This window comes from Gavia stellata, chromosome 4 (assembly GCF_030936135.1).
Source record: "Gavia stellata isolate bGavSte3 chromosome 4, bGavSte3.hap2, whole genome shotgun sequence".
NCBI classification, from domain to species: Eukaryota; Metazoa; Chordata; class Aves; order Gaviiformes; family Gaviidae; genus Gavia; species Gavia stellata.
This window is the reverse complement of record NC_082597.1, coordinates 83,599,895-83,671,615: the sequence shown is the minus strand read 5'-3', so window position 1 is coordinate 83,671,615 and position 71,721 is coordinate 83,599,895. Positions and strand designations below refer to the sequence as shown.

Below are 71,721 nucleotides of genomic sequence, written 5' to 3'. Positions count from 1 at the left end.
GTGAGCTTGGGCAAAAAGCTTATGAGACTTGCTTCGTGCTTCTGATCCTCTCCTGTGCTTGCCCTGAGTGCCATGGAGGGCTGATGCTAAGGGCTGGTGGGTTTGCGTGTGTGCCTTGTGTATCTGAAATGACTCCTGACTTGTGCGTACACAGCTCTGCAAGCATTAAGACAGGTGTCGGCGATATCAGATGAACGAGTACAGCCATCATTCTTAAATTAAAACTCAGATGTTGTATTAAACTCCCCTTGTCTAAGATACTGCAGAAATCCTAGTTTGTCCTTCAAGTAATGCAGAAGAAAATGGGGAGCAGTAGGTGGTGTATCATAAACCTGTTCCCATCTTGCTTTGATTTCCAGAAATGTTTTCTGTTACCGTATGAACATGTTGGGAAGGCAGGCTTTCCTACTGAAGCCTGACAGATGTTCCTAAGTGTCTCCTTCCCTGGGACAAGAGGAAGTATTTTGAAACGGGGACAAAGAAAACAGTGGATGAATGGGGATTAAGGAAAGATCCCATTTGCTAGACAAAAAAATAATATTCTCTCTGAGAAGGAGGCAGAGCAGTGAGGGCAGAAACACACAGCCAAACACTGCGAGTGGAAGAGAGAGAACTGCGTATAACCAAAAAAAACCCAAAACCCTAGATCAAGGCTCTTCTCGTAGAAGCTCTCAGAGAAGCCACAGGGAGTGAAGCACTAAGTGTGACCATTCAGAAATGCAGGTACTGTGGTGTCTAAGGGTGAACCAAGAATTTTGACCTCACGTTGGAGAAATGACAGCAAAGCCTGGCCTGTGGTTACAGCCTAAGCAGGTCAAATGGGTGAAGGGTGCAAGCAAAATTAACAGTCACTTGGTGGCAACTTTAGGGGAACTTTGCAATTTCGGGGAAGGGTGAACTAAGTGAAATAAAAGTGCAGAAGGCTGTGAGTTGCTGCGAGTCCTTTCCTTGACTTCTTGAATAGCTGTTTGCAGAGCCTGCAGACTGCCTGGCCGCTCTCTGCAGTTCTTCCTCTGGGCAAAAGAGGGAAGAAGAAGCTGTCCCGTTGCCTCAAATCGGGGTAATTTCTTCTATGCAGCACAGGATCTTAAGGAACTGAAGGGTGAAATAGGAGGGGAACCCCTCTGTCCTCCACTTTTTACCTCTTACTCGCCAAAGTGATAATTGTGTTTATTTCAGCCTGTTGGGTTCTACATCCTGTCACAACTTTAACTCTGTCTTTTTTTTTTTATTTCCCCAGTTCCAGGTCACTAGAAGCAGATGGTAATACTGTGCCTCCCTCAAATTTCACTCCTTTGCATAGTACTGAGGATAGTCCCTCATTATCCTCTTGCCTCCCTAGAAAAGAGAATATCCAACAGGAGAGCCAAAATAAAAAGTCACACAAAATAGTAGGTTTTGGTAATGCCACATGTAAAGAAGGCCTTTGACTCATCCACTAGCTGCCAAGAGCCTTTACACTCAGTAAAAATCAACAGAAGAGATTATTTACCTGTGCACAAGAAGTCATTGTCTTCTGGTAATCAGGGTCTGTCAGAAGTACAGGGTGGAGAAGGCACAAAGAAAAGCCAGCAAGGAGACAGCCAGATGAAGAAGGTCTTGGAAACATGGGGCAGTATAGCAGAGCAACAAAGAGAGATGCAGGAGAGCCTGACTAAGGTTTACAGCTGTTTAGAGGAGAACAAGAAGGTAGCAAAACCCCTCCTTGGTCTGCCGGCATGGAACATGAACCAAATCCTGCCATGACACAATTCTATACTGGATATACCAAAAGATACACCAAGCGTTTGTGCCTGTGTCACCAAAAGGTTAATCTGAAGTGAGGCAGGAGAGCAAGTACCTGGAGAAGTGAGAGTCCATCCGCTGTTTTCATTTCGTCTGGTTGTAGCAAAAGATTTGTGCCAGGTTCTGAAATCCTTTTTCTAAACTGGCCCATCAAAGGACAGAGTGCTGTTTGTTAGAGTGTTTTAAAACTAGGGCTAATTGCATGTTTTCTTGAATTATGAAAAAATATATGGAGAGCTCCTTTTGTGTTCATATTTTTTTGCCTAGGTTTGTATGTTGATCGGAGAAATTAAAACAAAAAGCCTCTGCATGTAGTAGGCAGACTAAATGCAGACTAAATGAAAGGTTTGGACATCCTGACCTAATCATTCTTTCTTAGAGTATGTCTCAACTGTAGTGGTGTAAGATAGATTAGAAATGGGTAGTGATTTTGGGGAATGTGGAGCCATCTCCACAGCTCCTGCCTGTTCAGCAAGAGTTGTGCATCCATAAGTAGTTTAGTACCGTCCCAGTGGCTTGTCACTGTTGGGTGTCTGCTCTTGGAGAAGTTTCTGTCTTAGCTTCAGAGTGGCTGTAACACGTACTACTCTGTTTCTTCAGCATAAGAGGACTCGACCTCGTAGGCTTTCCACGGCTTTCAGGGTTCTCGGTAGTTAGCTCACTGCCGGCGCTGGTGGGTGCAGTGCGCGTTGCTCTAAAGAGCCGGCTCTGCGGGTACAGTACAGATTTCCTGCGCAGAAGGTGATACCACTTGTAAAACATGCTGACTCTGGCATACAGGAGCATGTTGACTCCAGAATGTAACAGCTGCCAGCATAGCCTGCTGCAGTTACCGACCGATTTAATTTTTCTCTTGCAGCTCCAGATAAGGCCCCCCAATTTTTTTTTTTCCTTTTTTTTCCAGTAAACCCATTCAAGGCAGTGGCACAGAGCAATGCACCCATCATTGCTGTTTTTTTTTTTTTTCGTCGTTTGATGGCATCTTTTATTAATGGGGTAGTTATGCCTTTATTCCGTTTTCATTCCTCTAGGGTTGGGAAACACTCTGTTCCTTTGTGCATCGGCAATATTTTGTTTCTTTCAAACATTTAAAAATGTGTTTCATGACTTACAGGTTGTTGCCATAGATCACTTTTGCACAGTGTAATAAACCAGTTGTTCAAAACATGATTGAGTTTCTTTCTCACTTGTTGAATGGCTGCCAGGAAATGAGTGAGGCTGTGTGTTATTGCAGGTCCCTGCACTGGGAGCTTTAGGGAAGGGTACAGGATGTGGTGTGTACATCTGTCTTTCGTGATGATACAACTTAGAAAAGTACAGAGACTGTATCATGGTGTGTGAGAATGTGGAACTGTGCTCTCTGCATGGAATAATCTATTTAATAAAGTGTACCATAATTGTGCTAGGCAATGAATAGAGCTCTTTCTTAATGGTGAGGAATTAATTTGTGTGGGATGGCGTGTTTGCGTGCGTCTGTTTTGCTCAAGATATATATCCTACTATGTTCTGGCAAAAAAAATAGAAGCATGCATAGCCTCAAAATGTATTAATATAAAGCCAGGAAATGCTAACAATTTCTGAAATGCTTCTGAAAGTTTTGATCCATTTTACTGCACATCAATGAGTCAGTAGTCTTATCACTGGAAACTTTTTAACAAGCTCTTGCCTCTTTTGTGTTCAGAAATTGTTAAGTTCTTTTTTTACAAGGACCCTATCTTGTCTAGATTTTATCATTCTGCCTATGTAATCTACTTTCACATCAGTATGAACTCAGACTAATTTGTTGACTGGGCAGTTTCTTGACTCATTGTGGTCATTGTAAATAAGACCTGGCTGAAACCAAAGCACAGAACCATATGATTTTTATTCCATTTGTCATAAATTCTTTGCTGAATTTCAGTGACAATAGTAGGGCACAGCTATAGACAGGGACATGAATGGTGTTTGCCAAACCTTCAGATTGGTCTGCAGTCACTGAATTGGTCCAAAATATAAAGAAGCTTCTGTCTTCACCATAAAGTACTGATGTATTCAGTCATACAAAAGATTGTCTTTCTATATCTCTGACCCATCGTGGTTGGGGGGGACAGGCAAGTGGCAGCCTGGCTAAGGAGCTGTAAGTCAGCACGAGGAGCTTCTGTGAAATGACGCTGGTCATGCACCACAGAAGAAAGGTAATTCTTCAATCTTTGGGGAATGGCAGATGTCACAGATTCTTTGCTGGGGTAGACAGCAATGGTGTGATCTTCTATAGAGACAAGATTCACCAGCTAGGAGCTTGTAAGAACAGGGTTTTCTGATTTCCTATATCTTCTTAATAATGAAATTCTCTTTGGTGGACAAATGAAGAAAACACATGAGGAACACCACGCAAGTGAGTTCAAGTGATCTGCAAAACTGACAAATGTAGGATGTTGCGTGAACTTCAGTTGAAGCCGTTAAGTGAGTGACAATGTGACTTTCAAGATGTACTAGATCACAAAAGGTTCTTCCTGGGTAGTAAAATGAAAGGGTTTTAAAATCCTTTTATGTCTCGGTGTCATAAACAGCTGAAGTGATGAGATGGCTAGCCCTCCCCATATGCACACCAGCTTTCAGTCCCTCTGAGACTGGATTTACTCTGTCAGCCTAGAAAGAACTGATGCATTGTTTTCTTGGGTTGATTTTCTGCTGAGCTAGTGAGCTGTGCAGGCTTCCTACAGCTCCCGCTCAGTGGTGGGGAGCTCTTGGTTTGGCTCATGCCATTTCTTGAATGTGTCTTTGTCTTTCTTATAAAACTGATAACAGAGCATGCAAGTCACCTGTAGGATTTCTGAAAAGGATGTTTGTTTGACTCTCGTGTCGAAAAATCATAGCTGGTTTGAAGATGGATGAAGAATTGTTTTGTGTCCATTTATGCCAGTGTTTGGACAAGATTATATGCTCACAAAAGAGAATCTGGGGAGACTTGGACTGTAGTCTAAAGTGAAGAACTCTCTTCAATAATAATTGCAATGAAATTAGCTTTCCTTGTCTGCAGTAATAGAGTCTGGAAGATTTTTCTAGTCCTCCCTCAAAGTCCTGTCCTTGGGCAGAAGACATTTGTCAATTTTGTGTAACCACAGTTTACACTATCGAATTCTTAATGCTTGAGTCATAGTAATTAAGATTCAACAGAGAGCAGAAAAGACACACAGGGTAGATTCCTGGCAATTACATTCTACAAAATGTTTTCTTAAACTGTAACGGGGTGAGGTAATTACAGTAGATAAGGCTTAGTATGTCAGAGCTCTTGGCTGTATACCTTCCATTTATTCAATGATTTTAACAGTAAGCCAGAAAAAAAAAAAAACACTTCAAGATTTGACAATCATGGTAATGCCTTCAGCATTTTTTCTCACCTTTTATGGAATATTCAGTTGCTTTGCAAGCCTACTTGGTGTGTCCAAACTTGGAGGTGCAGGTATACCAGCTAGCAGACCTCTGGGTTTTTTTCTGAACACACTCACACACAAGCAATCCTACCCAGGCTTTAGCTCTTGAGTGGATGTTTTTCTTTCTTTCATGTTACTGACTCAGGCATCTAATTTCACAGAAGCACAGAATCACTACGGTTGGAAAAGACCTGTAAGATCATCAAGTCCAACCACCAACCCAACACCGCCATGCCCACTAAACCATGTCCCACAATGCCACGTCTACACTTTCCTTGAACACCTCCAGGGACAGTGACTCCACCACCTCCCTGGGCAGCCTGCGCCAATGCTTCACCACTCTCTCCGGAAAGACATTTTTCCTAATATCCAGTCTAAACGTCTCCTGGCGCAACTTGAGGCCATTTCCTCTTGTCCTGTCGCTAGTCACTTGGGAGAAGAGACCAACACTCATCTCTCTGCAACCCCCTTTCAGGCAGTTGTAGAGAGCGATGAGGTCTTCCCTCAGGCTCCTCTTCTCCAGACTGAACAACCCCAGCTCCCGCAGCCACTCCTCATCAGACTTGTGCTCCAGACCCCTCACCAGCTTCGTCGCCCTTCTCTGGACACGCTCCAGCACCTCAATGTCCTTCTTGTAGTGAGGGGCCCAAAACTGAACACAGTATTTGAGGTGTGGCCTCACCAGCGCTGAGTACAGCGGCACGATCACTTCCTACTGATTGTGTGTGGTAGGCTGGATGTGACTGTATCAGTCAGCATACACTTGGCAGAAAAAATGCTATGAGTATCTTGGCAAGAATCACAACTGAGGGGTTTTTTTGTTTTTAGGAGGAAACAGTGATGAAGTCAAGGTTTTTTTAAAAACATAAAAAAAATTAAGACACCCAGAAGCTGTTGTAGCCACTAACAAAAAGTAAGTATAGCAGAAACTGGATGAATAGTAGCCAAACTAGAAACATAGACAAAACAGAAAGAAAAAATCAAACCCACCCAAAAATGAGATGGGGGGGGAAAAAAAGAGATGTGTGTGTGTGAAACACAACCTTTTGTCTCTTTGTGCTGAAAGCTGAGTACGGCTCTCTCTTCTTACACATCTGAACTGCTCATGTGTTCTGGATAGGGTATTCTTCTGTTTTCATTCAAAGGATCAAGCAAAGCCTGGGACCCTCTGCATCGAACATTCTCATACCAAGGTATTTATTTTGTTGCCAGCAATTGTGGACCCCTGCAGGAGCTGCACTCTGATCATCCAAGTGCAACTTGCTTCCAACCCGAGTTACTGACTTGAACCTCTACCTACCCAGCCTGTGCGGCTGTCAGATGACTCAAAGGATTTGCAGGAAAAGTACGCAGGGGCAAACTGAGTTGCTGTGATTTGGGTCTAGTTGAGTGCAAAATGAAAAATGAGGTTTTTTTCTCTTACCGTGGGATCTGTTGTCTCACCGTTCCAGCTTGCATTTAGCTTTACATGCCAGGTAGGTGAGAAAAAAACCAGGAAATTACATAGGAACGAACAGCAGCGGCACCTCATTGAACAAAGGATTATTTGCAGGAATCACCCATTGTTTTAAAACAAGTTCGGATAAACAGAACCAAATGCATTTGAACTACAAGAAAGGAACTTCAAGAAAGGAGTTCTCTGATCTCCAAGTGTGCAGAGATGTCTGGGCAGCGTGACAGAAAGATTAGGGTACCCATGTACCGTGTGGTTTAAGCTAATGCCAGTTTATAGAAGGCTACATGAGGTTACATGAGGTTTGTTCCTTGCATCCTTTTAAGAAAGTGTTTTTTGGGTCACAAATCTCATACTTAGAGAGATAATCTACTGTAACGATTTTGTATTTGGGAAGGTACAGCTGAGGATTTGTTACGCATTTTCTGACTGGATCTTACTGTAAAGAAAAAGCAAAATGGGAATAAATTGTGAAGATCTGCTTTGTGGAAGGTTAAGATTTGCAGTAGTTTTGGCTCATTTTCTGATAAGGATAGAAAACAGAAAGCCAGTCTTTACCTTGGATAAATGAAGAAGTAGTAAAGGAGAAAGCAAGATGATTTGCTTCTGGCTTCAATTAAATGTGCTAGTATCCCCTGCTAAATTGCTTATCAAAAGTAAATGGTGATCTCTCTGCTCCGTGCTGTTTCTCTGTGATGATGTTCCATTGCCCAGTTCAGTAGCAAGTGTGTATATTCCAAGGTCTGATTTTCTCTGGCAACTACAAATAGAAAAACACTATATTCTATTGAGCCTTTCCATTTATTTAATTCACTTCAATATAAAAGTGTGTGACTCCATGAAAATTCAGCTTCATTTTGAAAGTGTTTTCCTCAAAAGGTAGAACTGCTGCACACGAGGGCATGTACTGTGTGTACGATTTATTGCAACGCATTGAACAAATGTGTGCTTACACACATTTTTCTGCCAGTAAGACTTAGAGTTGTATCAATTATATGACTCCCACTGAAAATAAGAGTAAGTGCACAATCTATATTTGTTGATCTATCATGATGTTTTTTCAACTAAGGAGTAATAATTCTGTTTCCTGCTAAAACGATCAATGGTGCCAATAAAGCTGAAGCAGAACCACTAAAAAGAAGAGGCGTAAAAGCCTCGGCTATCAGCAAATCAGTTAGCAGGAGGGAGAGCTGCAGCTGCCTGCAATCCCACAGGGGCAAGTGGGGCTTGTCTGAAAGGTGGGTACCCTCAGGCCGTGCTACCCCGGGTGCTTGCGCCTGGGTGTGGGTGGCCTGCCTTATCCTAGCCGTGGGGATATGCCTTCTCTCCTCCGCCCTGTCCCCATGTCTCCACCCTACGGTGGCTTGTCTCTTGCTGCGTGGAATGACTTTTTCTTCCTTTTCCAGTCATGTAACAAAGAGTTATCCCTTGCGCTGAGGCCCTCAAGATCCCTCCCAGTGTGATGGAGACAGCCTTGCCAGGCTGCTCTTCCAGAGCTGCTCTTCTCACCTCTTCATCTCCACGCACCACACCTGGGGCCCCACCAAATGCTGGGACCGACCTCCTCACCCACCTCCCCGACGCCTGACCAAGCTAGCCTCACTCCACCAGGAAAAGCAGTGTGGGCAGGTGGATCCTGGACACTGTAGGGCCTCCTTCTGCCTCCCTACCTGCTCAGGACTCCAGGGCACCTTTTGCTGTGCCCCTCCTCTTTGCCATCCATGTTCAAGCCCCTGTCTCCATACCCGCTTCCTTTGTGGTTGCCCCCCCACATCGTTCATTCTCCACGTGTTTCTTTCCGTGTTGGCCGTGGGAGGACATGGCACATTGGCCAGGGCTGGGATACTGCCTGATAGTAGGAGGACAAGGGCCTTCCCATACGGCTGGTGTGGAGAAACCCCCGTTGCCCTCAGCCATGTTGTGATGGTGCTTCCAGCAGAAGCTAAGAGAGCGGAGCTGCACCATGGGCAGGGCCTGAGCTTTATAAAACAGGAAGGCATCAAATATTTGTCTTCTTGCCAAGTGCCCTCCCCTTCTGCCACTCTCTTTCTGAGGCTAAGGCTCCTCCTTCCCCACAGGGAAGTCAGTCACTGAAACCAGCAGCCGCCGGGGCTCGCGTCTCGCCTCTTCCCAGGCAGTGAGTAAATATTTCCCTCCTCCCTGCCGCGCTGCCCTCCCTCACGCAGCGGCGGTGATGCCCCACTCCCGAGGCGATGCCCCACTCCCAGCACCCAAGGGCCGTGGTGTGGAGAAAACAAAGATGGCTCTTCCTTGGGCTCCTGGTCTCTCTGCTGGTGCTGGCAGCACCAGTTAGTTTTGGTTTCAGGTCCTCGTGTGAGCTCAGCAGAGGGGAATTCCTTTCTGAGATGGAGGAGGAGAAGGGCAGGAAAGGGCGAGGAGGGCCTCGCGTACAGTCAGCTGGCAAAGGGGGGAATGAGGAGGCTGCAGACGTTGGAGAACACCCTGCGCCGCTCATATAGTTCTCAGCAGGCTGCATGTGGCTTCTTCAGGTGCTGGGCTTACCAGTCCTAGGTGAGATGAGAATATCTGGCGTTAGAAGGACACAGCTGCTATTTACAACTTTGGCACCCCTTATTTCTTTTTGGTCTCATAAAGCAAATTTGCTTGAAATTTTGCATGCCAGATCTTTGCAAAAAGCAATATTTTCTAAGACTAATGAGGCCTTGGATGATACAGGGAGCAATGTAGAGTGGCACTACCTGAGCCTTACTACACCCCTATCATCCATGGGGAAGGGGCATCTTGCACCTTGGGTTTTTGGAAAGGTCAGTGCATTCTCCCCACAGCATCTCCAGTGTGGGTGGATGGACTGCTTCAGAGAGATTTTCACACCAAGAACAAAACCTTCCACAGCGATTACATCTGGCTCTTAGAAAGGGCTCCAAGGCAATCTCTTTGCTTCCTTCTTGTCTTGCATAGCTAGGCTGAAGTGAAGGACAGCCTGCCTGCGAAGGTTCAGGACACTTTCTGCTGGTCTGTGGAGAGCTGTCTGAAGAGGGCTGCTGCACTTATGGTACTAGCTCTGCTTCTTGCTTCTCCGTGTTGATAATATCAAAAGCAGTGAACAATATTCTGTGCATTCCTAATATTAAATCCCAAGTAGATAATACTGGTATGTATCACTAAGGAGCTTTGCTGTTGCAAATGCTTGAATGGAATATATAGTTACTTATAATTACTATCGTAATTTAACTAAAATTCTAGCTAGATGAAAAACATTTGCTCCCAGAAACAATTCCACCAGGTTAAGTTAGAAGTATAAATCAGTGCTCACCAATGTGATGGAAGTTGAGTTGAAGCCCGGGACTAAGCCAGATGCTTGATACCCTGATTCCTGAACTCAGAGTCTGTCACCATTATCAGTGCGTCCGTGAAAGCAAAACCACAAGTGCGTAGTGTGGCCCGAGAAGAGAAGCGTGGACAGGCAAAATGGTGCGCCTTTGGCAGGCAGAACAGTTTGCAAAATTATGCATTTTAGTTCTATCTGTTTTTGCGGTGCGTGATTTCATCATTTGTGCTTTCCTGGTTTGCTTTTGCAGCAAAGAATGATGGATTTCAAAGAGGAAATTGAACCCTTTTCAGATACTTGTGTCAGTGAGACCAGTTCTGCATTATCTGCAAGAGCAGGAATGACAGATCTTCAAGGACCACAGGTACTTCCTAAACTACCTGCACTGGCAGCCCATGAGACTCACCACATCTTTGTCAGTTACAGTAACATCAATTCAGCCTGGGCGAGGAATCTTATCCAGAGCCTAGAAGCCATGATTCCTAACCTGAAGGCCTGTTATCATGAGAGGGACTTTATGCCAGGTAAAACCATCATTGAAAACATGGTTGAGGCCATTCAAGGAAGCCAGAAAATTGTCTTAGTCCTCAGCCCTGACTTTGTTCAGAGCAGGTGGTGCCTTCTGGAAGCCAATCTGTCTGTCTTCCAAGACTGTTTAGAAAGGAAGCCAGTGATCCCCATCATGTTGGTGCCCTGTTTTGTGCCGCTGCACCTCACCCATTTGACTTACATCGACACCAGTGACGTCCACTTTTTGGATAAAATTATCAAGGTCATTTGCACTCCCAACCATGAGATGAAGAATGCCACCATGGTTCCTTATAGCCCTCCATCCCTTTACAATGGGAAATCCCTCCTGGCCCTACCTGCAGTGGATGATCAGGTCATTCCAAAATGGAGAGGAGGCACATTCAGTGAAGCACTGCCTGACCAGCTGAAGATAGTCTGTGAAGATACTGAGGTCTACAGAAAGGCCATCCAGATGATTAATGAGGTATCATCTAGGGTATCACCTTGTTTATCAGCCAATATTATCTTCGGGATATCAGCTTGTCTGTTAGGAAGCTTACAGTTGGTGATTGTCGTCTTCTTATTTGCTTCATCAGGCCCAGACTCCGGTGACTCCTATGTTTTCCTTGGCTGTATTATGGTCTTTGCAACTTTGTCTACCTTTTCTACTTTTGCTAATTTTGCCTACAACTACAAAATCAAATCAGCTGAGAAACTTCTGGAGATGTCCCAAGTTGCCGGTGAGGCCAACTCATTGCTGATAAAGAATTCCCTGCTGGTTGGCTGTGATTCCCGAGTGAAGCTCCAGTTAGTTTACATCTCTCTCGCGGGGTGCAGAAGGCACTTCTCGGAGACTTTTGGAGAGGGAGAACCCTTTGCTGAAGAGATGTTCCAGCGAGCCTTGCGCTATTTCTCATCTGATTATGCCTGTTGTGTAGCCAAGAGGTACTTCCAGTTCTCCTACTCGGGGACCACTCCAGGGCACTGGGATAAAGGGCCCTGTTTTTGCCAGTTTGTTTCCCACTGTGTGGAGGAAGGGTCCTGGCACTGCAATAGTGATTATCATCCAGATAAAAGAAAACTGGGAGGAGATTAGATGCTGGAGAGTTTATACTCTGAGCAGTTGGCAAGATAGATATGTAGTGGACACTTCGTAGTCTCCCCAGTCCTTTTCCTCTTGACAGAAAGAGCTTTAGGTAGCAGGAAGAAAAAGGGATTCTCTTCCATTTTCACTAGACCCTCAAAGAATTTCAAGACTGAAGTATCTGCAGCCCAAATGTTTATGGTGTAAATATCGAAGGGAAAAAAGTCCTTTCTTCATCTACTGAGGTAGCTACACTTATGCACAGCCCTGAGGAGCCGACCCCAGACAAAAGTTAGGGGAAAGAAGTGTAAAATACAAAGCGGTTGGAAGTGCAGACATTCAAGCACAAAGCAGAGGGCTTGCTAAAGGCTAATATAGGGGGTATAGGGGGAAATGTGCACTAGAGAACTTTATTTACCCTCCATTCTAGGCTTATTTGCAGGGGAGTTCAGAAGAGAAGGCTAGGTGATTTACTGTTTATTGAGCACATGTTCTTTGCTACATCCCCTTTAATTAATCTTCACTGTAGGTTGTGCAAAACAGATGGGACAAGTGGTCACCTCCAAGTCTAGTCTTGACAATGTCCATAAGGAATTGCCTTGCTGTATATGAGTGGGGGGTAGGAAAAAAAAAGAAAAATATTCGTGAAAAGGGCAGCAGTGGGCAGAGCTGAGCAGCAGTGGAATCACTGGAGACTGGTGTGGACTCTGAAAATTCATCCCTTCTGGACATCGGTGTCTTTAGATGGATGCCATCTGCGATGCTCCCCTTTCTTTCTGGCCTGGCGAGCTCCAGTGAGAGCATCTGGGGAACCACAGTGGTCTGTCAAAAGGACGAATCCCTGACTTGTCCTTTTCAGGGGCAATTTTTTTAGTCCACACAAAACATTTTGCGAGGCTGATTTCTGGCTACATCAAGATGTTCCTTCTCTCTTATGTACCTCAGTGACCCTCTAAACCGCAGTGGGTCATTGGTTATTTTCAGGTGGTAGTTGTTGGGTATATACAGTTACAGGCAAAGGAAAGGGATATTATGACTTCCCAGACTAAAATTGCTGGGTCCCAGGTGTTCAATCATGTTGTTGCCACTCCTGCTGCTGGCCTACCCAGCCCAGAAATAGCACTGAGACATCTATCCAGATACATCTTAACCAGACACCTAACTGAGGTATCAGGATTATGAGGCACTTTTGTGGCTAGGCGATGGATCTGCTACCAGTACCTTGTACTTACACTGCCCTATTTACTTTTCAACTCTGATTGTACTTTTTTGGTTTGTTCATTTTATAGGCGACCCTTTTTAGTAATAGCTGGTTAGTCAATTTTGTAGCTATTCTGTCTTTGATGACTTGAGTTTCGTATACAAGAAATGCAAATACTTAAGAGTTATTTGTATTAAATCATACCAAGATATGGAAGGTTTTAGGTTTCCCAATTGGTTGTGAAATTATGTCAGCTGCCAGGCTCAACCCTTTCTGAGCTTTTGAAAATATGCAGAACATTTTTGTGCAGATACTTTTACACAGAACGTGTTTTACAACTCAGAAAATCAAATATAGTTTTGATTGGCTCAGTGGCTTACCTTCAATCCAGAATGACCAAAATAGCTTTGAACAAAAGTAAAGCCAAATTCTGCTTAAGCACGATGAACTTAAGGAGGGATTATATAGGATATAAATAGTGGCAACATTTGGTCCACTGTATCCATGTACGAGTTTTTAAAATGAAGGCCTATAACAAAACACTTTGATAAAAATCAAGGTGATAGTGTTATTCTTTGTTTGTTCTACTTGCCTCTTTTATTTCTATCGTTGCTTAGGGGGTCATTCATCTCTTAAGTGCACTTCAGCTGAAAGATTTATTTATAAATAAAAAGGGTGATACTTTCCATCCAACTTGCAAATGCACCTTGGATCCAGGAAAGCAAAGCCGCGCTCTTAAGCATTCCTGTCCTAAGCTACAGGCTCATCACTCACATGCTGAACTGATAAATTTGATTAAAAGAGGACAAACACATTGCTCTTTATAGTAACCAGTAACAGCATCGGCTTTGTATCCTACAGCTCTGCTGGCTTCGCATAGCCAAAAGAGTGAGGAAATCCCTGTGTTTACACTCTGCAGTTTTGTGTTCTCAGCTGCCAGCGTATGCCACGGTATCATAGCAAAGCATGATTTGTTTCTTGTTTTTCTATTGCATAAAATATTTGCAGATTGCTTTATGGGTAAATGGACATGGTTTCTTTTTTCTAATGAAACTAATAATCAGAAAGGTAAACCTAGGTCAAAACTAATCAAAACCCACCACCATGCTGTCTGAAAGGGTAAGATTGTGTAGAGAGGAGAAGAGAAGGTTCAGGGGGATCTTGTCAATATGTATAAATACCTGATGGGAGGGAATAAGGAAAATGGAGCCAGACTCTTCTCATTGGTATACAGCGAAAGGACAAGAGGCAATGGGCACAGATTTAAATACAGGAATTGCCATGTAAACCTAAGGAAAAAAACTTTTACAGTCAAGTTGATCAAACATTGGAACAGGCTGCCCAGGAGGTTGTGGTGTCTCCATCCATTGAGCTACTCAAAACCCGCCTGGACACTGCCCTGAGCAACCTGCTGTAGCTGTCCCTGCTTTGAGCCGGGGGTTGGACTGGATGATTTCCAGAGGTGCCTTCCAATCTCAACTACTCTGGGCTCCTGTGATTCTGCGATTTTGATATAGCTGATCACGTGCAAAGAAATGGGTCCTTCATAGTTGAATTGCTGTATTACTACTGAAGAAAGCCTATTGTTACGTGGTAAGAACCCTATAGCTCCCAGTAAGAATTTTACTCAGGATGTTATATTTAGCTTTGTGTTATTGTTTATATATGGCCTAGAAGCAGTATCGTTCATGTGCAAGTGGTATGACAGCAGGGGTGAAGGAATGTTCAGAAAGACCTTGCCATGCACAGCAGCAGTGGTTTTTTAGGTATATATTTCACAACATCTGAAGAAAGGAAGGAGAATCCAAGGGAGGAAGAGCTCACCACTTGTGCCCATCTGCCGCACTTGGGATGAGGAGGAATGGGGTTTGTCAGAAAGAGCAGCTTCACCATATGTGTATTAACCCCGCCTGCCTGCCCTGTCTGCTTTGGCACCATATCTCCAGCAGTCTGACTGCCCAGGGAGCAGCTTTCCATCACAGTCACTGATACATGTGTGTTATTCGTCCCACCGTTGGCTTAGGTACTATCTACTGGCTTGTGTTTGACCTGGAAGTGAATACAAGTGAACATGGAGAGCGCACAGGGAGAAGCCATTTGATTCCCTGTCTTCCTTGCCTTAGTGTGGCCACGGATGGGTATCTTAGCTCCTAGTCTCCTGATTAAAAAGAGGACCCACCTCTTTCTGCAGTTTTGTAAACTGAACATATCGAGCAAATAATGTGTACCCCAAATAAATAGAAACCCCACCATGTTTTAATTGAAAAGTGATGGAATGAGTTTGATTGTTTCAGTGTCTTGCTTTCACTTTTGCAAAATGTCCTTCCTCATTTGCAATAAAAACCCAAAACCAAACAGACTTATTTAGTGTGTCCTATCACAATATGTCTATAGTTTTACATATTTACATGATAGTTAATCTTTGAGCAAGGAACAGAAATACAACATGACACTTGAATTCTAGTCCAGCTCTCCATCTCACTTGTGCTTATGTTTGTGCGTTTTGTGCCTTTTTTTCTGACGTGTATGTCTGCTGTAAACCCCTCTAGTCACTGCGCTGAACATCTGTGTGTGAGGGCCCTCCAGCCTCCCGGGGGTTTGGCTGCCAGGGCTCAGGGCCGGCTTGGAAAGAGCACAGCTGGTGACCTTGAAGAAGGCTGTTGTGAAGAAAGCTAGATGCTTCAGCAAGGGCTCAACCACCCCCACCCCTTCCCTGGGAGCTGTTTTAGGATGAGGGTCTCCCATTAGGTCTTGCCAGAGCTACAGCTGGGTCACAGCCGTGCCTGTGTCTGGCCTCATACCCTCTTGATCCAGTCCCTGACCCTCAGACTGACTTCTCAGCTTCACCTTGCACCTGCCTCACTGCTATGGACCTGCCTGGCAGTCACTGGGCTGTGTCTGACCCTGGTTACTGTCTCCAGGCCTGATCCTGACCCTGACTTCCTGGCTTGACATCTTGACTTGGCCTTGCATGGACCTGGCAGTTCCTGCTTTCTGCGGTGGTCTGGACTCTGGGCTGAACCTGGCTGCCACAACCAGTCCTGCCCCACTAGCCTCGCCTGGGCTGTGTGGGACTGGGCCCTTCCTTGCTGGTGAGGCTGCTGCCTCCACCAGCCATGTTATCATGCATGGCTCCTGGCTCCTCTTCCCTTAGGGAGAAGCTGGCCCTCACTGTGCCCTGCACTATCTATCAAAAAATGGATCTTCAGTTTCCTAGCTCTTCCTTCTGTCCCTCCTCATCACTTTTTCTTCTTCCTGCATCTTATTCAAACCAGTTTTTGTCAGAAGTTCCTATTATCAAATAGTGAGAAGACTTCTGGTTTAATTGGCCCGTTCATCTTTGGGAAGACACTGTCACTGTATAGTTATGACTGTACTCTCAAGGTACAAAAATCTCAAAAATCTCTACTCTGCCACTCAAATAGGTGGAGTGGTGATGGATACATCTGAGGACAGTTTTAGAGCACATTTTTAAAATAGCCTTGGATGCAACTTCAGCTGTTGCTCTTGAAGCTTCATCTGCATTTGCTCATTTCTGATGCTCTCCGTCAACAATATCTCAACTTACATCCTCATACAAAGTGGTTTGTTTCAGGATGAATTTCATAAGAGCTTTATCTATGATACATTGAGACAGGAAGAAACTTAGAGAAACAGTCATGCATTGCACTTCTCATATCACTGAGCTTAATTACACAAATCTTCATTGTCTGAGACACATAACAATAGAAATCTGGAATCTCTACATTTCACTGCAAAATCAGTGCAGTTTCATCTGCCAAAGTCAGATCCATTTCCAAGGAACTTGCTAAACCATTAAATAGTGATGCTATCCATGTACTTATTAATCTCTAGGAAGGTGCTTGTCTATAGGTACCTGTCCCTGTGGCTAGTTTTCAGGTCTGGCATTGCCTCCTATCCCAGACTCCTGTCCAATATGGAAGTTGAGTATACTTTTGTAGTCTAACAGGGTGGGACAGCACAAAACAGATCATTTACAGCATCTAGCTGAATTACAGCACAGCTGAAATTGTTGCTTTCAGGCTTTCAATTTGCAAGAAGAAAGAGAGAAAAAATTGAAAGTCAGAATCTTCATCCTTATTGTCTTGTGTCCAGGCTGTTTTTGAGAATGTCATTGAAAATGAGTGATATTCCTTCTACTAGTCATGCTCTGTGTTGTATAACAGATGTTAAATCCTCCTGAGACTTGCAGCTTTGCCATCCTTTTCACACACACACACACACGCTTCTCAAGGTCCACAGCATTGTCTGAAATATGCAGAAACACAGTCAATTATTTCTGAGTAACTGATTTCTATGAGATGTTTCTCAATTTCTCTGGTCATCTGCCAGGGACAGAATTATTTCCAGCTCACAAGCTTATTCTAATGAGGTTTTTTTCTTACTCCCCCTCCATGCCCCTCAATGATTTTCTGTTCATCTAAGCAAGCTGTGAGAAAGTAGCACGTCAAGGTATCTTCCATTCATATGCTAGAAGACTATCTATTACCAAATTATTATGCCAATATTAGCCATCTGTTAATTTATCTATCAACATGCCCATTGCTTTCTTAGCCAGTGGATTGCTAATGTCTCTTGATATCTTACACATCTAGAAGATAATACTAGCAGGACTTTCCATGATGAGGCCTTTGGACTCATTGGTTGAAAACTGATTATATCTGTTATTACAAAGGAAAGAGTGCTTCTCTCTTTTCCAAAGTAGAAATTTGCACCATCCAACAATCTCCTTCCCTTGATATAACCAGATATGTAGTTAGAATGCAGATGATAACACACACACACGGAGGGTGGAAGGTACCTCCATTGATGGTCCAGGTAACAGGTGTGCCATTCCTTGGCCAACGGCACAATCATGGCATCACATCCATTTCTTCATTCCCTCTGTCAGTTGTGTCGTGTCTTGTGTTTGGGTTGCAGAGAAAGCATCTTTTAATCATATATTTGCACCTCCATTTCAAGTTAAATTTTCTATAAAACTAGGTCTGGAAATCAGGGAACACAGACTTCAGAGCAAATTGGGAAAAAAAAAAAATCTTATATCCTAAAATGAATACGTGGTTTCTGAACAGGCTTTATTTTTAACACTGGACTGGTTTTCAATGCCATCCTGATGTATCTTACCCTAAATCAAATTTTCATCTTGAAATTGAGATAGACAGTTTATTACTTCATGCCAGATTTGTACTTCACCTCAACTTTTCTCCCTCCATCCTAACCAATTCTGATACACTTATGGACAATAAATGCATTCCTCCATAAGTGTCATTTCACTAAGCTAGTCCATGCACTTTCCTAATCATCTCTTCTAAGATTCATCCTCTCCATATTCTGGCTCTCCTAGTTATTATTATCTGTACTTGTTACAGCTGATGTTCAGGGTCAACATGGGTGGCTTGAACTCTTCATATTAGTACAGATAAGGGTGTTTCTTCCTGTAGAATGGTAGCAATATGTCTCATCTCTACTGGAAATATTAATCCAATACATTCTAGGACTGCACTACTTTTTTTTCATGGCTTTGCTACACTGGTGGCTCCCTGTCACTTAGCACTGACTTTGTCATTTCCAACTGCTAAACTCACAGCTTAATTCTTGTTATTAGCCTGTACCACTGCACTTTCTGCTGTTCCATTTCTTTCAGTTTCTTTTACTACAGTCCTCAGGTCATGCAGATCTTACTGCATTAGGCTTGGATCTTCACCCGTTTTGACACTGTCTTTCAGTTTTGCATTATTCAGACGTAAGCTTATGTCACTTTAGACATTATTAGCAGATGTCTGCATTTTGCAGCAAGACCACTACTAAATATATTAAATATGATTTTTTTTTTTTCCAAAAATCTTGTTAGTAATTTCCTATGTGGAATCCTAGTCAAATGTTTTAATAAAATCCCGATTTCAGATGAGTCAGTCATGTCGTCAGAGAAAGCGGACCAGGATGAGATATCCTTGTGTACATAGTCATGTTGGGTTTTTTTCTCCCATTGACCTCTGTGATTTTTATTACCTTTTCCTTCAAAGTCTACTTGAAAACTGCCTATGTTATTGACATGAGCCTAGCAGTCTGTACTTTGTATAGTTATAAGGAACAGGCAATATCTCTCAGAGATGGTATTTGGGAAACGTTAGCTGGTCCATTGTCCATAGCAGTCAGTGATCCTCCAGAAGCTCTGCGGCAAAATAAATTTCATCTGACAGCAAGTGGAAGGTGCTGCCTCTTCATCAAGGCTGCATTTATGCTTTGCTGGCCCTTTGAAGAAGGCTGGGTTCTTTAGAGTCAACAAAGGAAACGGGAATGATCAGATGCCACAGAGTTACGGTATTTGCCACCAGCTTTAACACCAGCTGGCAGAGGCTTGTGACCCAGAGGGGTCCTCTGGGATCACAGATGCCTACGCATTACTTGTGTCTCATATCAAACATTGCTAAATGGCATTAATTATACCTAGGGTTCCTGTAATTAATAGTTTCGAAATAAATTGAATAACAAACAGGCCTATTTATGCTCCGAACCTGCCTCCCACGTCCAAGGGAAATGGATGCTATTCTCATGCAGTGAAGCTGCACTGAAAACATTTTCTTGGTCTCTCAAGTTCCTTTGTTTAATTAGGTATCATAAGTGGCTTTTGCAGATTTTTCTCTGTAAGGGTAAAGGTGTCATTGACATTTCTCTAAATTTAATTTGCATGGTTTACTCAGAATCTGGCCTTGAACAAATGTCCTCCAGCACTGGCAAAGGGGCTTCCATAGGAAAGGTTGGGCATAGCTTCATCTCAGCCACCAACACCAAATCCAACTTCCTCACTCACCCCATGCCCAAGCTCTACATACAAGGCACAGGCATCTTCAGCTTTCACGAAACAGGTCTCTGTGTCACATGGTAATGCAGTACTAAGGAGAAAGGAGAAAATACTAAACACAGTAAGTCAGGAAATGGATGAACAACACGTACTCTGGACAGATTGTGCGTTCAGTACATGAAAACGATGCCTGCTTTACTGAGTTTTATTGGCATAAAGTAATAGTGTGCTATTCACAGGGCACAAAGTGTAGCTGAATCAAAATTCCTGGGGGAAAATGGAGATTTTTTAATTGATTTGACCTCTACTGCTGCACTAGTACATACCCTCATTTTTACACTGTATTAATTCTCCCAGACAATAGCTTTTGTGTCAATATTTTTTCCATTTTCAAGCTACACCAAAGTCCTCTATAGGCCTTTCTGTGTTCCCAACTCTACCAAGTGCTCATTACAAATTCTTGTAAAATACTGGTGCAAGTTATTTTCTGGATATTGTGCTATCCTCCTGCTTGTCTGGTAAAATACGATGTTTTAGACTGATTACTCTTAGCAACTGTTATAGAAGAATTAAGGAGCAAATAGCAAATATTTAATTTGCCTGTATGCTCCTTGCCATCGCTAGCTTGTAATGTTTCAGCATTTGCCTGTCTGTGGGCTACTTTTCCTTCATATTGTCACTGGATATCACTCGTACACAAATGAATTCCACAAGCATGATTTCTGCTTTTGAAAACTGGATTTCTCTCATCTTTTCCAGTTCTCTCTGCAGTCAAGATAGCAATCGGGGAGCCAGCCGGGGTCTCCAAAAGCCTTTTATTGTATCCCATTGTGAGATTCTTGTTGAAGAAGTGAAGTAACTGCAATTGCAAGATGAAATCTAAGGCAGGAGAGGTGACTGGCATATTTCAGTTAATGGTAAAGCATCTCTAAGTGTTGTGCAAGGCTGGAAGTTGCTGTTAAATGACCTGGAAAAGATGGTGAGCAGGACGTGGGGAAATAATTTACATCTGAAAACAAATTTTTGAGATTAAGTAAAACATGTTAGTATGACAATTGCTACCCTCAAGCCTTTGGTACAGTTGCAAGTTTTTACAGTCACCTATGCTATCATCAGTTAAAAAATGAATTCCTAAGCACATGAAGAGCATGACAAAGTATTGGATCCTGTGTTATTGTTTATTCCAACACTAAGTTTCCTGATATACAATTTTCTGTTTGCATCTTAATTTCAAGGAAAAAAATAACATGTGTTGGAGCCTAGTGTAGAGAAACTGCTTTCTCAGCAAACTCCATATTTTTCTTAAAGACTACAATTAATCTGTTATTTCAATGCGCTTTATTCTCTCAGAGTAATCCTGCACAGCTGAAATAATTATTTTTTTTCTATTATGTGTCTGGTTGTTTGATCCTCAAATTTTGTCCCAGCCCTCACAATTCTGCCTTTTGATGATGATTTACAATTTACACTCCTTTCCACTGACTTCCTGCAGAATATATTCCTATGTTTAAAAGAGGCCCATGGGACTCACATCTCTTTGAAAGCTGAGCATTTGTCATACTTGTTTGTTGCTCTGTTGTTTTCTTTTCTATTTGAAAACGTGAAATGCTGTTTTCCTGAGTAATTTCTGCCACAATCTAAAGCTTTTGTCCTAACTTGATGTCCTTTTGAACTCATTTCTTTAAAGCCTCCCTCCCTAAAACTGTACTGCAGTTCCTCTCAGAGCAAAACATCTCGGCTAGTTTTAAACACGTCCTCGTTCTCCATCTCTAGCAGATAAATCTAGCATCTTGGCGACTTTAGAACTGAGACTTACCTTTCAGTGGTTTAGTTTCTGATTAGCACCTAACTGCCTTAATCTCCAACTGGATTTCCCTTCAGTGACTTTGTTGAGGTATTTTTCTCATAAGGCTACTTTTTCTAGCAAACTATGCTGATTTCCCAAATTCAAAAATGAAAGCAAAAATTAGTTTCAAAAAATATGGTACTTCAAATATGTTGGGTTTTTTCTTCCTACTCCGGGGTTGTCTAGTTCTCTAAAAAGATAAATACATGTATATAAACTCCCACAAAGTCTGGAAGCTAAATAAAGGCCTAGCTTCATCTTTTTTTAGAGATGAACCCCCAAGAAAGAAGGTTCACACATTTTTAGGCCTTTATAATGCTGAAAGTTTTAAAACTTTAATCACACAGGCATAGCTACTATACAGTCACTCTGCTGTTCAGCTCATGAAGGAGAGTATATGCTTTACAAGTATAAGCTACCTTATATCAGATCTACGTTAGAGAGTAATAACTGGCCAATCTGCATCAAGAAAATATCACACCTAGATGAAATAGTTGTACTAATTGCAACATAAGAGTTCAAGTGCGGGCTTAATTGTAGGAAGCCTTTGTACCGCTCACTCGCGCTCAGACTCTAGTCTAGGACCAGGAGGAGCAAGGGGAGTGGTAGGAAACTCCTACCAGTCAGGGCTACGCCAAGCATTTCTGTTCATACAGAAGGGTCCCTTTCTTAACAAAGAAAGTTGTAGGTGAGAGAGCAAAACTGGCCTTTTAAAAGCATGCCATTATCAACAGGCACTTTTAGAAACATTTGTTTTTTCCTTTTTTTATAGACGGACCAAACAGTAATGTCTATAGTTTAAGTCTTAGTTCAATAATTCTGTTATTTCTAATGCTGAAACAAGGAAAAAAGCACATTCTTAGTCATGATAAAGTACATATACAGCCATTTCACTGAAACTTTGTAGCACCTCCACCGATGGAGATTAGAAATTTGATAGGGAAATTGTCCTTTCCCCTAAGTACAGCCTCCCTATATCTCAGTTGTACATGCTCATTAGAGACTCAGTAGAGTCTGGTAACTTCTTCTCCAAAGATTCGGTGTGTACTCAACATGCTCAAGCATAAGTTACCGGGACTAGGAAAAACAAAAAAACCCCACCCAAACAAAAACTAACCAACCAACAAAAAAAAAACCCTCTATGGATGAAACTTGCATTTCCTACGGTGGAAATTATCCTTCTCTCCTCCCACGGTCCTCCTTCTCATCTAGTAGTTAAAAGTGGATGAGACAACTGTTACCAACTAGAGAAGTGAGGCTGGAAGAACATCGCCCTAGTAACTGAGCAGAGTAAACCAGTTAATCCACTAAAGACCACATTTTGCTTGAAACACACTGGGATGTAGGTCTCTGAAAAGAGGAAGAGCCCTGAGGAACACCTCTTGGAGGTGTCCCTCAGTCGCGGGTTCTTCTTGATAATGATCACTAATGGAGCCTGCCATGTGTCTAGGATGTACCCTATGAGGCTGACGCTGTCAGGCTGACCTAGCCAAATCAGTGCCAGCCTATTGCCCAGCTGCATAAAGAATTAAAACCAGCCTTGTAATTCTCTGCAGGCACCAAACACAGAAGCTCTGAGAGGTTAGGTTTGGATTGGTTTGGGATTCCCTGTCCTTGGCATCAGGATGAGACCCTGACCAAGTCAGAGTTAGTGTGAAATGTTTGACCTTTTCCTTGCAGTGAGTGTGCCAAAAGATAATAGAAGAATCCCAAACTGTAAATTTAAGGTTTATTTAAAAACTAAGATAACAAAATCAGAGGAAGATAACTTTGTGAAAAAGGAAAGCACAGAGGCAGAGTAAATAAATCACTTCAAATCAAACTTCCTCCCTTGTTAGGGATTTCCTTGTAAGCAGTGTTTGCTCCTTAGTCCTGTGACTTTCTGTGGCTTCCTGGGTTTGATGGACTTCATGTAGTTCCACAGTGGCCCTAGGGCAGCTTCCCCCTTTCAGTCACCTGATGCATCGCTGCTTGGATCTGCTGCTTGCTGCAGCCTCCAAACTCCCTCGGCCCAGTGGCTCCCAGGGAAGGGATATCTCCCTGCCCCTCACCTTCAGTAGAGCCCACCTGATCAAAGGGCGGCAGCTGGAATACGACAATAAAAGGGCAGCCCTCCTCCAGGCTGCTCCATAACATGATATAGAGCCCTCTCCCACCCCTTCCAGTAAACTGAGTGTAAATGAAGAGCCCCTCCAGCTCAGCTTCCTTCTGAAATAATAGTTTAGATTCTGGTTTCTGCCATTGAGATTATTCAGCTACATATTCTTACTTTGTTCTTTGGTCATTAAAGGTCAGTGGGGGAACTACAAATATGTTTCAAAAGAGTCTTGATGAATGAGGGCAGTGAGAAGTATTGCTTGTCTGAGGGACATCAAAATGTGCTTTTAAGTCAGAACAAGAGAGATTTTGCTGTATTTTCACTACCCTTGGCCACAACAATCTGAGTAGAAATTCTTTGATTAAGCAAAAACCTTTTTTTTTTTTTCCCAGTGAGAAAGCATGACATCACTGTCGCTTTATCAAGGAATTCACAGAGCTTTCTCCATCCTGCAGATGAAGGAGAGAGCCATGAGTGGCACTGTTTTAAGTAGAAATGATTCTGCCTCAACGGACACAGTAAGAATGATAATCCTCGGAGTCACAAAAGCCCCAGGGTCCCAAGCGGTGCTGAAGCACATTGGAAGAGCTTTGGTAATATTCACTGTTTGCTGGTCACATCTCTGCTCTACTGGTATCACCTGTTTCTGCTGTTGGCTCTAACTTTTCTGTGCAGCCAAAACCTTCATGCATGATTTTCTCCTTCGATCATTATCCAGGAAAAACAGGACAGTCCTCTGTGTCATCATTCTCTGTAGGTCACTCTCATACTTCCCACCAGATTCTTCACAGATAACTGTGGTTTTGGTTTGACTATTTTCTCTCCAGTTGAAGCAATTGTTGTGACTCTGTTTTTCAGGCTTTGGTGGCCTCTACTGCTCTTCATCCTGTGCACTTCCTCAGCAGGGTTAATCTAAACGTCATATACTTTCCCTGACCTGCCCAGGACTCGCGGTGTTTTTATGCACAGAGCTGTGGTGTAGGATCATTTCCCTCTTGATGAACCACATTGTAGCCCCACAGGGTCCGGTATCCAATGTGCTTTTTTAACAGAGGCAGTCTTTTACGGAGTGAGGTTTATATACACACACATTTGACTTTGTCCTGTCAATCATATCTATGACACATGGCAATGAGTGGAGTTGCACTTTTCTACAGGATCCAAAACATAAATATGTGTTAACTTTCTCTTGTGGCTGCAGGGAAGACCGGTGCATGGCAAGGCTTTGAAGTGTCTCCTTGTGCACAAGCAGGGCTGTGAATGTATGGGTATATATGCATGTGTCTATGAGAGATAGGATCAGTTTGTGATCACTCCTATCACCAGGGTTGGACTTGTATCACCTAACAGTGCCTGCCTTGAAGTCAGGCATCTGGTTTGAGCAAGTCGCCCAGACTCCTAACGTGTGAAAAGGCAGGCTCCTCTAGAGGTGGATCCATCCAGTCTCGGACAACCACCTTGGGAAAGAACGTGCTGAGCTTGGCAAGGTGTCTAAGAGGGAGCATGTAAGAGCCCCTTTGACAAGATATTTAGACAGCTAAAGATAAATGAGGCAAGTCCCATCTGCCATTCCTACAGGAAACTGGGGATGATATTCCTGCCTGGACCTCTTGGTTTTAGCTCTCCTTCTGCCTTTCTGAAATACTTGCAGCTTTTTCACACATATTTTGTGTTGTTGAGGATCCACAGCAAGACGCGGTTTCTACTTTGCCATGTCCAATGACAGCGCAGAAATAGTCAGTGAAGTCTCCTCCTATATTAAACCTAAACAGGGAGAGAAAGTCAGATTTAGTTGCACTCCTGACCTAGCTGGGTGCAATGCAGTATCACTTCCATGAAAGACAGAGTGGCCCCTGGCCTTGCTGCTAAGCTATATTATTGTCAGTGGGATTAGAAGCTGCCTTGTTGGAGTCTCCTTCCCATTCCTCAATTTTCTTCCCCAGACCTCAACAAAAGCATATGGGCTATGCTTTCCCCTCCAGAGACCTTCCCCTTCTTTGGTAGCCTCCATTCAATGGTGCTGACATCACACTTTTTCTTGTCCCTGCGTGGTATATCCTTTCTTTCCCCGCTGAACTCCATCTAGTCACATTCCTCCTTCCCCGCCAGAACTACAGCTGTGTCCTCTCTTGCCATCCTGATGTGACATGCCTGTGTTCCCACGTGACTTACAGGCTCCCTTTGCCTTGGCACAGGGATGTGCTGAAGCACCTGAATCTCAAGGAGTCAGGTTGCTACAAATTGCAGTCCTTGATCTCCCTTGTACTCCCTGTTGTTGGCTCTGGGTTTTTGGTGGGTTTTTTTAGTGTTTCCAGATCACAGATGTTGCATCACAGTGACTTGCTGGAATAAGCTTACATGGCCCTGCTATGTTCCACGTTGTTAATCCACTTCCACTTATTCTCGCTCTTCGAGTATGTGAGACCAAGTAAGTAGTAATGACCTTTTGATCGTGAAAGAAGATAATTCTAGAAAGGAAACAAACAATGATGATACATTAAAGTTACATTTTCTTCACCAGAGGTACACAGAAAGCTTAGTGCTAAATAGCCAAGACAGAAAATACAGTGTGCATCCAGCCACAACATCTCTTTCCACAGCTTCAGAGGCTGAATTTTTCCATTTTTATTTAATCTCTTCTCTCTTCCGGGGGCTTCTTAGGAATGGACTAAATAGAATAATACACCTGTGATACCATTAAAGCTATACATTGTAGTTAGCCAGGTGTGACTTGATACCTGGAGACACTTTTCTATTCTGATTGTGATGGGAAAACCTTTTCAGTTTTCGTCAAAGCAATGCCTCTCAAAAATAAGTGTCTGTTTGATTTGCTTGGTCTTGCTTTGTGTCCTAAATCTCTTTAAAACATAAGTCACCTAGGCAGAGAGTTTGCTTCTTCCCATGGGAGCATGCCTGGGGAGAGAAGCTTCCAGATGCAAGACTTCAACCACCAAGATGCATCTTACTGTGAAGGTGTTTACTATCATAGAGAGGTACCTGGTGTATATGGCTAGCATTAGATTATAGACCCCCAAAGACATCCAACATGAGAAGACACAAGTGTAACCCATCAGCCCTTTGGCATACAGGTCAAGCAACCCTAGAAGCAGCCCCACGAATTCAGATCTCACCAGTTCTTTGCTGTTGTCAATGATCACCAGGTCTGAATTCATGTCAGTACATTCTTTACGGGAGGCATTCCAGTCATTTTTTTTCATCTCTTCAGAAAAGAAGTAGCATTTTCCCCCGTTTTTTTCCCAGTGTTGGGGGCAGCCTGCAGGAGGGAAGAACAGCTGTGGAAAAATCTATGTTCACACTGATGAAAGGACCCCATTACAATAGAAAGGTAAGAGAGTAAGTCACAGCCAGAAAAATACCTGTGCAGTCCTGCTTATAATTTTCACCAGATGAACAGGGAGGTCTGCCAGTCTCTGTAGCTAATACCAGCCCAAGAGTCACTAGGCATGAGTCAGAGAAGTAGAATCACAGATAACATTATCCAGCCTTTTAAATCTTTGCTCAGGAGATAAAGAGAAATGGTCAGGGCAAAAAGCAGCTTTCAGTTTTGAAAAGTGATTCTCCCCCTCTACTCCGCTCTGGTGAGACCCCACCTGGAGTACTGCGTCCAGCTCTGGGGCCCTCAACATAACAAGGACCTGTTGGAGCGAGTCCAGAGGAGGCCACGAAGATGATCAGAGGGCTGGAGCACCTCTCCTGTGAAGACAGGCTGAGAGAGTTGGGGTTGTTCAGCCTGGAGAAGAGAAGGCTCCAGGGAGACCTTCTAGCAGCCTTCCAGTACCTGGAGGGGCCTACAAGAAAGCTGGAGAAGGACTTTTTACAAGGGCATGTAGTGATGGTACAAGGGGCAATGGCTTTAAGCTGAAAGAGGGTAGATTTAGATTGGATATAAGGAAGAAATTCTTTACTGTGAGGGTGTTGAGGCACTGGCACAGGTTGCCCAGAGAAGCTGTGGATGCCCCAACCCTGGAAGTGTTCAAGGCCAGGTTGGACGGGGCTTTGAGCAACCTGGTCTAGTGGAAGGTGTCCCTGCCCATGGCAGGGGAGTTGGAACTAGATGATCTTGAAGGTCCCTTCCAACCCAAACCATTCTGCCATTCTATGATTCAGGGAGGCAGGGACTGAGTGATATAGTTTTGTTGGTTATCCAGCAGCTCCTAAACAGCAAAAGGGAATTGCCCTTACTTAAACTGCTAAAAATGGAGGGGTATTTGAAAAACAATACACGCACATTTGCTACAATGCTGTGATACCAAAGGGATTGTTATATTCATGTCCATCCACCTAGCCACGGGCTCCCCTGTACTAGCATGAGACAGTAATCAGTTCTTCCCTCTGAAACAATAATGCAGTGCTGACCAAGCACTACTTTTAAAGAAGATGAAAACGTGAAATGTCTCTGGCCTTGAGAACTCATCCTATGAGTGTACAGGATAAGGTTGTTTGTTCCTGAGATGTCAGATTCTTTGTTTGTTTTTCTTCTGAACAAAATCTAGACACTCCCCCACCCCCCTTAAAAGGCAATCTAACAGGCTTCTGGAACCTGTCTTTTGAATGACAGAGGATTACCTACCTAGTTCTTCTTCATAGGTGGTTTTTGAGTCAGGCTGGCTGCTTGCAGTTGGATGGTCTGGAAATAAGAATACAATTTCTGCTTTGAATGGCTGACCATTTTGCCATACACTGTCAGAGCTCTTCTGGACCTCTTTGACTCCCACCATCACCCCACACAGAATGCCTACTCCTCACCTTTTTGCTCCTCCATTGAAAAAAAAAACCCTAAAACTGTAGTACCATAATACGGAGCAGATTTCCAAAGAGCCTAACTCTGAAACTTAACAAAAAATGCTCCGCTCATTTTTAGAGGTAAATGTGGTGTACCGTATACGCGTAACTATACCAATAAGAAATAAGAACTGTCTTTGAGAGATCAGCGCTCAAGCCAATCTGCTCTTGGTTAAGCATGCTCCCACACAGCTTGGAGCTGCAGTCACTGTCTGCTCCTACCCCAAACAACTGCGGGGGGGATATTCAGGCAGAGCACACCTGTGCCCCAGCTGGAAGTTGGTCTAACAGTGTTGCTCCCCTAGACCAAAATAAGACAACCGTGTTCATTTTAGGTTTTAAAGCAGATACCCAGGCTGAAATAGCCTTGATTTCCCTCTTTCTTCCGACACAATGGTTGTGAGGGATTTGTGCTCCACAGGAGGCTTCTGACTCCCAGAAAAAGGGACCATGGAGGGAGGCTTACAAATTTATTTTTATTATCTGATGACCAGCTAGATTGCATGAATTTATCACAGAGAAAAAAGAAAAAAAAAGTTTTGAGAGGTGAGGAAAGCTGCTGAGGCCTCAGATGAACTAAACTTATGCTTAGTTTACTAGAGAAGCTCATGCAATTTTTGGGTATTTTTCATGCCTTCTCAGGGTTTTGGTTTTATCAGTTTAGAAACTCCCTCAAGAGTTTGGATCCTGTTGATATCAGGGATAAGGAGGATTATGTTGTTCCAGCTGGCTCTGTGTAACAGTAAGAAAATCTTGATATTCTCCCAGATTCTCTGCTTAGGAAACTTTGGCATTAAAGACAAAATAGCCCATGCCATAAATGGGTTCAAGTGGCTGGGAGTTAATAAATTGTCTATAACAAAGTTTAAGGAGGCATTTTTGAGGTTATTTGGAGTTGAGCAATGAAGGGATGAATAATAAAAGTAAGGAAACATTAAACTAAAAATTGTAGGGGTAGAATTCTTATACTTGAAACCAGAATTGATAAATTCCTTTTAAAAAAAAAATCTAGAAAATGAGAAAAAAGATTGAATTAAAGAAAGTTCTAAGAAACTTGTACCAGAACAGCATGAAGCATGAAAGAACTGACATGTCTGCAGGCTTCATACTAGAGGCAAATGATAAAAGAACCAGAATATTAAAGGAAGAACTTTGTTTACAAGCAGTAAGCTCAAAAATAAGATGAGGGAGAAGAAGCAGAGTAGCAGTTAGATTAGGTGACACCTAATCTCTTCTGGACATTGAAAATTGGTAATGAGAGGACAGATTACTAGCCCAAAGCATCCGAACTGCAACTGTCAATGAGGAAGGTGGCAATCCTGAGCTCTTACTTTCCTTGGGGTAGAACCACTTCCCTAGTACTTATGCATCCTTACAGATGCAAGACCCTATAGTGCAGTAGGAATGATACCTTGGAAGGGGTTCAGCCCACCAGAATGTAGTCATATAACTATGCTGACAAGAAGTAACTATTGAGTTTGAGAGATGAGCACCTCTGCTACAGAGAATCCGTTTTTGCCTTGTACCCACCTCTGGCAAAACCAGGTTATTTTATCATAAATGTAGCATCTCTTCTTCTAACACATTTTATGTAGCCAAATTTTTATTGACACAAATCCTGAGGAGCGTTTGTGCCCTGATTGAGTATCTTATCCCAGTAAGATATACAGTTTTCAAAGAATGCTGCAGAAGTGAATTATTTCCTCAAGAAACAAAGAATACTGGCAAGGCAAAGGTTTTCAGGAAAGGGAATACCTTTCACTAGGCACACTTTTCCCTGTTGTGAGAAATAACCTGATCAGCCTTTAACATGTGGGGTTTTTTTCTACCAACTCTATCTCAGAGATTTCTTCATAGCCAAAATGAAGCAACTTTTAGCCCTATGATGATCGTAAAGAGAATATAGAATTTTTTTGGCTGGCAACTAAAAATACCCCTAATGGCTGAAATATCCCCTCAACTACTACATTAAATGATTCAGTAGAATACTCGACATTGAAATAATTAACAAATATATGCTTGTCTTATACAACATATCACTTCTCCCCACATACCTTGTTTCAGTTTTATATATAGATCACCAAGGTTTCAGAAACCCCACTGCCAAAAATGTCCAGAAGGGTTTCAAGGACCACCAGAGACTCCAAAATGAGCAGTGACACAAATCTCACTTTTAGTATAAAGGATTAATCAGCTCCTTCCGTAAGCCTAGAGCCAGACAGTGAGTAATGAAAGGAAATAAGTAGGAAACAACAGTATTATTTTGGGAAAAGATTATACTTGCTTTCCCAGAAAACAGAGCCACTGGGCCAATTTCCTCTATTCTGTAATTTTGCTCAGGGTTCCCAGCACCTGAAGGCACCTATGATTTTCTAGACTGTCCTCTCTTTCTTTATAGCATTAGCTCTAATAAAGAGCATTTTAAATAATACCTTACAGAGTCTGAGTGTCTTATTTTACCGGTATCGTAATGAGCTGGCATCTCCTGGTGCAAAACAGTTGTCGAACTACTCTTTTACAAATTGCTGAAGTATGAATTGTAAAAGCTACTGTAGACTTCAAAACCACCCTGCCTAGGAAGTCCTACTAATCCACATTTCTTTCCTGATAGCAAGCAAGAACTAGATTTTTGGACTTGTGAGGAAAAAAGTTGCACTGTAGCACCTACAACCAAATGCTGGCAATGTATAATATTGTTTTTACATTTACAATTCAAAGATCTAAGCCCAATTTTGTGGAGACTAAATTGTATGACTTGCCCTGTTCCTCTTAGGGATTAACTTCCAATATATTGGTGTAGGAGAAGTTGAGTCTTAGATATCACTATAAAAAAACAACCCAAGGAAAGGTGTATGTCTGAACATTTGTAGACAAAGGTTCTTAAAGCTCCAGTATATAGAATTACATCCAAATCTGTATACAGAGATACACATGATAAAGTATGCATAATATTTGCTAGAGTGTTAAACCAGATAATCGTGGTGGAAATCATGAAGTTAAAGCTGAGGACTGAGAAGCTAGAGAAGCAACCACATGTTTGGAAAAGGGGAAACAGCATTTACTCTTCAGGAAAAGTTCTCAAAAACATGATATGAACAAATATCAGGACCATTTCATTTTAGAAGGTGAAGAAGCTGGGTTTTGCCTAAAGCCTGAGCCTGTGGGTGGAAGCTTGAAGTACGGCTTGTAAAGATAGCCTGAAGTCCTTAGTATATAATAGTACTGAATACTGGTAATAAAGCTACCTAAAAGAATTTTAAAGCATTTATCTCTGTGAAAAATTAGAAATTAAGCATACTCGTATGCATTACAAAAATGAACACCACCCCACCGATTCTCCTACTGGATGGAAATCAATTTACAACACAGAAACGGTGGGTGAAGATTTTCTTCTGGAATATTGTCACCTTTAACTCTGAAATCTGCCTGAGAGATTCAGACAGCAGCATTACTGAAAATGGTTCAAAGGCACCAAAACCTGACAAAGCAACGTGTTATTTTCTAATTGGAAAAACTTAACGCTGAATTTTACTGTGCTTTAGTCATACGCTAATTGGGAACATCAAGGCTTTCTTTGCCTTTTACTGAACCCCTAGAGCAACAAGGAAAAATAAAAGACAAATCGGTTTGAAATAGTATGTTTTTCATGCATATATGTATTTATGTGCATATATCTTGAGGCTGGTTGTCAGCTCCTGGTTTCAGAAAAGAGCAAAATTTAATTCATATGAAGGAGCATTTGAAACAAAGTCAGACCTGCCTGTTCTTGGAAGACCGGCTCATGAACTGCAGAGCCAATTTTTTACTTAGTAGGAGTTAAATTTTCTCTCAAGAATCAAGCAAATAATATGACACTACTATAAAAATCATAAACATCTCTGGTGACGTTCCACTAAGTAAAATTGTTGTCGTTTTCATGAACAGAAACAGAAAATGCCTTCTGGCCTGCTGAGCTCTTGTATGATGGAGCAATATCAAGAGGTGATAATTTAGTTCATTTAAACAAGCTGTTCATCAACAAGGGTATATTTGGAAAAAGAAAACCGTATGGAAAACTCATATAAAATTGAAACCTAGGAATAAACCAGTCAAAATGGCAACGGTTTTCATTTGGACTACAAGGGAAAACTCTATGCTATTGAAATTAAAAACTCATTTGATTTAGTTTCTCAAGTTTGATCTAGATCACATGTTTCCTAGGAGTATTTTTTAGGTTCACTGCAGCAGTACTGAACACAATGAAGTAACTATAACTGAAGCCAGACCTGAATTGAAGTCTAATAACTCCTCATTCAACTCCTGATTTAAAGCTCTATTAAATGCTGGTAATTTCACCTTGTTATGTTGTGTTGTTGTGGTTTGTTTTTTTTTTTTTTTAAATTTTGCCCTTCTTGTGGTATTTTACATTTTATAAAGGTCAGAGCACTATCAGACATCTGTCTTTTACTCTTTGCCTTGAAAAAGAAAAAAACTGACCTCCCCCTACCCTATTTTTTAAGTTCCATGGATCAAAGGTTTTGGCAACACTGTCGGGCAATTCCTGATGGATCTTATTAACCAGGTGCCAAAGATTTCACCAGAGGACTTTGAGACAACGTTGAACAGCAATATCAATGACCTACTGATGGTAACCTACTTGGCAAACCTCACACAGTCACAGATTGCTCTCAACGAAAAACTTCTGAGTTTATAAAGAACCTTCTGCCACCCTACACTTCAAAGAGCTTGAAGAATGAGCAGATACAGTTTTCTATGGTGTTGTTACAGATTTCCTTGGACTGTAATTTAATTACCTAGATGACTTGGTTTACATCTTTATTTCCATTGCCCTGAAAAATCCCTAACATGGTTTAGGAAATGAATGGGAACGGCTGCAGTTTAGTTGAGCCCAGTATTTTAAAATGGAATACGTGAATCTTTTGTCTCCTGGGTTTATCTACTTGTATAACAAAATGCAGATTTATTGTAAGAACGTATTTGAAATAAAAGTTCCATTGTAATGGCAAGAATGGCTTCTGTCTTTTTAAAAAAAAAAAAATTCAGGACTAGAGGAAATGGCCTCAAGTTGCGCCAGGGGAGGTTCAGGCTAGATATTAGGAAAAAGTTCTTTACTGAGAGAGTAGTGAAACATTGGAAGAGGCTGCCCAGGGAGGTGGTAGAGTCACCCTCCCTGGAGGTATTCAAGGAGCGTGTGGATGTGGCATTGTGGGATGTAGCTTGATGGACATGGTGCTGTGTGGTGTTCGGTGGGTTGTGGCTTGTTGTTGTTGTGTGGCGTGGGTTTTGTGGGTTTTTTTTGGGGTTTTTTTTTTTTTTGTTTGTTTTGTTTTGTTTTTTTCCAGGTTGGACTCGATGATCTTACAGGTCTTTTCCAACCGTACTGGGCTTTTATTTGAGTAAGGTGCAAACAAATTCCTTTAAGTTGTGACTTAGCTACCTCTTTCAAATCAGCTTTTATCCATATTTATTTAAAGATTGTTGGTGTTATGGACACCTTGGTGACATGATACAAGATCACCACCTTGAAATATTCTCATAGATAGCAACCAAAATACTAATAGGCATTATCTAATCTTGACTTGTTTCTTCAAAACATTTGTATAATAAATCATTTATTCTTTGAACATTGTCAGTTTTTTAATTGTTTTTTTTTCTTTTAAACTTTCAAACCACTTGACTCTATTATGGATTTCCTCTTACAACCACAGCTGGCTAAAAACTAGTGTCCTGTGCCTTCAAACTAGCCTTCTGTTGCTACTGGTCTTGAATGCCCTGACTTGGATGTCAGTCAGTGGGTGAGAGTCACAAATTAATCGCAGTTACTACATTTTTAGCAGGACTTACACATGAGTATCAGACACACCGCTAAGACCAGTAGAAGGATCATCACAGCAACCAGTACAGTGACACGTGTTCTGGAGCAACAGCTTTTACCTAAAGATAGACAGAAAAAATAAAGATCAGGGGAACAAATGGAAGAGGAACCCTTCACCTTCATTCAAAGATGCCCGTTTCAGGCTCACACTGAGACAAGTCTTTCAAGTTAGGCAAAGCCCTTCGGTGCTGTTCCTTCAGAAGTTTGCTCTTCTTGTAATAGATATGCTGTGGACACATTTTTTTTCCATCACAGACAGTCTGAACCTTTCCACCATTGCCTAGAATACTGTGTTAGATTCTGCTGCACCTGATATCAGAGTGAGGGGCTCACTGAAATCCCTAGCTGCCCTCTCAAAATACTATGAAAGCAAAAAACAATCAACCTACCAGATGGAGGTCCTGCCATGTTATACTCCTCAACAAAGCAAATTTTTCAGAGTAGTTGAACTGTCTTCTCTTTCTGTTTTGACTGTTGTTTATGGGCTTTTGTTCAGAATTTACTTCAAGGGGATCCTTGTAATATTCATTAGTCTGTCAACTCAGTGGATACTGGCCGGGTGCTATAGAGCACAAGCAGGTCCAAGAGTGGACAAATAATATGTTCAGTGGCTGACTGGACTCATCAGATGCTGAATTAAAAGGTAAAGGAGAGCTTTCTGTCTCTTCCTGCTTCACATGTCTGCTAGAGTATTTACTTACCCCTTCTGCTATATTTGAAGCTTATGGTGTCTGTGTGACAACTAGGACCTGAAAATCAAATTGAAGGGGTTTTGCTGCTATTACCCCTGCTCTGTAAAGTAAACAGTTTTAGATAAGTGAGGAAGCCATCCTGAACCTCCATGCTAACTGTAGTCAGTATCTGTTCTGTCTGGCAACCTCATTTTCACACCTACTTGTGCATTACTATTTGAATTACTGAAATGCTAAGAAGCTGTCATACTTAGTATAGTATTAAACTAGACTGATTTTTAACCAGTCTTTAAAAGAAGGCAGCACTCAAGAAGAACTCTGTGCTGTCAGGTTTTCTGCCTGAGGAGGTTTGGTCAGGAAACAGTTGCACCCTGAAAACATGTTGGTTGCACTAATCAACAAATCTATTTGATAGGTGCAAACTACCTACTGATACACTAGTCCATGGGGTTACCAACAAGACTGGGAAGGGTGGAAAGAAGTTTTAGTGGCAAAATGGAAGCTTGTAGGAAGGAAGTTGGTGACCAGGAATCCTAAGGTGGCAATTCCAGAAATGGTCCCAGTACCCTACACAGGACTGGAGGGGGAAATGAAAAGGCAGCATTTTAGCACCTGGCTGAGAAGATGGGGTAAGAATCCAGATTTCTGATTCTTCAGGAATTTGGGATACATCTGGGGCAGAGTGTCCAAACACTCTGGAGTAACAGATTTCATCTTAACTATAAGGGAGTCAAGCTGCTGGACATGACATCTAGAAGATTTTAAGTAAATCTGATTAAGTAAATTAATTTAAAAATTAATAAGAGCAAGCTGGCAGGGGCTGAAGGTTGTAAGTAACTCTTAAAATTACGAAAGGGAAGCTGACATGGGCTAATGAACAGTTTAGGGTGATATTACTGTTAGGTGTGACTTCAAAACCACTGTGTCCTCAGGAAAAGGAAGGGTCAGAGTATAGAAACAGTCAAGCAGAAAATGCAAAACTGACTGTCATTTCAATAAAGCGTTAAGAAGCAAACAACAGCTATGGCACACCTGCTTCCACACATATACTAGAAGTCTGAAAAATATGATGGGAAGACCTGCAATGTCCCACCCTAGACTAAAATACTCAGATGTCACCTGAAAATGGGTGGCTTCTGCCATCTGAGATACCCTCGGGTATCAGATAATTGCACAGACCTGGAAGATGTTACACAGGACCTCCAAGAATCTGTGGCCTTCCAGATTTGCATACTGAAGCCAGACCGAATGTCCTGATGCTCCCAGATATCTCTGGACCCCTGTGGTTAGGTAACTGGACAGCATCCCAATACGCTAGCCATAATGAGGAAGTGGTTGAAAGGAAGAGAGTCGTCATAGTACTAGACTACATAAGGAAAAATAGTGTGCTAATGGGTAAAAGAGGGGAACTACAGGAAGGAGAGGGCGCTTATTTAAAAGAAGTTAAAAGGACTGCTAATAGAGAATGAAATCCATACAGGCAGACCATATATTATTGAAGGATAGCATCCTGGCAACACACGGCCAATACAAGGCACCTACTAGGAATGATCTGGGAACAGGCAAAAGGAAGTTGACACAGATTGTTAACTTTCTATAGCTTGTAGACATTAAGTGAAGGAAACAGAAAGTATCACAAACCCTGGGACATCAAAGGGTATATATAAGAAAAAACAATGAGACGGAAAAGAACTTGAAAAGACTTCAAACGTGTTTTCAAACACATGTGTTTCAAACACATCAAGAGAAGGTACGTTGCTGGAGATCTGTAGGCCACTGAATGGTAGGTTATCCAGGAAACAATCAGAAGATAAGGTCATAGTAGAGAAGCTAAACTAATCCCTCATATCAGGGTTGACTGAGTAGGAACTGGGTAGATCTTCCATTTCAGTGCAGTTCCTTGTGAGGAGCCGCATGAACTGGAAGAGGTACAGCTCAAACAAAAAAAATGGATATACTAACAAATTCCAAGAGACATTAGGTGTGAGATAGCTGGATTACTAATGCTGTTTTGCAATTCCACTCTCAAAGCTATCTTTGCACCCAGGCACTAGAAGGTAACAGATCTAATGTGAATTAAAAATAATAAAAATAAAAGTTCTAGAGGAGATCTGTGAACTTCAGGTCTTCTGTCCTGACCACACAGTCATGGAATCATTTAGGTTGGAAGCAACCTTTTCAGATCACCTAGTCCAACTTCCCTGCTCAAGCGGTGTCAGCTAGAGCAGGTTGTCCAGGACCATGCACATTCAGGTTTTGAATATCTCCTAGGATGAAGACTCTACAACCTCACAAGTTAGGAATTTTTCAGAAGGAAAATGAACAAAAATTAGGGATATTTTGTCTGCCACATGGTTTTATAAACCCATGATTTGCCTCTACCTTCAGTGGTGCATGCAGTTCTACTACCCCTATTGCAAAAAGCATATAGGAAAACATTCAGAGAAGGGAAGCAGTAAATGACGGTGTGGACTAGGGTTCTGTAATATGGAAGAGAGATGACTAAGAAGCAGCTATGTCAGAGTTATATAAAACCCTGAGTGTCATGGAGATCTTGGATAGGGTTTGGGTGCTTACTGTCTCTTTCAGGGAACATCAGCTGAAACTAATAGGAGGCCAGTTCAGAGTGAAAAAATGCAGCTGGTTCTTCATGTGATGTTAAAAGGAACTGTGGATGCCCTCATCAAAAGACGTTACAGAAATCAAGGCTGTGCATAGAACCAAGGGGAGATTGGGCAAGTTTGTAGAAGAGAAATCCACTGAGGTTACATAAATAGAAACACATCTGTCTGAGGAAGTCCCTGAGTAGACGCATGCATGTGAAAGTATTACAGGAAAGTATCATATACGCCTACCCTCCTCTTACTCATGTCTAGTTGTTCACTTACGCCCACTGTTGGAGACAGGAGGCTAGGCTGGGTGGTTTCTTGGTCTGGCCCAAAATAACCTTGTGTTCCTATACTAGCGAAGCTGACAAGTGTTTAGTTGCATATAATGCAACACATCGACTGCCCCCTGCTCTGGCTATGTAAAGCAGACAGCTGTATCTCCTGCCTCCCATACAGTTTTATATCACTGCATTTTCGAAAAATAAAGAACAGCCTCGTCTCCTCTCATTGTTTACATTCATACCAATTTAGCAGACAGCTAAAAACTCACCGGACGTTGTGTAGCTAGCTGCAGCATTTGTATCTAGGGATTGCACTTTCACTTCTGCATATGTAGAACCTAAAACCAGGCAAAAATAACAGAGAACAGAGAAAGCTGCGAAACAACTTAAATGGAACAAAACCGACTGAAATGATGATAAATGCTAAACACGTGACAGCAACTGATTTATGTGACTGTGTTTAACTATGCCCAAAAATATTTTTGTCCATTGCATTCACACCTTAGAGGACTTGCTATAGGCAGAAAGAGATCCGGTTTCTCTTCAGTGCAGACAATAACAGAGGAGACACGGGCACATGCACACACATTTTAAATCTAAACAGAAGTGGAGAAAAATGTTTAAGGTTGTCTGATTGTCTTACTCAATTCACATCTGTATGTGGGTGGTGAGAATGGCTGCGACATTGAAGCAAACCTGAAAACTGCAGATCATGCTGATTTTGAAGGGGTTACTAGTTAATGATAAGATGGTGAGAAAAGTGAAAACTATTCTAACATCTGCAGATAATAAACACAAACAAGTATGGAAGAAAGCATGGAAGGAAGGAAGGGCAGGGACACATATAAAAGGGGTAGAAAGTAAGCAATTTGTAATTTTATATGCAATTTTTTTATGCTGCAATTTTATAAAACATTCAAAGTCATCCTGATATACAGCACTGAGCCTCTTTGTTTCTGTCACCATACAGAGTTAATGTCTTCTATGAGTTTAAGTGCATTCTTCTGGCTTATGGAATTAATATAATTCCTTTGTGAACATTGCATTTGATCCAGGGAATCCACTAAATAGCAAACTGGAGGAAAAAGAAAAGGCAGAAGCCAGTGTTTGAGCTCTTTTCTGTAAGATATGCATAATCACTGGGAAATATTGTGCATAAATTAAGTGAACACATAGAAGAAAAGAGTTGATAGGGGGTTTCCAGAAAGGCACAAGCAGAGAAACATAAAAATGCTATTAAAACTGTATAAAAACTGTAAGTAGGAGTAAATGGATTAAATTAATAGGAAAATGGAACTTTTAATCAGGTGGCATGTATTGTGGGTGCCTGTCAATTTAGCCATGAAGTAATCTGCTGAAAGAAGTGATAGAAACACTGTTTCTTGGGGCATTAGAAACTCCAGCCATCCGAAAATAGATGCCAAGGGATCACACTCTATGCAAAATGCAAGCACAGGATGGCAAGAAATAGAAACTACTATTTCTGTCAAAGACATAGTAAGGTTAAAAAGAAAGGGAAGAAAAAAGAAAATGAAACACAGAGACAAAGTGTATGAAGTCTGTTATTTTAGGATGTAATTTTATGCAGATATAGCAAAACCAGTGCAAAATTTTGTTCAATAATTCTTAGTGCATTAAAGAAAGATAAATTTTAGGTTAGGATTTTGCAAAGTCATTTACACCAAATCAAACTAAATCTGTTCATGAAACATTTTATGCTTGATTTATTAGACAAGTAGTTTGTACAGACAAAGCCAGGGGAAGAAAACCCCGAAGCAATGCCTACTATGCTCAGCAAGCAGTAACAGGCCACGAGTGAGACTGCTTCAAACAACAGAAACATTAGGCACTCAATCTCCTGATGGGTTTGCTGCAGGAATCAGAGTCTGCCACATGAGAACACGCTCGGTTCGGGACCATATGATGTTCAGCTGTGGAATGATCTCCTAAATTGATAAAGACTACTCTTAATATCACACAAGAAAGTCCCTCACACTTGCACCTTAACAAATGAAAAGTAGACCTTTTAACAACCCCTCTTTTTTTTGGTATAAAACCTACATGGACAACCCACCTGTGCGTTTTTCACAGCACTGGGCCTCACATTTCCTTCGTCCTCTTTGAGGCTTTGGTGCTCTCGCAAAATATGTGTGAGGGAGGCTGAAGAATACAAAGAAAGCTCAGTGCAGACCAATTGACCTACCTTGGACATCATTGACCTTCTGTAGTCCGGGCCTGGTTGGTTCAGTCAAGTTCAAGTCAGTGTAAATGAGATTTTCTGACATGCTTGCTCCCCCTTCTCCTTTTTTCCTCTTGCTGCCGTTTTTAAAACCGTACTCTGGACGGAGAACAAGTCATAGCTCCCTCCCCTCTCTAACCCTCAAGAGGAAGTTCATTCCTCTTTACAGAGACTCATAATGAGCAGGGAAGCCTACTTCTAACTGATCTTTTGATAGCAGCATGTTAAATATAAGGTCGTGGCCCCAGTGTGGTTACCTTTGTCGGGAGGTGGTTCTTTGAGTTTTCAAATCTTGACAGTCTGTCCCCTTTCCCCACGTTTGTCTTTTGAAAAGACAAGCTTTATTAAGTGAAATGGAAAGGAGAAGAAAAGTACAGAGATTCAGAAGTCTGCCCCAGGTCTCAGGCTGGACCCACGGCACATCACGGGGAGCAGCCCTGCGGAGTCCAAAAGGCAGGGCTCTCAAAAGCAGACATTGGAAAGCATGATATGTTTGCCCCCGATCCACAGAGAAATGTACTGAACGCTGCTGAAAGGGGACCCTGCCACACTTCGGGGGTCTGTCATGTGTCTGCAGCTCTTCGAAACCAGAACCAAGCTGACTTGCTGTGTCCTGAGGAATGTGGGGTTTGTGCAGCTCAGAAACATGTTCTTCCCCTCTGAAGGTAACTTCTGACGGCAAATGGGGATTCATAAAGTGGGATTGGCCCAGCCTGTTTCGGAAAGGGAGAAGGGTGCTTAGTATGCAATGGCAGCAACTAGAATAGGTTAGTCTTAACAAGACAAGCCCTAGGCTTTCCAGGTTTTTAATCCTCGCATGACTAATGCTTTCACAGAGCAGGAGGTGGCAGCTATGCCGACATTGTGCTGTGAATCATTGTTAGAGGAAATACCCTAGCTCATAGCAGCGTTTACCAGTTGAAAATGCCGGATTTAGTTTTTGCGCTGACAGCAGATGTAATCTGCCGGGAGAAGCCCAATCACCCAGCCTGATCTGCTGGTTGATGGCAGGTTCAATACGAGCCAGCAGCGTGCCCCAGCAGCCCTGGGGGGCAAATCTCATTCTGGGGTGCATCAAACACAGCATGACCAGCCCATCAAAAGAGGTGATTATCCCACTGTATTTAGCATTGGTGCAGCCTCACCTTCAGTATCACGTGCAGTTCCGGGCCTGCCGTGGTTTGGCCCCAGCAGGCAGCTCTAGCCCCACACAGCCGCTCGCTCACTCCCCCCTCCACTGGGATGGGGGACAGATTCGGAAGAGTAAAAGTGAAAAAATTTGTGGGTTGAGATAAAGACAGTTTAACAGGTAAAGCAAAAGCCACGCAGGCAAGCAAAGCAAACCAAGGAATTCATTCACCACTTCCCATGGGCAGGCAGGTGTTCAACCATCCCCAGGAAAGCAGGGCTCCATCACGCGTAATGGTTGCTCGGGAAGACAAACGCTGTAACTCCAAAAGTCCCCCCTTCCTTCTTCCCCCAGCTTTATATGCTGAGCATGACATCACATGGTATGGAATATCCCTTTGGTCAGTTGGGGTCAGCTGTCCTGGCTGTGTCCCCTCCTAACTCCTTGTGCACCCCCAGCCCACTCACTGGTGGGGTGGTGTGAGAAGCAGAAAAGGCCTTGACTGTGTGTAAGCACTGCTCAGCAATAACTAAAACTTCCCTGTATTATCAACACTGTTTTCAGCACAAATCCAAAACACAGCCCCATACAAGCTAGTATGATGACAATTAACTCTATCCTAGCCAAAACCAGCACGGGGCCCCACAATTTCAGAAGGATGTGAAGGTCCTTGAATGTGTGCAGAGGAGGGCAACAAAGCTGGTGGCAGGGCTGGAAGGCATGTCCTGTGAGGAGCAGCTATGGACTTCAGGTTTGTATAGTTTGGAGAAAAGGAGGCTGAGGGGCGACCTCATTGCTCTCTCCAGCTTCCTGAGGAGGGGACCTGGAGAGGGAAGTGCTGAGCTCTTCTCCCTGGGATCCAGTGATAGGATGCGTGGGAATGGTTCAAAGCTCCACAAGGGGAGGTTTAGACTGGACATTAGGAAGCATTTCTTTAACGAGAGGGTGGTCAGCCACTGGAACAGGCTTCCTAGAGAGGTGGTCGATGCCCCAAGCCCGTCAGCGTTTAAGAGGCATTTGGACAATGCCCTTAACAACATGCTTTACCTTTTGGTCAACCCTGAAGTGGTCATGCAGTTGGACTAGATGGCCGTTGTACGTCTCTTCCAACTGGAACTATTCTGGTCTGGTCTGGTATGGCCTGGTCTATTCTATTCTATTCTGACCTATTCTATTCTATTCTACTCTGTTCTATTCTAAAGTCTCTTGCCCTAATTAAATACAAGGGAGGATGAACATGTGAGTCAGTACTACCAGCCTTGCTGTGACTTGGCCACACTGTGAGAATGCATGTGATATACTCCCATAGGAATTTGAAGGGGAAAATGTTTAGTGACAATTAAGACCATATTACTAAGGACAGCACAGTGATCTCAGTAATGTATGTTTTATTTGGGACATGGCTCTGGATGATTCTCTTGGAATCTCGTGGATTCTTTTAATGAGCTTGCCTTCAAGGCAAATTTTTTTTCTGTCCATGCTTCAGTTTTAGCTGAGATAATTACTAGCTAATAACTGTGCATCAGGCCAATGAGGAAGGAATTCACTCTGTGTGGTTAGTTACCCTCCTCATCACTCTGTTTTTTTGATGCTTGCTTTTAAAGTCCGAGGGTGTTTTTATCTGGTGTACTAATTATTGTCAAAATAAGCAGAGAATCTGCCTTGGGGAATGTGGGGGAAGAATTTATTGGAAAGTACCAGTATGAAATTTGAAACTTGGAAGAGTCAGGATGGTGACAAGGAAGATAATTATCATCAGATTTGCTCTTCTAATTCTCATGTATACATTGGGGAAAAATATAAGAAAAGACAACAGAAAATAGTTTAGCTTTTGTAAAATTGGAGTTCATAGGTTTGCTATATGACACTGTATAAGGTCTATGTTTCAGTAAACACCAAGTCATTGCCTCATTATTACCTGGCAGTCAGCAGGTAAATTCCCTGCCATGCAGTCATTGATGGATATGGCAGGACTAGTTTTAGAATCAATCACATAATATAATAACCAAAAAGCCTAGTTTTCTATACTGACCTAAGTACAGGGAGTATGTAGGTAGCTTGAGACTAGATAATGATTACTGAAATGCCATTGAGCAAATACATATGGCAGCCCGTCTATGAAAGCTCTGGATTTCATGGTCAATCAACAGCTATTAAAGAGATGACTGTAGTCCTGTCTTTACTGCATCATAGCACATTGCTTTTCTGATTTAGGACAAACTATACTAGAAGGTATTTTTTATGAAAGTAAAATAAATGCCGATGCCCGCTGAATTCTTCCAAAGGGAGACAACTTTCTATTATGTAAGTATCCTCTCGTGTTCAGGGCCATCAGATCTGGAATACCCTGCTACCAGGTGCTAATTCTTCAGCAGTCTAGTGATCTGTTCCGGATTCCGCCCCTCATTTCCCATGCTCAGAGGACAAGATAAGCCAAGCAAACACCAGCTGTGTCAGAGAGAGAAGAGGATGTGAAGCGGTTTCTTTGGTGGCTGGTGACTCAGAAGTGCATACTGCGGTCAAACGAAGGTTTGCAGTGGCCTTCAGGCCTGACAGCGAGAGGTATCCAGAAATATTGTGACAGGCAGCCCGCTCTGGAATACTGATGTCTCTGATGAGACCACTCTCATTTCTCTGGAGTTCCTTGGGATGGAAGGAAAGAGGGAAAAATAAAATTACATGATCTGTTTTTAAGTTGGGAGACACAAGAGTCTGGCATAACACTGCAAGTTTTGGATGTGTTTCAGTCAGTTTTCTTGCTGTCTGGATGCGTAACTAGCCATCTCAGAGAAAGTAACGACATGGGTCTCCCCTCTGACAGCAGAGAAGCTCTCTGAGAGAGGAGAAGATGATGGAATTTTGATCCTTTCTCAACTTAAGAGATTTTTTTCCCTAATTTACCTCTAAGATGAATAGGTACCAGACTGATGCACTGAAATGCAGTCAGATAAGTAAAAGCCAGGAAGCTATGTTCCATGTATGTGGATTTTCTGGATCATCCTAACTCCCTTTGTAAGCACATTGTCTGAGGGACCTTCAGCACTATTTTATTGCTCGTTCTGTCAAAAATGCCCTGCCATGGCATCACACCCTAGGCACTGTTGTATTACCAAGATGCAAGAGTGGTTTTTCTTTTTGGAGAAGAATTTTTAGCTTTTTTAGTTAAAAGTTAAGTGATGACTAAATATGTCTTGGACAGTTACTTGCAACTGCAGCCTAAGAGACAGGACTTCATAATTCAGGTAATCCCCTTCAGTTCCTATAGCCATGGGTAAGGTATGAGTAGCTAGTGTTACCCAAGGTGTTGTGTGTTGGCTCTATCTCTCAGCTGTGCTTTACTCTCGAAACATCAGAGATGACTCCATTTCCCCAGCCACAAATTGCTCAGAAAAGGGACTTACATTAATGGTTTTAATCATGATTACTTGATCTGCCTCCTTGGCTGCTTTTTCTGCAATTTTGACAGTCTCATTGTCCCAGTCAACAAAGTCCATGGCCATCATTCCTTCCACCACACTGGGGAGAGAGTAAGGGGAAGTGGAGAAGACAAACAATGAGAAGATGAGGAAGGAGGAAAAAAGAAAGGAAGGGGAAAAAAAGAAAAAGGAGAAGAGATTGTTAAAGTATCACAGTTGATAGATTCCTGCAACAAGGGAGCTCAACTTGACAGATCCAGATCCTCTTTCTTCCTTATCAGCAACATTTCATTTTCTTTATTTCTTTTATATTCATTTTCATTATCTCTTCCATTTACCATTCTTCATAGCTACATTTTGCTCTGATACCTCCAGAGACTCAGGACTCACTCTGAGGCCTCCTGCTTGAGTACATGCGCAACATACAAAATGTCAGGGTAGCCCATACAACTGGAGATGTTGTTACGAGGGTAGTAGAAGAGGAATGTGAGACACATCTCATTCATGGTGCTTGGCCCACCCTGCAAAGACACAAGGATGACTCAGAGGTCTGCTGAGACACAAGGAGGAGACTTTCTCCTCAGGAAAGCTCTCTTGTTCACAGCTCATGAAGATCCTGTATGGTGGAAAAAAAAAAAAAAAGAATTGATCTGTTTGAGAGTTAGAAACAGAGAATCAAAGTATCCTTTGACAAGAGTCTGATAAATAGGCTGCTCTGTGGTTTTATAACCTAAATCTGCTTATCCTCTCCTTCAGGAAGACTACCATATTTGTATTTCAATCTACAAGATCCCAAAATCTGAAACTTTGGAAAGTTCAACTAAAACATTCAGGGAATTAACTGAGTGTGACATCCAGATCAGAATTTTTCAGCTGATCCCTACTCTTGGATTGGGCCCAACCAAATCAAACAGTGTTGCTCTCTGTGACTATAAATTCTGTAATCCTCCTTGTGTCAAATCTTAGTTTCTTGTGCACATTTCTAGGTGCAATAATGTCATTAACTCCTCTGCATGTCATATGCTCTAAAATAAGTTATGAAGCTTGAGTATGACAATAATTGTTTATGTGTTAACTTCTGCAAAACTGACATCTGGTCTGAATAAGAAGAACTAAAAAGAACATCTTCGTGTTTTAAGAAGTCTGAATCAGATCCAGCTGTCAGATTATGTCAGTTTCTGTATTTGACTTCTGCCTGTCCACTACATCCAAATATTCAATGTTTGAAAACCAGCTCAGCTGCAAGTTTTGCTATTTGTACTTGACATTTTGGGGAAGAGTTAGCTTGTATGGTGTTAGATGCAAGATAGCTTTGGGATCTGTTCATAAGCCTATAACAGGAGAGTCCTACTGGAGAGCTGTAGAGCAACTGTGCAAGGCATGCCCTAGTATGTCTATGATATTATGTCTGACACAAGAATCACAGAATCACAGAATCACTAAGGTTGGAAAAGACCTGTAAGATCATCAAGTCCAACCATCAACCCAACCCCACCATGCCCATTAAACCATCTCCCACAATGCCTTGTCCACACGTTCCTTGAACCCCTCCAGGGATGGTGACTCCACCACTTCCCTGGGCAGCTTATTCCAGTGTCTCACCACTCTCTCAGTAAAGAAATTTTTCCTAATATCCAGTCTAAACCTCCCCTGGTACAACTTGAGACCATTTCCTCTTGTCCTGTCACTCGTCACTTGGGAGAAGAGACCAACACCCACCTCTCTGCAACTTCCTTTCAGGTAGTTGTAGAGACAAGCTTTTGCCAGGGCTGTATTTGCTTGGGGAAGAGGGATATGTCTGCTCAAATGATTTTAATGGTGATAAACTAATTTTAAAAGCAATGGAAGATTTGTAGGTAGAAAAACAAACTTACAAAAGTAATCCCTGACCGATCCAGTGTCTGAAAGTTGCATTCGACCAGGATCTCATCACCCTGGGGAACACAGTAGGTCACACCGTAAGAGCTGTACGGGCAAAGCACGTAAAACAACCGCTCGCAACACGGGGAACCAGGAGACTGTGTGAAAACAATGGGTCACAGCCTGAGGTGGAATGAAGGACAGAATATGTCAATGTGCTCTGACACCTCTGGTGCTCGCCACCTCCCCAGCCTGCCTGCCCACGGCTACATCCCAGGGGAGGAACGTACTGGTTTGATTATGAGGTTTTCCTTCATGTCCCGAATCTCCTGCAGTCTGAAGTCGTACTTATTGTCCTCACAGATGATCCCCAGCTGCTCACCATTGCTGGGGAAGACAAACAAAGGGAGAAAGTGATAATGTTTCCAGGGAGGGGTGTGGAATAACCGATTCCTGGATGAATTAAACACAGCCGAGAAAAATCCCCTCCAGAAATCGTGACTGGTCTCTTTTGTACCTTAATTCACAGCACGTATTTTCAGTGACAGTCCCAAACATACACTTGAAATTTCTCACTCAACCCTCTTTGGATTGGAGTCCAAATATGGACTTTTTACGTGTTCGTAGTCATTATGCGTTGAAACTTTTGCCTTTCAGATAACAGTCTGGGATCCCAGAAGTAAGAACTGCAATATTTGCATTACAAAACACTGTCCTAAAAAAAAAAAAAAAAAGACTCTCTGAGCCTAGCAGAGTAGAGTTGGCAGGCTCTTTAGGCCCTCCCTTGCAGATGCAGAAGTAACAAATGTGAATTCTTCCTTGCTCTTTCTACAGTGCTTTGTGATATTGCTTCTTAGGTGGTCTCTGCTCTGCTTGAGTGCTGCTTCTCCATCCACGTTACAGGTCCTTAGATCTTGCTAAGTACATCCACAGTGCACACAGCAAGGTGCCTCAAGGCACCCAGCCCACAACTCCTGGTGGCACACATGGCCAGGCCGTCCCAGGAGCTGTTGCACACCCTGCTTGCTTGTTGTAGGATAGCTTTGTGACTGCCGGCAGCTCGGAGCAGGCGAACTGGTAGGCTCACACCATCGTCCAGCTACACCTTATAGCAAAATGGGTTCTGGAGGGAGGAACTTGGCTTGGAGGCCAGGCTTCACAAAAGTTCAAGTCAAGAAGGAAGATGCTCTGTCACGTGGCACACAGTTTTTGTATACCATGCGACTTGCATAAAGAGCAGGAGCCAAAAGCTATTGCTACTGTCTGGAACAAAATAGCTCTGGCTAAGTCACTTGTACTGGCTATGTGTGACTTTTGGCCTGTGCTGGGGTATTCCGGATTTAACACCTAAAAAGGAGACAGGCCTGCCCCTAAATTGCTATCAAAGTTCACAATCTGCTATATTCTGCCAAGGTCAACCTCCAAAGAGTCCGGGGTCTCCACTAATTGGACAAGTGACTAAGAACAACATAGTTATCCTACATGATACAGGTGAAATCCCAGAAAAAAAATAGCCACCCCAACTGCTCACTGTGCCTGAATCATCTCTGTTCAGAAGGTCTTTCAAACACTTGACCTTCTGCTCTGGAGCCTGTGCTTGAGATGGCTTCAGGACATGATCCTAGCATGGTGGAGTCTGTAAAGGTCCTTTCTTGGATATATATGCTCCTCCTAATAAATTGAACTGTTGCCTTAGTCCTTTCTAGACTGATCTCAAGTGATTCCTAGACAGAACCTTCCATTTTCTTCTGAAGCATAAGGAAAACTCTCCTGATTATATCACTCCCTGCTACTTGGAGCATGTACTTGGAAGGTGCTAGCTGGTCAGATGGAGGGAGGCTCACTCCTCTTCTCTTGCTGTCTAGCATAGCAATCCAAGTATCAGGCCAATTTGGGCTGGAGATCACTAGCATTGAAACTGAGAGATGGCTTTGAAGCCAATAGGTTTTACTGATGTCTACTCTGCTCCTTTTCCAAGAGACAACCACATTTGCCAGCTGTAATGTGCTACTTCTGACAGGCACAGACAGGCGTAATTGGGGAGCAGCATATTCACAATGCACCTTTCAAGTTACAAAATCCTCATTCATTTAGCCTAGCTATAGCAGACCAAGTTTGTTTCCTAAGGTTCTTAGAAAGTTTTCCCCTGCTTTCGCCATGTCACAGTTAGGCAGCAGAGGCTGCTAGGTAAGTATTTTGCAGATACCACTGGCCAGAGAGGGGAAAATACTCATCAGACAATTGTGTTAGTCCCACTTTTCTGAGGTTGCCTTTGAAGGAGCTTCTAATCATTTGGCCCCATTCCTTGGCATGCTGGGGCGTGGGTAGAGAGGCACAGGGCCAGGATGTTTAAACCATGTTTGGTTGTAGGGTGCCATCGGTGTTTAAGGATAACTGAGGAAGGCCATGTTCAAGGGCAGATGTGCCATTTTTGAGCAATCTGCATTCTTCTGAATGATATTTCACAGGTGTGCTTAGAAGCCAAACTAGACAACATCTGCCCTGCTCGTAACTCAGCTTTGCATTGGTTTTGGGGGGCCAGGCACTCTCCGGTCTTCCACAGCTTGCCTACAGTGCAGTTCAGGTTCCCTGCATACCTACATAATCAACTCAGTATGTGTGGAGTTTCTGCAGAGTGAATCGGCGTGTGAGGCAGTATATGAGACAGTCCCTGGGTCTGGGGATTTGGTGTGGGAGCACAGACATCTAAGGACCAGGCAATGCCAAAGTTTCCCCTTGCCATTCTGGATGGAACTCACACCACACCATACAGAGCGTGCATCAGCAATGCCATGTAGACAGGCAGGGAAATCGATCTTGAAGGTGTCACAGCAAGGACTCTAAGATTAGAGTGTCGCTGCGACATCTCGGGCTACACCCATGTTGCTAAATATCATAGGATCATGGATTGTTCTCTGGCTCACTGGCACAGACTAAGTGTCTGTCTCCCTATAACTGTCTGCAGTGTGATGCTTGGCTTATGTTGGGTTATTCTGAAATTAGAAACCTAAGGAGGAGATAGGTCTTATACCTACACTACCAAGCACTTGGACCTCTGTGATGTCTCTTTGGCCTAAAGCACAATTATTTTTTAGTTCTGGGTTTTGTTTTGTTTTCAAATTCTAAGCGGCTGAAGTAATGTTCAAAAGCTATGTTGCAGATATTGGTATATCATATAGTATTGGTATATATTATAGCCAACCGGTATTGGCTATTTTCATAGCTTGAAACTGAGAATTCATGCTTCATGGGCTGGGGTGTGATCAGAGAGCACACAGGGGTGCTGAAGTTTTTAGTGTGGGAGGATGGTGGAGGAAACCAAAGCCAGTGTAGTTTTGCCCATGCAGCCCAGGGGAATCAGTACACGCAATCCCCAGAACCGTGCCTGTGTAGCCTGGGGGTGAGTCTGGTTAGCAGGACCAAGCTTTGCAAGGGCACCGTCTAGCAGCTGACTGGTGTGGATGAGCAGCAGTCCAGTGCTTGAGCTCACTGCCTGGACCTGTTTTATTTAACAGGAGGCACAGTCCAGGTCTTGTACTCTCTGCTCAGCTGACCCTTCTTTCCTGAGGAGCTAGTTCTTTGTACTACAACTCAGTCACTGCAGAGTCTCTTGTACTGACAGACAGATGGAGACTAACTTGGGAACATCATTCTCATCCACTCTAGCCCAAGAGGCAGGGACTGATCCTGTGGCATGGGCAGCAATACTGCGAGTTTGCTTCTCTTACCGGTATTGAGCAGCTTTCACTCCTCTGCCAGACAGGTGGGTGTGAAGCAAGTAGGCAAAGACATGCAGATCTGGAACCAGCATCCCATTCATCTGCAGTTCAAAACAAAGTAGGTCAGAGCCTGGCAGTCAGAGCTTAGCACTGTGTTTCAGGCCTGCCCATCAAGTCAAAAGCTTGATGGAACTCGTGTAATTGTCAGCTTAACATTTTTTTTTACAAAGGAGGTTTAAGCCCATTTCCTTACGTAGGTCACTACTCATTGAAAGGTTGCTCTGGTGAGCCTTTCTGAAAATTGCTCTTCTGGCTTTTGGTACTCTGGCATAATTGTCTGAGTTTGTGGTATCTCATGCTGGGTACTGTAAGCACATATTGCTGTCAGCTATGTAAAAAACAAATGCAAGGTACAGGAGAGGTAATAAGTTAAACATGCAGCTACATGAGCTCTAAGAAAGAGCAGATAATAGAGTAAAAGCAGAAATTATAAGACACCGACCAATGGGCCACTGAAAGAACCATCAAAATGTAAACCTTAAAAGGGTCAAAGAAAATTGATGAAAAGAAGAAAAACAAGATTACCTCAGGACTCGTAAAAGGGAGCAAACTTACGGGTTGTTCAAGGGGGATTGTGGGACTGAGTAAAACTTACGGGATGTTCTAAGTGGATCATGGGAATGTGTAAAATTTATTGTGGGATGCTTAGGGAAGAGGTCAAAGGTAGGGAAAGAGAGAAACAAACATGGGGAAATGAAGAGAGGAAGAGGAGAGTCCAGTTGTACTTAAGCAGACTGCTGGTCAGTGTGTTTGTCTGACCAAGCCTGGTACCTGATCACTGCCATCTTAAACTCTGTTCTTAATTTGTGAAGTGTGCTCTCTATACTGTGTATGAGTGTGTACCTGTGGTTTTGGGGTGGGATGATCCACTAGGGAACTTGAAGATGGGAAGACCCAAAGTCCAGGCCAGAGACCACAGAAAAGGGCCCTGGATATGGGCACAGATGCTGAAAGGATTTATGGTCTGGACCAGAAGTCGGAGAGACCAACAAATGTGATTACGTATGGGAGCTGAGTGAGTGACCGTACGGCTGTGTCCCTCTAGTGAACTTTAAGCCTGATTAGTCAGAGAGGAGGAAGAGGATCGGGTCACATGCATTGTCCATGCTCGTGTGGGCATTGTTCGTGCCTGTCAAGGTACTGTATTCCCATCTATGTTGATCTGTTTGTGACCAGCTGAGTCTGCTCTCTGGGTGTGTGTTTGGGTGGGTGGGTGGGGTGTCCTTATCATTGGAGTTTACCCCAGCCTCAGCACTGGCTGGGCCTGGAAAAGGGGAAAGTGGCAATCTCACATCTAGCAGTCCTGGAGAGGATAAATCCCCTGGATCCCACAGTCCACCGGAGCTGATTATTGTTAGCAGCCTCTTGGCTGTGTTTTGAGGGATGTTAGATCTCAGCTCTAGAGGTACCTTCTTGACCTGAGAGATAGCACCACATCCAGGTGTTCAAGGAACGTGTGGACGTGGCACTGCGGGACATGGTTTAGTGGGCATGGTGGTGTTGGGTTGGTGGCTGGACTTGATCTCACAGGTCTTTTCCAACTATAGTGATTCTGTGATCCTCCCAGTCGAGTACCTGCCTTCCTGCACCAGTACCACACACCTGTGGTAGGACAAAGGCCTCTTGGATGTGGTGGAGCAAGCTCCCTTGGTGATCTTGGGAAGTCACTACATCCTTTGGGTCTGTTTCCCTTTCACTTAGATGGGGGGAATGGGTATTGGAGCCATGGTTCTGCTATGCTTACACAGCCCTGCTAATGCTCTTGGGCCAAATCTTTGATCTCTTCCGAGCAGTTCTATTGGAATAGATATCCATTTTGCAACACGCAGAAATGGAGGCTAAAATGGCACCCTGCACCAAATAGTTTTTGGACATGTCTAAAGCAAGATGAAAAACCAAAGCGGGAAAGATCAAGAAGGATTTCATATGGCTTTCCCCATACTCACTTCATCAAACTGGCTGGAATTGCAAAGGCCGTAGGATCTGTAGGATTCTGCTCCAGGAGGAATGAAATGCACAGGGAAAGTGAAGATGCCTGTTTGCAGAACCCCCACATCATATTTCCGTAGCTCCGGCGTATAGTAGATTCGTAGCCCTGAGCTGTCTATCAAGCCTGTCAAAGAAAAATGACCACTCCTTCAGCAATGACTCCAGCGACATCAGAACCGGTGCCTGAAGCAGCAACACATACAGTGTTTCTTTCCCAGTCACAGGATGGGAACGGGCACAGATTAACAGTGAGGCTTGCTTATAGTCTCAGACAATTCCCATAAAATCACTCTACACTTTTGTTTCCCCTTCTGTAAAATGATAGCAAATACCATGGTGGCATTCCTCATCACACATCATAAGGACTGAGTGCTGGAGGTCATGGTGGAAGCCTGAGGTGGGATTATTAGGCTCTCAGGACTTCATCCTGATCCATGATACAGCTATTTCTCCTGCAGCCACTCTGTCCCTTCCCACTCTGCTCCTTTTTCCCATGATGCCCACATCTCCCTGAAGTTTTCCTTAACACTCCCACTAATATCACAGCAGGAAGATGTGCTAAGCTTTTTCAATGGCAAGATGCATCTAATCTAAGCAGGTGTAACTATCAGTGTCTCTAAAGTTAGTTTAAGTTCTTCCTAATGGGAGCCCAGTCCAGTTGACTCTTACTGGTGTGAAGGTTGTGCTGAGCAACATATGAAAGGATTTAATGCAAAAGCAGGTTTCTAAAAGGCATATAGATGAGGCCTGAGACTGCCATCCTGAAGATGTTCTTTGTCAGACAACTGCCCGGCATTACCCACCTGGTAACAAGTCAAAATTGCTGTAATGGATTTCTAGTCGGACGTACTGAGGGTCCCAAGGTGTCCCTATGGAAACTGCAGCTTCATCTGGAAATTGGTAAGACTAAAGAGGAAGAGGAGGAAAAAAGTTATATGGAGTAGTTAGTTTATAACACTTCTTTGTTTTTTCTTGATCAAAAACTTACAAAAAGGAAGTTTTTATTTTCTCCCATTTTTGAATATTTATTTAGACATTGTTGGAAATTTCCACAAAATGTTGTGGGAAATTCTGTCCATTCCATTTCTTTTCCTTCTGCATTGGAACAAGGAAGAATTTTCAAAATTTATTTTTCATTTGTCCTTTTGATTGGTTTAATTTTAATTTTTATACTGTAATTAATAGGAATTTTTTATAGCATGTGTACACTCTTGCAGCAAATTTCATATCAGTATCGGCACTGCGTAATATAAAATCTGAATAAAATTAGTATAAGAGTTTTGCCTAAAACTTAACTCCTTCCTCTCTCCATCCCCGTGTACATGCATACTATAGAAATACAAAATAGAGTTTGCTTTGAAAGGCACAAGATAGATGCTAAAATTTGTGCAGCACTGACTTCTAACTAGGCCACTCAGTTAGGAGCACCAATTTCACTGAACTTTTAATTTTATTTTGCTGAAAAAGAGGCAGAGCCAGAAGGAAAAAAAGCAGAAAGCAGGTACACTTCTTTCTGTTAGGCAAGACTAGCACAAGGAGAATTTTGTGAAATTAATGGCAACATTATCAAAAGGTCAGAATGAAAGCCTTAGTATGTGACGTATAAAACTTGTTTAATGCCGGTATGATAATAACATACACACATACGCAGAGTATCGACAACGACATAGAACTGGCCAGCATCACCTGATGCAGCAGACGTAGAATTGAGTGGGGACAGTGTGAGGAGACTTCCCCAGTTTGTTCGGCCCTGCAGGACCGTGGGGTCTGACTGAACATGCTGACAACAAGGGTGCTACTGTTCATAACAAGAAATGGGGAAGGGAACGGGACCTGCAGACTCACCTCTCCTCCAACAGCCCAGCCCACAAGCACCTGAGAGCACAGGGCAAAATCTGGATTGGCCCCATAGCAATCATCTATGCCACTGGGTAACGGGCTGGCGTTGCCACAGGCGTAAACAAGAATATGATGAATCAAGGTTATTTTGTGGGGTGTTATTACAGGTTCGAACTGTAACCGAAAGAAAAAGCCAAAAAAAGTTATTGTCAGCCCTAAAATATTTCTTTCCCAGGCAACCAGAAAGAGCAGTCAACCATAGCTTGGGAAAACAGATGTAATCTGATTCACGAAACGGATGGTAAACTGGATGGTGATCTATCGACTCATTTTGGTATGCACCCAGCAGAGTCCATTTCTCCAGAAAGGATTTGCACCTTCCTCTAAAGCACCTCTCTTTAATCAGAATCACAGGGGTGTCGTTTGATCTGCTATGTTGAGCAGTGTGGTTCCAGACTAGAAATGTAAATAGTTTACCTCATACACCATTATCTTGACTGTAAAGCAAGATAAGAGACCTTGATCTCACGTTCGCTATAAATCAGTGCTCCCCTCAGTTGTGCCAAAAGCACTATAATCAAGACAGTTTAAAATAAACCCCACAACTAACCTGGATCTGATCGTTAGCCACTGAACTTTTTACCACAAGAACTGATAAACTCCTGAGTTTGTTCTGTAGGATTACCTGTTAAATTCTTCTTTTTTCCAGTCCATGCAAAATCTTCCTTATGAAATTTTGCCTTATGCCATTGCAGCAGAACATCTGTTTTTAAACCTTCAGAACCCATCAAACTAAGAAGGGTTGCTTGACCTTGAAGCAAAGTTATGGTAATTTGAGAAGTAAGCTAGGCTTGCTTTGGAAAGTTCCTGTTTCTTTTCTTTGCACTTTTTTGCACATTCAGTCTTGAAAACAGGACTGCAAAAATGTTAGGTTTGCTTTTTAGACAATTATTCTTCGCAATTTCCAAGGACAAAGGCAAAAGTCCTTTCAAATATAGAAAATTGTGGAGGCTGCCTTTGCTCTCAAAGACACCGATAGGTAACATGGCCTGAGCTCACTACACTGAGACATCAGACTTGTAGCAAGGTTTCTTCAGCTGTACATAAAGATGAAGGTACTTCCAAAGCTAGAACCAAGACAGAGCTTATCTCCGCACAAGGCAGATGAATTAGCTGGCTCGTCCCAATGGCACTGAAGGACAGGTGGAATGCTCCCAAATTTATACTAAAATGCTGTAAAAGACAGACTTGTATGCATGATTGAAGGAGCAAGTTTGTCCTGTCCTTTTTTCCCCCCAGTAATACAGCCTGCAAGCTTACCTTGTAAATATGGTGTTTCTGCTTGACCATGGGCAGTGGGATAAAGGTACAGGCATACTTGGTCTCTTGAGCTGGAACGGCAAACTGGAAAAGAAACAGACACACGAGACACCTGAAGGTTCCCCGGGCAACTCACTAAGGTACACGGGGAATTGGAGAATGACAGAATCACAGAATCACTAAGGTTGGAAAAGACCTGTAAGATCATCAAGTCCAACTGTCAACTAACACCACCACGTCCATTAAACCATGTCCCACAATGCCTCGTCCACACGTTCCTTGAACAAGCCAAAGGGAGGCAGTGCAAGGAGAATAAGACCCAGAACTGGAGGGGGCGGGAAGGAGGATGCATTTAGCAAGCAACTGCTTGGTTTTTGATAATGAGTGAGATGAGATGAGACTGCATTCTGGTGAAGGGCAAACACGTGTCAGCTCCACCAGGTCTTAAATTCTTTTACTTTCAGATTTTTTTCTGGTTTTTTTCCAAAAGGGAATTGCATTACCAACTTGCCTGTTGCAACATGAACTGAGCGTAGGAAACATCCATCCAGTTCAATCAACATTTTTAATTGCTAGTTGTCTGGAGTCACAAGCACAACACATGATAGCACTAATCACACAAATCTTTACATAAAAATAGTGCCCCTTTTTACTACAGAATATTGCCCATGCTGATCAGCAGATTCTGTTTCATCTTGAGTGAGTGCTGACTGTGTGGGCTGATGCTGTTTAAAGAGGGAAGGTGTTAATGCAATACCACACTGAGCTGGTACTTTTGGACTCGGTTTGACAAGGCTGGTGCATGTACCACGAGGTGATGCTAACGAGGGGCTCCTGCTCTCCTGGTAAATCCTTATATCTGACACCGAGATGCTGCGTAAGTTAATACTGGAGGCAGCATGCACAGTAGTGTGTATTGTATTTTCTGACCTCTTAGCCAGACTCGTCACAGAGCGTTTAAATGTATACCCATTATTTTTCTTCTCTGTGATATTGTGTAGTTCCCACAAAACTAAGATGGGAATCAGTAAATATCTTCAGTATATTATGGATATTTTTATATGGGTCTATATGGATGGGACAATAGCCCTGTATACATAAATGCCTGAGTTAATAATGATATTGCAATTCAATAGCACCAGAGCGTGTCTTTGGCTCCTTAAACTCTAGTCAAGGGAGCAGGCTACACCTTACAGTGTTTTCCTAACAAGTAAGCCCTTTGACCTCCACACAGCAAACCTTCCCTTCTCACGTCATTCCCACTCTTGCCAGCTCTATTTGCATGTTTCCAAGATCAGCCATGTCCATTTTTCAACCTGTGCAACCCAAAGGTCCAGCATGGTCATGATCAACTTTGCAAAGAAAGGCAGAAGAAGGGGAAATTTTTTAACATGTCAAGTAATGCTCTTATCCCATACTTACATTGTCCAGCCTCAGGTCATAGGTGAAGAATATTTTGGGGTCAGTTGAGTCAGATGGGCCTCTGTACCTCAGCAAGAAAAGAGATTTGGAAAATCTTTGGCCTTTAAAGAATTGGACTGTGTCATCCATGCCAAATGCAGTAACGAGGCGTGCTGTGTCCATCTGTAATGGGAGTGTTTCATTGGAAAAATCTCCTTCATTCCTTCCCATCAACCACACACGCAGGTGTTCACCCCACATCGTATGCCTTATATCACTACACATCTATTAAAATGCAATTCACATACTAACCATGTGCAATTAAAAGTCACCTAAAATGATATAACTGTGCGTATTTGGTACATACCCAGCCACTCAGACAACATGCCAGAACATACAACAGAAGGTAAGCAGTGTAACGCACAAGATTTGTCTTGTCCAGACAGAGACATAGTGGGTTTTTTCCCAAAGAGAGGGTGCTGGCTAGAAAAGACACAAGGTAAGCTGTACCCTGTCGTTTCACACACTTTATTAAAGCATGCATGAATTTGAAGTGCTGGTATGTGAAATGAAAGAAAGCTGAAAAAAAGACTGTGAGGGGTTTGATAAAGATTTCAGAACCTGCATCACTTCGTGTTTAAATGTTTAGATACTGAGTGTCTAGATATTGTTCTAGCTGTGGGATCTGTACAATGATGCTAAAGATCAGATTTTCAGATCTTTGTAGATCCTAGAGCAAGCAGATGCAGTTCATTTATCTGTATATACCTTTAATGCACTTTGGGCAATTTTTACAAAGAATTACTAAAGGACTTACACAAAAAGCTAACAAAACTGTAGTGCCCTGATTCCCCATTAGCAGCTACTCTTGAGCATGGATGTGCTCAATGATCTGCCTGGATCTGCCCCATCACATAAGGACAGCAGTAGGTATGGAACACTGTAGGTTCTTCCCATTCAGAATGGGATTATATTTCTTTCAATTAATAAAGGTCATTAAGAAGCCTAGTGACTACAAAGGCATCTAACCAGTCATTTGCACATGTATTTGAACTCTGGAAAAATGGTGAATGTACACCTAAGTCTGGACAAACATTTTTGAGCAGGCTAAGCCTTGGATAATGCTGATTTACCCAGAGATCCCTCAAGTAAAGGTGAAATGGTGTAAACAGTGTCTATATAAGCAGAGTTCTGAAATTGTGTGCATTAGTGTGCTTGTGAACCTTGGAAAAGCATATTTTTGAAAAATCTCTGACTTAAAATACCAGTTCGGGTTGGCCAAGTTTTTAATGTCAGTCCATACCAGCATGAAGGTCTTCCAAGAGAGAAGGACTGAGATTATGAAAGCATTCTGAATTTTCTAAACATAATTCTTACCAAAATACTGCCTTATATCACGCAAATACCAGCTTTATCTCCCGTACTAGATTGGGTTTTTGTATGTGGCAAATGAGAGACAGAGAAACGAGCAGGATTTTGAAGCACTGTATTCAAGCTTAAGAATATGTTGAGATTTATATCTTCCCAATTCTTTGATGAAAAACATTATAAGAAAACATCAATGACATCAAAATAGTGCCCTTGAAACGGGCATTATAAATGTGGCCATATGGTTCCATATTTTTCTTTATATTCCTGTTATCGTACTGCTGTGAGAAAAAAACTGTCATTCTCAGATCTGACCTGAGGGATCTGGGAATACAGTGGGACATGAGAGCAGGTTTGTTTGGCATGTTGCTTGAGCAACCCCCTTTCTTACTGTGATATCCAGGTCATTTGGGTCACATGTCCGGAGATGGCGTTTGAACAGCATGGTGGTGGAGGTCTCATTCTCTGTTACTGACAGCAGCTGATAGTCCTGGCTCTCATCTTCCTCAAGGGTTGCCTCATCTACCACATGACAATCCTGGAAAAGGAACAGTGGTCAAAGAAAGAGAGAGAAGAGAAGAGCTTCCTACACTCCAAGAAGTCATGCTTCTCAGTACCCCTGGTAGGACCTGAGTAATTATCAAAGCATTTCATTGTGGGACATGGTTTAGTGGGCATGATGGTGTTGGGTTGATGGTTGGACTTGATGATTTTACAGGTCTTTTCCAACCCTAATGATTCTGTGATTCTGTGATTCTGCTATTCTCCAAAAAGCTTCTCTGCTTTCCCTGGAGATTTTCACAAACCAATTGAAGAGAACTCACGTCCAGTCCCTGCTATGTCCAGCTGCTCAAGGAAAGAGCAGCCCCTGGGACCCATCAGCCAGAGGATGGCCTGGATAGGATGGATCCTAGAAGATCTTCCCTGCTCCCGGAGTGACCTGCTGCACGCTGGGACGTTTTAGCACATCTGGCTCAACCACACAGTGTGGGAAGTAAAATAAGCCCTGTTGAAAAGCAGAGGTAGTTCAAAAGTAAAATATTTTGGGCATACCAAAGCTTCTACTCTAACGCTTAGGTTTTCCGTACCACCTGGAACCTGGGCCTGGTTGTGGATGTGAAGCTTTCCTAGAAACTACAAACTAACCAATGGCTTTAGCAGCGTAGGCATAGAGAAAAAGACAAATAATGCATGACTGAGGCTATCAAATGCAATTGTTACCCAGTAAAAAGGCACAGAAACATGAGGCAGAGTTTGAAAAGCATCTAAATGTCTAGTTCTTACAGAAATTCCACTGGGAACAGAATGGGCCACAGTAAGTGCTGCTATGAAAATACAAAGTCAAAAGGTAGGACTGTACCCACAGCTGCAGAAAAGGAAGAAGGATAAAAAGGAGTAAAGCTCCCAATTGACTGTCTGAGATTGCATCATATTTTTGTGGCAAAGGAGTTCAAATGACCAGAAAGGAGAAGGCAGTGGCTGCAGACGGGATGAAAATCTCTCCAAGAGAAACCTGAAACATAATAAAGCAAATGTCTCCTTAATGTATAGCTGTTAAGTGTTACATTGAAAAATTTTGCTGCAGTACTCAGCTTTAGAGGGATAAGAGAGAAGAGAAAAATTTTACTGCACAACAGTCTGGTCAAGGAAGAATATTTTTATGTGAAATCCTTCCTGGTATTTTTCCCTCCCATCTCTATTCCTTTAAGTGATTATTTCAAAACCTGCTTACAGCTTTTGCTAAATTTCCCAGTATATCTCCTCTAATGTTCTTTCTTCTTCTTGAATTTATCCATGAATTTGGACTTCCAGAATATTCTAAGCAATTTTTCTCTAACCCAAATGCTCTATTTACAGAGGGACAATTCATAGTTTGAAAATACAGCTTTTGTTTTCCTACTGTTTTGAAATACCTGTGGCACTCTTTCATTAAAAGATCAAAATTCAAAGATAAGTAGTCTGCAAATGAGCTACTTTGAAATAAATAAAATGTTTAAAATTAAATATACCTTATGAAAGAGGAAGGCAGTAAACAGCTGAAAAAAACCCCATCTTTGTGAAAACAAGCCTTTTTGGCTATGTTTTCACCCATTGGACATTAATCAGATAATGACTCTGTTATGGTTGTAGTAAAGAGGAAATTTAAAACAAAACCCAAGGATGCGAGAGAGAGTTAGAAGAAGAATGCAAATGGAAAACCCCACTTAAACTCCATTTACAGTAACTAGCCTATTTTTCCTTCAAACTGTCTGTTCCACAGGATCAATGGACGTGATATACAGCCTACCGAGCAAATGTGGGGTTTTGTGGTCATTAATGTGTCTGCTTACTGGAATGTCTCCAGACCTAAATAACTGGGAGATATTTTCTGATACGTAAAAAAGTTGAAAAAACCTAAAACTTTTGTGGGACCAAAATTATTTTCTAACATAAAGAAAGAGTTTCAGCTACTCCTGCAGAAAAACATTAAAAATGTTGCATATCTCTTCTGAAAATAATGACATGTTTAATATTTTTGAAAACAAACACTTCAGTTTTTCCTTTCAGGAGGTTCTTTTAGGAGAAATTAAATGCTTTGAGTTTACCTCAAAATCACTTTTATAAAAACCATCATTAAAAAATAAAGAACAAGCGTTTCCTCTAAATTGATCATAACTTTCCCCCGTAGTCATTCACAGCCAAAAATTCTCTGTCTCTGTCACAATCACAAAAATATTTCAAAACTGGGTATTACAAGAACGGTTTTGCAACCAACTAACGATCATAAGTAAGGCTCACTACCTCACCCCCTCCAAGGTTCATCCATTTGAGACAAGCACCAAGATATATTTCATGCAAAACACATTTTACTGTTGCGTGAAAAGGGAACTGAAAACAGCTGGGTGAAATAAAACCACTCTGACTGGCAAACACTTCATCAGTGTAAACTCTTTTTCTTTCTGTATCTGGATAACATTAAACTGCCTCTTTCTCTTTCACGGTTAAAACGAAACAATAAGCTGGGTTTTTTTATTTAGCACCCTCAGTGGCATTTTGTTCCTCTAAACTCCAGCTGGTTTAACATCAGGCATCTATCCTTAGTGGTTGCCTTTACAGACAATGGAAAACAGCAAGTCCCAAGGATGTCCTATCCTATTCCTAAGAGAGACATTTAAGCCCCTCAGCAAGAAGCAACCTTTGGAGGTGAACATGTCTCCACTTACTAGAGAGGAAACCAAGTAAATTAACCTTTGAAGAACTTCCGTGAGGGAAAAGACGTGAGTTTCACATCTGACTCTGGGCTGAACTGACCTCTGGTTTGGATGAATCAGAAGTTACCCTCCCAGCGGCCTCTTCTAGCTTCATGGTAGCTGATTGCTTCGGTCATATCTAATTGATTCTGGCTGTGGTTTTGACTTGCAGTTGGGATCGGTTTATTTGCCTAAACAACATCATCTAGTCCCATCTGGGATACCATAGGGTATCTCAGGTAGCTGCTCGGGGCTAGCAGGCATGAGACAGGACCTGCAGAAGACCTGGGCTCTTCTGGACTGTCAGTCAGAGGCCATGCCAACTAAGGATCTCAAATGGCCTTGGACATCTACCTTTAGCCAGCTGAACCCATTTGCTTTCAAGCCAATATACTTGCAGCATGGCCCTTGGCAAAGGGGGATGCAGAGGAAGTCTTTTCAACTTACGGAGAAGTAGATGCTGCCATTTGGGAAGACACCTCCTATCACAATGTCAGATCCAGGCAACTCTCCGTGAGGGCTGAATCCAAATGCCACCCAGCCAGTTGTAGGGACCTGCAGCTCAAACGTCATCAGCTCCTGTTCGTCATGGTCCCAGCGGAGGTAGACCGTGTTTGAAGGATCCAGGAAGATGGAGAAACGCAGCAGCGGAGGTGCAGGCTGACCAGAACAAAAGCATGGGAGGAACAAGAGGAAGAGCATACCCTTGATTCTTGAGAAGAGCACTGCCATCATCAACAGGACCACTGCAATTTCTGAGCCTTGCTGATACCTTGGGCACCTATTCTGCTTTGAGGGGCCCAGTTTATATGGAAGTACATGAGGCTGGGCCTATTGCCAGAAAGGAGGAGTGGAAACCGACTGTTCTGTATCCAATTTAATATGTAGGAAAGATCAACACTTTACATAATATGTCCTGGCACCCTGCCTCAGTGAAACCATACTAGGCCATCCCATATACATCTTAGAACATTTCAAAGAGCTGTTTTGTACTACACAACCAAAAAAAGCAACGAAGTGTTTACCTCCCACCCAGTACTCCTCAGGGTGGGTGAATGCTGGCTCTCCTCACCGAGGAAAAGGGGCTCTTCTGACCAACTTGCCTTTCTGTTGCAAATGCTGAAATGAACCCTGGCTATGCCACCCAATTGTCTGGTGTGATGATTATTGGCGAGTTAGTTGGGAATGGGCTGGTGAGTCTCAGTGCCACGGCTTATCAGAGGACACTACTGTGGCATGTAAAAAGGGCTCCTGGACTGTAGTGGAATAGTACAATAAGAAAAATGCCTTTGCTCCATGCACTATACATCGGTGGGAATGAGTGGAAAGAGAAAAGGGCATAATTTGTTGCCCTGCCTAAGACCATTCAGTGTAATGCTATGAAAAACAAACAGCCTCAGCAGGTTTCCAGCCAGTTCTGCCGGGAAGTGCCTTGTGCGTCTCATCTCCAATTTGCCCAGTTGCATAATCCAGTACAAAACATAGCCCGGGTATGTGGATTTTGAAGGACATGGTAGTTTATTCCTATCTACTTGCTAGGAAAGCCTAGAAAATGCCATTTGTATTAATCTGCTGAGACAAGTGCTCACAGAACAGATGAGTAATAGAGAAGGAGAGGCATCTAATCTGATCTCTAGGGACAGGGCTTAAACAGATCAAATTGCATACAGATTGCTTGAATCCCAGGTTAGTTTGTTGACAGTCCTGCTGTAGACAGCAAGTATATTTGTGGTTTCTTTTGTGAATTGTGTAATACAATGCCAACATTTTAAATTATCTCTGCTCCAGAGAGGCCCAAGACACTGTTCTAGGGGCACAAGGCAGAGGTGGGGGATATGGTAATGCAAAGGGAGTATTTCAAGGACAGCACAGGGATCAAAACTGAGGGACTTCAGCCCCTCTGTGGGGAGAACCAAAGACAGAGTTAATGATGAAGGTGGGGAGGGAAAATCGGAAGGGAATCTGCATGGCTGCATTAGGGTGCTTTGCAGAGCTGCTGGTGTGAGAAATTTTCACCGTTGCTAGTTCTCCACTCTTTCAAGCAGAAAATCCCTTTCTCACATGGAGAGGAACGTGAGATTAGGGGGTGGAACTGAGACACTGCTGGAAGACATGACTATCCTGGGATTACAAGGAGGGATGGTTTAGCTGTGTGACAAAGATTAGAATTGCATGGTTTCTTTGATGGAGCAGGATGTGGTGTTTGCGTGCCACTGCGGAGGGGCGTGGGGGAGATACCCAGGAATGGGAAGATACCACAGAATGGCAGTGAGCAACATGCCAAAGAAGATTATAAAATTATAGATGACCTGAGTAGAAGGAAGAAGATAAAAACTCCTTTCCTTTAGAAAACTAAGTGCTCATACAGGAGCCAAGTGTGAAAAGAAAGAGGAGAGTCAGAACCACGGGGTGCAATGGCACCCCTGAGGATCTGCCTCAGGCAACAGACAGAGACACAGAGGGAGAAGAGGAAAGCAGTGATGTTTCACTGAGATTTCTCTTTGGGGATTACGACGATGTACAACAAATTCGGGACATAGAAAAGAATGAAAATGCTATGCCCAGCACTCTTCTGAAATGAGTCTGAAGGCTCCACTGCTAAAACCCTTTGCTGGCAGCACACACGTGCCCGGACAGACAGCCAACTCCAGCCCCCACGTTGCCCCAGCTCAGCAACTCCCTGTTGCAGTGCAGGGTAGGAAGCATAGGATTCCTGTTACAACCAGTTGAAGCAATATCAGTATTTCATTTCATAATAGTTGACTTTCTGTTGAAGTTATTTAACACCTTTTCTTGTTCTTTTAGGCCAATTTTTAACAAAATACTCCATTTTTCCCCAAAAGAAAGTCACAGAGTCTTGTTTTGGAAATGTGGAAAGAAATGCAACCGTCACCTCAGAGAACGCAAGCTACAAAAAATGGATAGCCAGTCAAAGGGATTTATTTATGTTGCCTTCATGATCAGCGGCAGAGGGAGCCTAGACTAACTTAGACCAAACAACTATTTTTTTAAATGACTTAACTGGCACAGAATGAATCCAAAGTGCAGCATTTCTATACCCTTTAAACTTCTTCTCATTTTTTTTTTAGCATAAAGCTAATCACTCATTTTGATACATGTAGTTCTAATCCCTCCAAACTCAAACTTAGTGTGAATAACCTCAAAATCTTGCTGAAGACACTCACTAGCTGTGAGACTTTTAGGGTAGGATTTAATCTGAGAGTAACATGCCTGGGTATATAGAGGTCTAAACATATTCAGGTGCATCCCTTTTCATAAGGTGCCAGCAGAGCCCTGAATTAGGAGACCTAATTCAGTTGCCCACACATAGATGTCTAGTGCTGTTTGAAATGCCCACTTGTATTTCACCTGGCCTCACTGGCAGCTCCAGGAGGGTATGGGTGTCCTGCCATACCTGTCTCACCTCTGTCAGCTCCATGTGGGTATCTTCAGTCACTAGGCCATCTAAAATAGCAATTTATGCATGTGTTAAGGCAACAGATTCATGCCTGCAGTGATGATAAAGAGCCTGGACAACGGATTTATAGCTCCTCAAAACGAGGGATTAATGAGGGAGAAAGGCAGCGTTTTAAAAGCAGCTATTTCTGCCAGTGTTCATGTGCAAGGACAGTTGCAGAACAGTTCATGTGCAAGACAGTTGCAGAAGAAGCCTACCTCTAATAATTATGACATTTCCGCTGTGATGAGTGATAGGAACAAAACTAAATATTGCTGTTTAAAATGGTTTAAATTACCATTGTCTGTCTTTATGCTTCATTTTATCCAGGTGTTAAGCACCACTGCTCTGCATCTATGCTCGGACTAAGATTAAAATCTACTTTTTTCTTTACTTTTTGTGTTTGTTTTTTTGGGGGGAAATATGGAAATTATGGAAATATGTCATATTTTGGTTTAGAGCAAAATAGTGGGAAGACCACTGCCTGTTAGGCAGTAAAGGGAACAATAGTAAAAACACGAGAGTTGGTCACTTATTTTTCAAACGAAATATTTTTCTTCAAAAATGTGGACTTACTGAAACCACAGCTTTTCACATAGACACCCCACACTGCCGACAGTTTGGCAGGGAAGGCTTTCAGTTCCAAGTGGAATTAAGGACTGAAAAAAAGAGAAAAAAGAAACAACTGCCCAAAGGAGCTGACAATAAAGGACATTTGGTAGGTTGATATCCAGCTTCTGGACCATGTGTTGTGGTATTTGGAGCAAGACTTGAAGCTGAATCCTGTATCTCAAGTCAATACAGTCAACAGAATATCCACTCTTTTGGCATTGGTTCATTACCCTCCTTTAAAAGGTCTTAGCTGTATTACCCAAGGGAATGTAAAAGGATGATGTTAATGAGAGGCAAGCGAAAGGACAGTGACAAAGGGAATGCCCCGGGTGAAAATGAATGGGTTGTAAGAGTTGGCAAGGAGCTGGGGGGTGTCGGTGAGGGAATCAAGGTTTTCAAGACTAGAATAAGTGCGGGCAGCTCAATTCTGTGCCTCATGCCCGAAACAAGGTTTGCTTGATAGAACTTGTTCCAGTGCTGGTCACGTTGCTTTTGATGCAGCCCAGGATACCATTGGCTTTCTGGGCTGCGAGCGCGCGCGTGCGCGTGCGCGCTGCCGGCTCATACTCCTTTTTTCACCCACCAGTACCCCCAAGGCCTTCTCCGCAGGGCTGCTCTCAACCTGCTCATCAGCCAGCCTATATCCGTGTTTGGGATTGTGCCCTTTCCCTTCCCAAGCTTCAAAGGGGTGACAGAAGTACTATTGAAGGCTGGGGCACTGTAGGTTGTGGATAAAGGTCTTTTGGAACAGATATAAACAATCCACTGTCTATACAGGCATTTTGCTGACAGACTTGTCGTTTGAAAGCTAAGAGCAGTGGGAAGGGTAGAGGGTCAAAGACGACCCGTTCTCGTGATGACAAATTGGCTTTTGCCATCTGCCATAACAAACAGGAGGGCACACGTACACCTACAGCCACAGATGGTTATGCCTGCTGATAAACCCTTGCACTGTAGACCAGGTTTAATCAGGAGGGTCTCTATTTGTGGAGGTCACAGACCTGGGCAGGCAGCAAAACCAGAGATTGATTTCTAGTGGGAGGATGATGAGAGAAAGCAAAGAGGTTCTTTGAAAATAGGCGTGGAATGGCGAGAGTGGAAAGTGTCCCCTACCAGAGGAGTCCAGCCACACCCCAGGAAGCAGGAACCCATCTACCTCCCACACAAACACACAGGATCCCACTAAAGAAACTCTCAATTGTTATTGCTTGTTTCTTCCTAGCAGAAGAAACAATTCACTCAATGGTCAACCTTTTGGATGTGAAGAACTAGCAGTTTTAATGTGCTTCGATAATAAAGAGTGACTGTAACAGCTTTTTTTTTATTTATAGTGCAGTCTAGTTCCCTGTGTATAATCTGCATTACGTTCATCCCATACAGTGCAATGATGTGTGGATACCGGTGCTGACACAAAGAAGCTCCAATCAAGTAAAAGGCAAGACTGGATGTTTCATTGGAAATAATTCTTAGTGCTTCTTCGATTCAATACTCCTGTTAAACAAGTGATTGGTTCTCACAGCATGCAAGTAATATCCCTGCAGCATGAGCTCACAGAGCTGACGGTTGGGAAAGATTTATTTCTAGGGGTTTCAATCTTCCTAGATTTTCCCTATCACAAATTACTGTAATTCTTCAGTTTGTTGGGCCTACTAAAGATTTTACTATGACAATTCTGCTTTAAAAAAAAAAAATCTGGAAATAATGTGACCAGTCTCTCAGATTCTCTGTCAAGTCTCTCTGCAGACTGAAAAATTCAAAAGGCTTTAATCTGTCCAGTCTGGACAAACATTAACTTTTTTTCTCACAAATAGATAGTAAAAGTTTGCTACTTAGATAAAAGTCAGCATTACAAATAATTTCTACTCCTGGGTAGGACCTTGCACCAGGGCAGATGATCCCTGCTTATTCACACCGATGTTACAGGAGCGACAGAGTGTTATATGTGCATTGTGAAACCAAAACAATGCAAAACAACGGTGGGCGGAGCAAGCTGCAAAATCTCTGCTCTAGGTTTCTTGTACTTTGTTCTGAGAACTTCTTAGCTGCATTGATTGAGTGAAACAATTGCTAAAACTTATTCTTATTTTCAGTGTAGTGCAGACATACTGCTGCACTCTCATGGCTCAACTCTACCCTTATATAATATAGGGTGCTTATTTTTTTTTGTTGTTATTTGAGTTGGGATATGACCCTGAAATCCCAGGTTTAGATACAACGTTCTAGATATAAACAAGGACCCCACCACTGCTGCACATTGTTCTGTGACATGTATTTGGTGGACTTACTACACTTTTATAGCGGGGAGGTAAAGAAGAGCCGTTAGCAATACATTCAAAATTGCATACAGGCAACCTGTAGTGACACTAGATGGCATTGGAACATTAGCGAAGGGTCCAAAACCAGCATCGAGGCAACACCTCACAACCACCTGCACCTCTGTGTTATGTGATTTGGGACTGTGGTGTTTCAAGATGGTTGCAGATATCTTTATCGACCCTGAATGAAAGAACTAACTTCAGGATCCAGCACCAAGAAGAGCATGGCATGACTGTTAGGATCCCCATGGTCTGGCCTGGGCTCCAGCAATGACTGTGCATTTGACTTTTAGCAATCGTATTTAGGCAGCCTCCTAAGAGGGGTGGTGAAGTGCAATTTCTGCAAAATGCATTAAATTCCAGAGAGGTGGCAGGGCCTAGGAGCATGCATTATCATTAATTTCTACAGACAACATTTTCATAATGAAGTTTCAAAGACAGAAGAGGTATAACAGCTTGGTCACTGAGCCTTTGTGTTCTTGCAGCTTGATTTCCTAAAGATTTGTGTCCTATATCCTGTAAATCATAAAATCATAGAATCATTTAGGTTGGAAAAGACCTTTAAGATCATCAAGTCCAACCATCAACCCAACACCTCCATGCCCATTAAACCGTGTCCCGCGGTGCCACGTTCACACCTTCCTTGAACACTTCCAGGGATGGTGACTCCACCACCTCCCTGGGCAGCCTGTTCCAATGTTTCACCACTCTCTCAGTTAAGAAATTTTTCCTAATATCCAGCCTAAACCTCCCCTGGCACAACTTGAGGCCATTTCCTCTTGTCCTATCGCTAGTTACATGGGAGAAGAGACCAACACCCACCTCTTTGCAACCCCCTTTCAGGTAGTTACCCACTGTTGCATCAGTGCTGGTTCCTGCAACTTCTCTTCAACACAATGACATGATTTCCCAGCGCTTCCCCATACCATGATGCCCCTTCTAGCCTTACACCCCAGATCAGTTATCTCTGCTGTAAAATGCCCAGCTCTTTCTATGGTCCACATTCCCTATGGCTTTTATTTGGTCCAGCTTCTGGTAAAAGGGCAGCGTATCCTTACAGCAATGCAGAAACGTGCACGTGCTCCTTGGGCAGCCAGCAGAACCGACCACAACCACATTCTCCTGCCTTTCCCCCACTGGTAATGCTAACAGGGTCTCACTCCTCTGTCAGCTGTACCATACAGAAGCAAAATACTTTTGAGAACACTGTTCCTCTGCCTACGTCAGCTAAGATCTGTTGAAGAGTTCAGGGGAGGAAGACACCACCTGGAAGATAGGCAGATCAATGTGCAGGGACAGAGAAGAAAGCAGCCACCTCATTTTCTTGGCAAATATAGCTAAAGACGGTGCTATATCACACAGAAACAAAACGTGATGCATGGTTTGGGCTTTTCGATTAAGTAAATTGATCACTTAGTGTTTCTTTTCTCTATGAGTCTGCTCCGTTACCAGTCTGCGGGTGGCTCAATCAGAGCGGGAGTCAGAGGAATCTTCTCAACATTTTGAAGGCTGTCCTCTTACAGCACAGAGAAGAGGATGCTACCTGTATCTGTTGGGTCTGCTTGTTTCTGCAGAGTAATGTGAAAGCAATGGTCTGGAGAGTTTTCTTGGTTACGATTTTTGGTAATAATATCTGAGGGATAGATCTTTCTGCCAAGTCATTTCTATTTATTTCTGTCATTTCTGAAAAAAATCCAACAGTTATCTAAAAGAGGCCTTATTAGGAAAGATTTTGAAGGTGGAAATCACTGTGGAGGCTGAAGGAATTAAAAAAAGAACAGCAGGTCAGCAAAGGGAAGGCAGGAAATACATGGCAGCCAGCTAGCTACAGTAAAGTGCCATCCCTCTGCTTTCTGTGAACAGAAGCATAATCAAACTGAATTGCTCCCTCAACTCTATGAATGCCTTGAAAAACCCATGAGGATATGCCACGAGAAGTAATATGGTGCTGCTTACTACAAAAAGCTATTGAAATGTATTAATTGTGAAGAAAATGCGGCTCTAGCACACGAGCCCATACATCAAATGAAAAACTCATTTTCATTAGGACCAAGCAATATTTTTAAGAGCAACATAATATAATTGACCCCAAACTTTGTCTCTGAGGTAGAGCAGACAAATACACAAGTGAACAATTATGAGAAGACAGATATTTTAACCTGGAGCAGCCTAAGCAGTCAAGTGAATATACCACATCAGAGATGGAGAATCAGCAGCAACTGAATCGCAAAGGTACAAATTACAGTTCCAAGGATATAAGAATCCGACCTTTTATGTTACGTGGTATCAGGATAAGTATTCTTGCTTTTCTTAGTCCACACTGAACCCTTGCACTTAAACATAAACCCTTTGCTTCTTATCTTCTGTGTTATTTGCAAACAAACAGCCAAAATATTTTCCAAATATCTGCAAAAACCTATCTGGATATTCCCTAAAACTGATGATGAGTCTAATTCCTTCATTCAGCTCCCACCAGGGGCGGGACTCCTTCTCTGTGAAACATGGTAAGAGCTCTACCCACATTCTGCAAGACGCTCACCCACCCTGGGTATTCTGTGCAATCACAGAAACGCGGTTCATAACAGAACTCACTTCCCCCAGTACATCATTCTGGTGATGAATGGGGGCTTTTTATAGTCTCCAGGAGGGTTCAGCTGCAAAGGAGTCTCTCTGAAGCCAGAGATACAGACAATTCTGGTACTGCAAGCTGGCCTGCTTGTCAATAATGTCTGCATCGCAGCAGGATGGTATTTGTCTGCCAAAATACCCTTGTAATTCACTGCTCACTCATCACTTTCTACAATTACCTGAAAGGAGGTTGCAGAGAGGTGGGTTTTGGCCTCTTCTCCCAAGTGATGAGTGACAGAACAAGAGGAAATGGCCTCAAGTTGCACCGGGGGAGGTTCAGATTGGGTATTAGGAAGGATTTCTTTACTGAGAGAGCGGTGAGACACTGGCATAAGCTGCCATGGGAAGTGGTGAAGTCACCATCCCTCGAGGTGTTCAAGGAACGTGTGGATGAGGCATTGTGGGACATGGTTTAATGAGCATGGTGGTGTTTGTTGGTTGATGGTTGGACTCGATGATCTTACAGGTCTTTTCCAACCTTAGGGATTCTGTGATTCTGTGATTCTGTGCTCAACTACACTCAATAATGGTCTATTGCCCTGCTTGGGTCACTCATGCTCCAGGTGTTTCTTCTTGAGTCCAAGAGTTTGCCTGAAGCCAAGAGAATGGTCACACTGCACTGTGCAGCCCATTTTCTCCAAGGTGATCATTACCATTAACTTCCTCTTCAGTAGGAGAGCACACCCGCTATGGCCCTTTTGTTGTGCAGGGTCACCTCTGCACCCTGTCAGATGGCTTGTTTACTCACTGTTATATCAGAACTGCGTGGGGACCATTTTCACGTCCCTTGGGTTTTCCTTTTGCACAAAGAGCCTGTGGGATTTTGCTGTTATGGTGACTCTTAACACCTACGAACACCTATTTCTCTTGGGACTACTGCAATATCACTGCTACAGTAGCAGCTGCATTTTGTAGGACAATTTCCTCATTATTTCCTTTTAAATCGCGGTATTATCTAAAAGCCACAGTAAAGTGTAAGAGCCATAATGAGGTGGGTGCTCTACAAATGTAATGAAAAGACAGTCTATTGTCCAAAGAGCTAAATGTTTAAATTAATTAAACATAGAAATCATAGGGGTCATAAAAATCTGGGTTTTTTTCAGAGTGTTAAGTTAAACTTCCTGCGGAGGACAATTTCCCTGAATCAAAACAGCTTGCTTTATTCCATCCTTCTTGTTGATAAGAATACTGAGGGGAGTCCCTGCAGAAGTGGGCCCAGAATATCACTCTTCTTGTTGCTGCTGAAGAGCTAAAGAACATAATTTACATTTCTAAACCTCCTAGGAAGGTGTGACAATGGCTTCCATCTAGTGCTTCAGTATAAAAAAGTGGGAGATAATAGAGAAAGTGAAGATG

General features: G+C 42.7%; 2 protein-coding genes across 2 annotated transcripts; both read right to left on the bottom strand.

Annotated features, from left to right (window-relative positions):
• Nucleotides 1–25,139: 25,139 nt before the first annotated feature.
• Nucleotides 25,140–40,068, bottom strand: LOC132316917 (C-type lectin domain family 5 member A-like). Its single transcript, XM_059816727.1, has 8 exons — nt 39,987–40,068; nt 38,053–38,121; nt 34,171–34,260; nt 28,115–28,171; nt 26,901–26,981; nt 26,655–26,797; nt 25,882–25,991; nt 25,140–25,287 (listed from the first exon to the last, which is right to left on the bottom strand). The coding sequence occupies exons 1-8, from the start codon at nt 40,066–40,068 to the stop codon at nt 25,140–25,142; spliced, it is 780 nt and encodes a 259-aa protein (XP_059672710.1).
• A 4,418-nt stretch (nt 40,069–44,486) lies between these two features.
• Nucleotides 44,487–64,792, bottom strand: LOC104258025 (putative DBH-like monooxygenase protein 2). Its single transcript, XM_009812976.2, has 13 exons — nt 64,769–64,792; nt 61,801–62,013; nt 58,515–58,661; nt 56,777–56,938; nt 55,355–55,438; nt 54,041–54,208; nt 52,999–53,101; nt 52,153–52,319; nt 50,156–50,247; nt 46,718–46,814; nt 46,442–46,501; nt 44,958–45,088; nt 44,487–44,667 (listed from the first exon to the last, which is right to left on the bottom strand). The coding sequence occupies exons 1-13, from the start codon at nt 64,790–64,792 to the stop codon at nt 44,487–44,489; spliced, it is 1,629 nt and encodes a 542-aa protein (XP_009811278.2).
• Nucleotides 64,793–71,721: the final 6,929 nt, after the last annotated feature.

Excerpts from the sequence above, each read along its gene's own strand:
- LOC132316917 (XM_059816727.1), bottom strand. The coding sequence starts at position 40,068 with ATGTCAGAAAATCTCATTTACACTGACTTGAACTTGACTGAACCAACC. Across the intron at positions 34,261-38,052 it reads AGCTAGCTACACAACGTCCG|GTAAAAGCTGTTGCTCCAGA; the intron begins GTGAGTTTTTAG and ends GTCTATCTTTAG. Across the intron at positions 25,992-26,654 it reads TTGACAACAGCAAAGAACTG|AATTATCTTCTTTCACGATC; the intron begins GTGAGATCTGAA and ends TTTCCTTTCTAG.
- LOC104258025 (XM_009812976.2), bottom strand. The coding sequence starts at position 64,792 with ATGGAGCTGACAGAGGTGAGACAG. Across the intron at positions 56,939-58,514 it reads CAAATGACCTGGATATCACA|ATGGACACAGCACGCCTCGT; the intron begins GTAAGAAAGGGG and ends CTCCCATTACAG. Across the intron at positions 45,089-46,441 it reads ATCGGTCAGGGATTACTTTT|GGTGGGCCAAGCACCATGAA; the intron begins GTAAGTTTGTTT and ends GTGTCTTTGCAG.